Below are 72,089 nucleotides of genomic sequence, written 5' to 3' on the forward strand. Positions count from 1 at the left end.
CAGACAGGAAGAGGTCTAAACCCTGCTGTTCAGTTCAGTATGGGAATAGAAAGAGAAGCTCAGACAGGAAGAGGTCTAAACCCTGCTGTTCAGTTCAGTATGGGAATAGAAAGAGAAGCTCAGACAGGAAGAGGTCTAAACCCTGCTGTTCAGTTCAGTATGGGAATAGAAAGAGAAGCTCAGACAGGAAGAGGTCTAAACCCTGCTGTTCAGTTCAGTATGGGAATAGAAAGAGAAGCTCAGACAGGAAGAGGTCTAAACCCTGCTGTTCAGTTCAGTATGGGAATAGAAAGAGAAGCTCAGACAGGAAGAGGTCTAAACCCTGCTGTTCAGTTCAGTATGGGAATAGAAAGAGAAGCTCAGACAGGAAGAGGTCTAAACCCTGCTGTTCAGTTCAGTATGGGAATAGAAAGAGAAGCTCAGACAGGAAGAGGTCTAAACCCTGCTGTTCAGTTCAGTATGGGAATAGAAAGAGAAGCTCAGACAGGAAGAGGTCTAAACCCTGCTGTTCAGTTCAGTATGGGAATAGAAAGAGAAGCTCAGACAGGAAGAGGTCTAAACCCTGCTGTTCAGTTCAGTATGGGAATAGAAAGAGAAGCTCAGACAGGAAGAGGTCTAAACCCTGCTGTTCAGTTCAGTATGGGAATAGAAAGAGAAGCTCAGACAGGAAGAGGTCTAAACCCTGCTGCTCAGTTCAGTATGGGAATAGAAAGAGAAGCTCAGACAGGAAGAGGTCTAAACCCTGCTGTTCAGTTCAGTATGGGAATAGAAAGAGAAGCTCAGACAGGAAGAGGTCTAAACCCTGCTGTTCAGTTCAGTATGGGAATAGAAAGAGAAGCTCAGACAGGAAGAGGTCTAAACCCTGCTGTTCAGTTCAGTATGGGAATAGAAAGAGAAGCTCAGACAGGAAGAGGTCTAAACCCTGCTGTTCAGTTCAGTATGGGAATAGAAAGAGAAGCTCAGACAGGAAGAGGTCTAAACCCTGCTGTTCAGTTCAGTATGGGAATAGAAAGAGAAGCTCAGACAGGAAGAGGTCTAAACCCTGCTGTTCAGTTCAGTATGGGAATAGAAAGAGAAGCTCAGACAGGAAGAGGTCTAAACTCTGCTGTTCAGTTCAGTATGGGAATAGAAAGAGAAGCTCAGACAGGAAGAGGTCTAAACCCTGCTGCTCAGTTCAGTATGGGAATAGAAAGAGAAGCTCAGACAGGAAGAGGTCTAAACCCTGCTGTTCAGTTCAGTATGGGAATAGAAAGAGAAGCTCAGACAGGAAGAGGTCTAAACCCTGCTGTTCAGTTCAGTATGGGAATAGAAAGAGAAGCTCAGACAGGAAGAGGTCTAAACCCTGCTGCTCAGTTCAGTATGGGAATAGAAAGAGAAGCTCAGACAGGAAGAGGTCTAAACCCTGCTGCTCAGTTCAGTATGGGAATAGAAAGAGAAGCTCAGTAATAATGGCGGCAATAACAGTTTAAAGCGTGCTGGAAGAAATGTGTTGGAGAAATAAGCAATACAACCAATAATTAAACTGAGAGCCACACTTCGATGCTTTGATTGAAGGGTAAGATTTTGGAAGTGGCATCAGTTCATATAGCACCTTATTTAAGGGAAAGTCTCATTAACTTGGCTTACTCCTTGGAACATCAGGAATCACAGCAAATTCCTGCACCTTCATTCACCTGCTTATTATTTAGCCATGTTATCAATGTCAAATATTAAAAGAAAACATTTCAGCTGTTATCATAACCTATGCACATTCTGTCAATGGGAAAACTGAAGCTGACCTAAACCCTCTGCATTTATAACTGCAGCCCTACCTACTCTAGAGTATCTTGGAATAAGTTACTGAACTAGATGCTGCTTTTCAATTAAATCTTAATGGGGCCATGAAAGGTTTTTTTTTTTTTCAACATAACTCTAACAAATGCATGTGGTTGTATTTATATAATCTGTACAGATATGTAAAGCTCAAATCGTGCTTCATGAGATCTAACCATTAACATCTGCCCTAAAAATACACTTTTCCACATCTTCTTATAATTTTATGGCAGTAACTTTATAACCATTTTAATTGTAAAAATGGGGAATAGTGGGTGTTACTTTTGCATGTTTTCCATCTGACTTCATCAAAATCATCAAAATCTTTTCTTGTAAAAACACTTGCTTTTCTGTAATTAAAGCAGCATTTCGTGTTCTCATTTAAGTATACAAGTGACAAGTCAAGACATATTTACATTTTTTATAGAAGAAATAAATGTAGTTTGTCTTTGAAAGTTAAAATTCTTGCATGACACTTTATTCAGCAAGTAAAAGCTCCCAGGGTTTTTCTCATGATCCTCTTTGTCCCAGTGGAGAGCCACACTCTCTACAACACAAACAGTGATTATAACTTCTTATATTACCAAAGTGTATTAGATCCCATAGATTTGTATCCAGGATAGTCCAAAGCAGGATAGTCCATTCACGGTCCTGAAGAGCCATTCCACTGGATGGAGGTTTAATCAGTTCAATTAAACAACTTAGAGCAGCGCTGAAACAAAGACCAGGAGTGGAAGGGCCAACTTTGGTCTCCATTGGTATAAAAGAGATCATTTTTAGTGACTATGATAGGGGAAATCTGTGCTGGCTATCAGGCGCATGATCCTACAGGGAGGGTCAGAAGCCCTGTGGAATCAGCCTGCCAATCATGGCAATGACACAGAGAGGTTGGGTGAGCCTGACCAGGACCCGCGGACCCCTTTGGCGGCCCAGACTGCTCCCCAACCTAAGTTGGACGCATCTCTCATCATCACCTGATGGCTGTGGATCACTCCCATCCTTATACCTTTGTGCAGGTGAGGGGCTTGCCTCCACCAGCGCAGGGCTTGCCAGCATGCACGAGACACGGTCAGCCGATGGTGTCTGTCACACTTGAGATGCAGCCAGAAGGCATTGAGTCGAGCTTGAAGTGGGCGCATATGGCGTAATCCCAGCTGGAGGGCTGATGAAGCCCGAAATTATTGGCTTTTGGCATCGTTGGAGGTGAGACTCAGCCTCGACAAATGCTCTGTCATGATTGCCATGTCGGCCACTGCTCCTTCCCGCGACTGGGAACAGATCAACCAGTCGTCCAGGTAGTTCAGCACCCTGACCCTTTGCAACCGCAAGGGGGCCGGGATAGCACCCATGCACTTTGAAACTGTGTGCGGGCCTAAGGACCGAATGGCTGCACAGAAAACTAGAAGATGCTTCCCTAAAAGGTAAAGAGGAGATACTTCCTCTGCACGGGACGAATATAGACATGAAAATACGTCCTTTAAGTCCACAGTAGTAAACCAGTCACCGCACAGGACAAACTGGAGAATGTGGCGGTATGTGGCCATTTGGAACCTCCTCTCCCTCAAAAACTCATTGAGGTTTCTTAGGCCTAGAATGGGACAAAGACCGCCATCCTCCTTTGGCACCAAAAAATATCTCAAGTAGAACCCTGGGAGATAGGTTCTACAAGGCGGACAGCTTGGGGGCCGAGACCTGGAGAGGGTTGCTCATCAATGTAAACGTGATCCCTCAAAAGGGAGGATGACCTGAGCGGAATTGAAGTGCGTAACCAACTATATTGTAAAACAGGAAGTGAGCCAATACTGTAGCTGGTGTTGTGTGATGGGTTGAGTCTGGGGCAGAGCCCACTGCAGAGGCTGCCTCGTGTGGCTGTTTCATTGGGATCCCGCCTGGCTGTTAGCTGCCACGGAAGCCTGAAGGTGGTGCCTTCACTCGAGGCTGTGGGGATCGGGACTATTCGAGTCACCATGTGTGTCACAGGTGGAAGCCAGCGTCTCATTCTCTCCTGTACCAGAGTAAGGGAAGGAAGCATTGAGACTATAGGAGAATAGGAGCCTGTGCATTAAAGACCAAATGGCACGGTTTGGGCACTGCCATCCAAGGGATTTGAAGGAACTTGGAGACTACTCCATAAGTGTCGGGATCGAGCTTGGAGAGGGGAAGAATCAGCATCCGAGGTTACTTTGGAGCTGGGGCCTGTCTCAAAGATAAGCTCCTGGACCTTTCCCTCCTCCTCCTCCTGATGGAAGTAGCCACCTTCCCAGGAGGCCGCGATTGAAATCGCATCCTGGTCCTCCTCAGCCATAATAATGTCTGGCTATAAAACCTCCTGGACGATCAACCGGCAGATGTTATTGGCAGACTCTGGGCGAGAACAAGGCATTGAGCCTCCTGCCTGGCCAAATACTCTAGGACTTGGGCAATTTGTTCCATTAAGTTCAAGATGTCCTGTGCCCCACCTCTTGTTCGCTGTATTTTTCACATACCTCTTTATAGACATGCATAATGATAGATCCTCTCCTGATCACTCATTTTATCACCAAACTCCTTAATAATGCAATCTAAGTCATTATTTTATTACTATAACATCTCCAAAAAGCTCTGCAAATGTCTGTGATATTCTTTGAGTGCTGGATGCAGAAGCAGCTGCCTCCTTTGTTATGTCCGTGTTATCTCTGTAGTGGATGGGGCTATGAGATTTGCCCCCCCCCCCCTTTTTTTTGTTTCATTCGGCTCCTATCGACTTCACTCGTCCATTTAAAGGTTTTCTCTGCTGACTAGCTGAAAAAATGACTAGAGAGACCTGTGTTGTTTTTGAGCAGCCGAGATACTTTCCAGAACTTGTTCTGGTTTTTTTTTTGCGTTTATCTCCCACTAAGCTCATAAGGCTAATATAATTTATGCACACATCAGAACAAAGGCTCTAGTCCAATACTAAAGTAGCACTGAAAAATATGAGACTTCCATAGCCTTTACACCGAGGCCGTGTGGAACAGGTCTACCATGTATATCTAAAAGGTCTAAAAGGTCTCTGTGGTAAAGTGGTTTGCAGTGCGCAGGTGCAGTGGTGATGCAGTGCTCAGGAATAACAGACACAAAACAGTTGAACAGCTCTTTATTTGGCTGGGTTACGTGCTGGCAACACTTAAATAATAAGCACAGGCTCTACACAGCAATGTGTATCACTCCATCAACAGTCCATAGTCCAATTTCTGTGTTCTTGTGTATATCTTAGCCTTTTAGTCTTGTTCCCCTTTCTTCACAGAGGTATTCTTACTGCAACACATCTGTTAAGTCCTGATTTCAAGAGTGACCTTCGTACTGTTGCTTTGATGGAAAATGACACCTGTGCCTTCTGCCAGTCGTGCTGTCAATTCAACGCTTGTCTTCTTTCTATTCCTTAACCTTTTGTGGTCCTATGTTTGACCTGGTCCGACATCACGAAAATCCCTTTCCGGTCCATTGTCGGACTCTGATCGACATTGCTGAAAACCCTGCCCTAGCACAGTGTTGCGCTTAAGCTAGAAAAAGCCTAGACGAGACGTTCCCTAATTGTCTCTGATCGGAAGGGAAGCCGAGCAGACAGAGACGAGGTGCACCGAGAACACAGAGAGAAAATAGCACAGAGCAGCAGACAGAGAAAATCAAGGAAGCCTGAAGAACTTGCATAGATGATGGATGAGGCAGAAATGATGAAGTACTTTCTGAGGACTCAGTGATGGAGTATAAGGAAAGTACAAACCAGGTGCACAGCCAGAGGAGGGGTGGATACGCGTATAAGAAAGTGCCGATTTTTTTTCACAAAACTCCTATTACAGTGATAAAGAAAGGATTTCAAGGTAGTACTACTTTTAGAACAGAACTGGAGTATTCTCAACTTTTTGAGATCATAATTCTATTTGGATCTTCAAAACCTGCTACATTACCAGAAATGAAGGCATTTTTTGGTGTTCTGCAGAATATATGGAACTGAATATAAAAACAGACATAAAAGTGTATTTCTCAGAGAAATGGGCCAAAAGAATTCAAAGACGTGTTCAAGAGATCACATTTCTTGCAGATATTTTGGATGCTGCACCTTTGCCCTCCCCCATTCAGGTGCCTCAGGCTGCTTTTGTTAGCAGAGGACAAAAGGTTAGGAATCAGTACTTTCTGTTTCTACATGTTAGCCACGCCCTAATCCATGTGCATGCATTTCCTTGAATCCCAACTGCGTTCAGTTTGAGAATTAATCTTTTATGCAGAACTTTGTCAAAAGCTTTCTGGAAATCTAATTAAACCATGTCATATGCTTTGCAATTATCCTTTGTCGATGTTGCATCCTCAAAACAATCAAGCAGCTCCCTTTCCTAAAACCATGCTAACTGTCTCCCAGGATACTGTTACCATATAGGTAATTTTCCATTTTGGATCTTATTATGCTTTCCATAAGTTTAGATATAATAGAAGCCAGCCTTTTGTACCTGTCTGATTGTTCTTAAGTTAATATATTCAAGCAAAAACAACAAAAAAATGTGAAATGTTGTTAATAATTTTTTTCAGTCTCTGTCTGTGTGGCAGAGCAAAGCTCTGCCCTTTAAATTGGCAGGGATGGGGTTAACTTCCCCTACCTGCCTGGGTTTATTATGTTCAGGTGGCTGGGGTTGATTAGTTGATTAGGTTGATTAACGATCAATCAGCGCCCAGCCACCTGATATAAAAGGAGGCCTCTGCTTCTCATTTGGAGAGAGGGAACTGAGGAAGCAGGTTGGTTTTTTTTTTTGGTTGTTTGGAAAGCTTGAATCCAGTGAAGGCATTGCCCAGCCTGGAGATTGTTATTTTTGTAAATTTTGCTTTTTGTCTTTCTTTGTGTTTAAATTGTTTTGTTTTGGCCCTTGTGCCCTTTCATTTTTGTGTTTATTTATAATAAAATAGTTATTTTTTTGAACTGCAGTCTGTCTCTGGGCCTCTATCCACTCGCCAGCCTGCCACATTTGGTGTCAGAAGTGGGATAGCGCCACCTAGAGGCTCAGAGCAGTATTTTTGTTTTGTTTTGTGGAATTTTTGGGATAATTTAAAAAAAAAAAAAAAAAAAAAACAACTGCTTCCTCAGTTCCCTCTCTCCAAATGAGAAGCAGAGGCCTCCTTTTATATCAGGTGGCTGGGTGCTGATTGATCGTTAATCAACCTAATCAACTAATCAACCCCAGCCACCTGAACATAATAAACCCAGGCAGGTAGGGGAAGTTAACCCCATCCCTGCCAATTTAAAGGGCAGAGCTTTGCTCTGCCACAGTCTGATATAAAACAATTTGGTACTGTTGTCTTTGTATAGGGTACTGTGACAGAAATATAATGAGTTCTGGTTGTAAATCTCCCTCCCGACCTATGACCTCTAAGTAGCAAAAGGGGAAGTTTTTGGACGGGCTGGCCTGACAGTTCATTTCCTGTGTCGGGAAGTCGGTCAGCCTGGAAGAAGGTGAGACTCCTGTGCAGGAACGTATTGACCCGGAAGGTAAACGAGGTAGCAGCTGCAGGCAATAGAGACAGCTGCAATCGTTTACCAAGAGGTCATGTGTAATAGCATGAAGGGGACGGAGAATCGTAAATCTTTACCTTCGCTTGGATTAGAGATAAGAGGAACTGGAAGTACCAAGAGTTTTCCCTAAATAAAGCAAAAGAGTTTGTGAGTGTTTTGTTTGTTTTGTCTGTTTAGTAACTGTCTGTGTTTTGTTATAGCACTAGACGGCTAAACATGAATCCGGAGCTGTTGCCAAGGGCCAGCACAAAACCAGATCAACACTGCATTACCGTCACTGTAAACATTGTTATCACCACAATAGCACGTATTCTATTGTACCGCACCACAAGCACTGAGAGCACTCACTTTGGATTTGTGATCGTGTGTGTGTGTGTGTGTGTGTGTTTGTGTGTGTGTAATTGTGTGTGCTTATTATTTATGAAACTCTTTTTCACCACTGTGCAGTACACATTGTTGTGTATTGCAAGCTCTTTATTATTTACTGGCTGGTCATCAGACCATTGGATTATAAAAACAAAATAAAAACAAACCATTTCACCTGTACTTTGTTGTCTGTGTGTTCTTGGGATTACTGCATCAACACCACACCTGCTATATACCTGCTACTAATTACCACTTTGCCACAGGTACCCTTTGTCTTTGTATAGGGAACCCTTTGGACTTACACTGATTTGTTACTTGTTTTAAGCAAATAAAGCAACTTTATTTCAATTTGAACAGCACATGGTCTGAAATTTTATTTTGTTCACAAAAATTAATTGGACCTGACCAGCCTGACAGGCGCAGAATAATAAATGGATTGCAAAGGGTTAAGGATATTATCTTCAAGAACTGCTCATCCTTGTTAGACAGCTTTTTGGGTCTTCCAGTCCTGGGTTTGTCAATTACAGATGATGTTCCTCTGTCCTTGTTGATTATGCTTCGGATACCACACCTTGGAAATCAAGTGATGCGAGTGATTTCACCCAATGTTTTTCTTTCTTTGTGCTATGGGGCGGGACAAGAAGAGGAGAGAGTGTGATGCAGTTGTTTTTCTTAAGAACAATTATTACCTCTGAATACAACGTGTAACAATTTTTTTTTTTGGTTCCTGGGTAGTAAGTGTTATTTCCTAATTGCTTATGCCTCAAAAGTATAGAAAATAGCTATTATTCCCCACAAACTTTGCTTTTGTGACCAGGACAGTGATATTTTGAAATTTACCTATTTTCCAGAATATTCCAGATAGATTCAGTGCTGAGTAAACTTGGAGTAACTTCTAGAACTTTCTAGAACTTTCCAGTAATATAAATAGTAGTATAAATACAGGGGCCTTAAGCCCACCAGTTCAGTTTAGTTCCAGCTGCCTAAATGGATACATATCTGCATTTTTCTGAGATGGCATCAAGAGGCTGCAATGGTGGCATTCCTGATGGGTCTCCAAGGTGGTTTTTACCAAGTTTCCCTGCTATCTTTGCCTTTGGGACAGCAGGGACACCAAGGCGCACTACCACAGGTGGGACTGGCCACGGCGGACCGAGTTCTCTGTGAGGAGGAACAACGTCAAGTGGGAGCCACTGGTGGACCCCTGGAAGGTGCTGATGTCACCACTGCACATCAAATTGGGCCTTATGAAACAATTTGTTAAAGCTCTAGATAAGGAGTCGGCAGCCTTCAAGTACCTTCAAGACTTCTTCCCTAAGCTGTCTGAGGCAAAGGTCAAAGTCGGTGTCTTCGTCGGACCACAGATAAAGAAAATCCTGGAGTGCAATGAATTCCCCAAGAAGCTCACTAATAAGAAGAAAGCGGCTTGGAACAGCTTTGTTGCAGTGGTTCGGGGCTTCCTGGGCAATCACAAGGCCGAAAACTATGTGGAGCTGGTTGAGACTCTGGTGAAGAACTACGGCACAATGGGCTGTAGGATGTCCCTCAAAGTCTATATCCTTGATGCTCATCTTGATAAATTCAAGGAGAATATGGGAGCGTACTCAGAGGAGCAAGGCGAGCGCTTCCACCAGGATATACTGGACTTTGAATGCCACTACACAAAAGCAAAGTTTGTGGGGAATAATAGCCATTTTCTATACTTTTGAGGCATAAGCAGTTAGGAAATAACATTTACTACCCAGGAACAAAAATTGTGTTACATAGTGATATCGGTTTGATTTCTTTGAAACTAAAATATATCATACTCTTTTTTTTTTTCTCACTGTAATTTACCTGCTTGTTTATAATTTTTCCTTATGAGAAACTGAAACTAAATCGTCTCATAGATATTAAGGAAGTTTTTGTTATATATTTGTACAGGACTGAGTAAAATACCAGTTGAATAAAAAACAAAACAACTAAACCCCCTACAAGAAGATATCTTCAGCCAGCTTTTAGATAGCGGTTAGAGTGACAGGCAAAGGTCTAAGTTCCTCTGTGTTTAAGTTTTCACCATCCAAGCTGAGGACGAGGTAAACAGACTGCCCTTGTTTTATCCCCTGCTGTGTTGGCACTGAACTCTGCTAGGGAAAAAGGGATGAGAAGGACTGCTGTGCTGTAAATAGTTCATCTTAGGTTGTCTTTCAGGACTGTACCATAAAATACAATGTGCTTACTAAGGTGTGTGTACATTAGTTTGAATTACATGGTGGATTGAGGCTGCAGTCTCTTTGGAGGTGTCACATGTACATAGCCAGAGTTACATTTTTTCATTCTTTATTTTCTGAGCAGGGGTAGAAAAAAAACACCTTTACAGTTCTTTATATATAGTGCATTCCATTTATAAGAATCACGTCTGTCTCGGATGTTTTGGTTCTTATAAGCGGTTGATTCTTAAAAGCAGGCCGATATGATTACTGTGGTGAAGTGCTGCAGAATCAGTATATTAGCTAGAAAATAATAAGAGCTTTGTTCCCTGTAGTGTGATGGGTTGACCACTAGATGTCTTGAGTTCCCACATGTATGCACGCCCACAAAAAAAACATTATGGATAATGGTCAATTGGTTAACTGCTTATTACAGTTAATGACACCTCGATAAAAAGGGCTTAGCCAATAGTTTTGTGATGGAGGTATAGAGGAGTAAGGAAAAGAAAAGGAAAGACAAAGAAACCAAAATAAAACAAAACCAAAGAGTGAGTAAGAGATCTGTTTGTTCCAGTTCTATAAAGCAGTCACAGTGTATGTATAGTTCCAGGGGGTGATTACGTACAAACTGTTTTGATTTGTCTTTGTTTAGTTCGGTAAACGGCTTATCCATCCTCACGTCAGGCAGGGACCACATGAAGTATTGTTCAGTTAGTGCTCCAGCTGAGAGCTGGCTTTATTTTGTTTTATTAGTGGTTGTTTCCCCACCGCACTGTAAGAAAAGTAAAACCAACAGCGGTTTTAAATTGTAAATCAAGACTCCAGTCTGATCATTTACATTGACCTCGGCCACTCTGTCACATTACAATTAGCAAAAGCGTGACATCAGCAGTTTAAATACAGTATTCAGACGTCAATGGTGCTCAATCACTGAGAACAATTCATCAAAACAATCAAAACAAGTCCACGTGGGTAAGCAGCTTGTTATATAATCATGATTATGTTTACTAAAGGCTGCAGAATCCTATTTTACTACAGTATACTTGAGAAGCGATCGTCTCATAAGGGTGCCTAGTTTAACTGCCGTGCAGTGTTATATATAATGGCCTATGAATTAAAATGACATTACAGTACAGTATTTTACTGTCAGGACTACCACTGCATTTAAACATCCATGGCTTGCTTATTTTTAGTTTTGATGGAAATCTCGCAGTTTTTCACTAAGCAGAGATACAAAGCCCTGCAATCGTCCTTCTCACCATGCAGTAATCTCCCCCCCCCCCCTCCTCACCGTGCTGCGGCATAATAACATTGCTGTACTCAATATGTATTCAATGAATGTGTATTCACTATATTGAAACACATTTTCACTTCCAGAGAATGCAAATAAACATTCCTGCACATTACAGTAGAGCGCAGGCACTGTTTGATTGCAAACCTGTCCAGTGATCCCTGCTGCGTACGTGCCTAATCACTTGAGATGTGATCAAATTAAAAAACAGTGGCCATACACGTCATTGCACTGGATATAGTACCATATTACATGTAGTCAGTCTGCCTTGAAATGATTCTTGTAAGCGGATTGCTTGATTCGTACAAGCTGTTCCGCCCGAGATAAACAAATAAAGAGAGAAGGATGCGGAAATGGGAGGGAGCATTAATGAGACAAGGCTGCGGGATGGTGGGAGCCTGCTATAATGGTAACAAACGCCAGTCAAAGGGGGTCGGAACACAGTGTGACCGAGAGGGCGAGGATACTGACCCATCAAGGGCAAATGTTACTTCCACATTTCATTATCAAGGGACAATTACTGTATAGGGTAAACCTTGCCACGGGCACAGGACAGCCTGTAACACAATTATATTGGTTCCCCCTTCTTGTCAGCTGGAGGTCATGAGGCAGAGCAGGTCATGAGCAGGTGACCATAAACATCATGCAACTTACCAGACACATGACGGTCAAATAGAAAAGGCACTGCAAAGAGCAAAGAACTTAGGTAAAGATACACAGGTTTAGCAGCATACCTTGTATCACAGTAACAAGGGTTCATATTCACAGCTGTGTGAACTGATTACTCTATTTGGATAATGTGTTGAGAGGAAACAGTCAGTAGCAGAGGCAAGCGACTGCAGTGGGATAGCCTACTTATTCTTCAAGTGGTTTTGTGTTTTCAAAATGTTTTAGGTAAGTGAAGATTTTTTCTTTCAAGTTCTAGACAGACAATGGATGGTTAATCCTGTAACGAAAATGAAAACAAATAAGATTTAAAGCCTTCACAAATGTCTGCAGTTGCTGTCAACTAGTTAATGCCGAATAATAATTAAAATGATCCATTTCAACCAAAACAGATTCATCAGCTTTAACGTTAACATATGTCCAGAAGTAATAACTTTGAAATAGACACGTTACATCTTATTCAAATCTTTAAAAACTAGTATAGTGCAGGCTCTTAAAGCAGAATGACTGTAGCTAGTCATAGAACTGTTTTTAATAGTTTTCCTGTGGCTGTTTGTTTTTAGTTTGTTTTTAATTTAGACATTTCAAAATAGGTTACTATGCCTAAGAAATAATGTGCAATAATATGTGCCAAGAAGGAGTGACAGTTGTTCCTGACCAATGGGTGTTAAACAGGGAAACTGTATTTGTTTGTAAAATTTTAATAATAATAATAATAATAATAATAATAATAATAATAATAATAATAATAATAATAATAATAAAATAGCGAAGATGCAAAATGAAGCCAATTTCAAGCTGTTTATTTTCCAGAAACCAAGATCTTAATGATTAGCATGCAAACCTTATGCTACAAAGCTCTTTTCCAGTTAGATATTTTTTTCCACAGAATTATTTCTTTTTTGAAAATAAACTATTTGGCCCTGAATATCACAGCTTTTCCGACCACCAGGGAGGGCTTTTGTGGTTTTAACTTTCCGACTGTTTTTCATGTTTCAAGCAAAAATAAAAAAATGTCCAGGAAGGATGAGAATAGTTGCAAAACCCCAATTGCGACAGTATGAGGAATGTTATGCAAATGAAGTGGGTACCTAATTAACATCCCTCCCCTGAAAAAATCAAAAGGGTTGATGTGGTTGGATTGAGTATTTTCCATCTAAAATGATTTCGCCTGTTTCAAAGAGTTCTAATGGAGATGGGAATGCATTTCAAACAGGCTCTGTGCTAAAATAAATCACCTATTTGGACCTTACAGAAGAGCAAGTGTTATAAAGATATTGAATCCAGAAGGTTGTTTGTATGATATCCTGTTATAGACTCACATGTTGTTCATTTTCATAAAGTGCATTCTGGTATGGGGAACATTTTATGCCACAATGAAAAAAATATATAAAATAAATAAACACACACATATATACCAAATAGTTATTCCGCCACCTTTATGTAAATTGCACCCATTCCACATGTCTTAAAACAGCAGAAAAGTGTTTCATTTTATGATGGAAACAACATTCAGGATAAAGGTCTTTTTACACTGAGCACGTTAAAGTGTCCACATCCAGTGTATTTTGACACTGTCAAGTTGCTTTCACACCAAAGGCATTCAAATAATTAGAACGCAAGAAACAGCAAATCTGTGATGCACAAGAAGTCGAGATGTATTATTATTATTAACTAATTGTGATGAAGTGCCCGCCCCTGTGTGTATTTTCTGTTATATGTTGCGTGTGGTGTGCTAAATGTTAGTGTATAGTCACTGGTACACAGGATATAAATGGGTCTGTGTAACACAGGTGTTTAAAATGTATATTTGTATTTTGTCACGAGGATTGCACAGCACTTCATGTGCAAGTAAAAAGTAATAATATGCGAGCACGGGGAATTGCACTTTATTAATTCACGTGCAGTTGTACCGCGACTCCAATTGAATGATTGATTAGCAGTCGAGTCTCGGTACAGCTGCATAAAAGCTACATGTTTTCACCCACTCAGGGTTGTGTGTTCGGTGAGTGGAGAATGGGATAGGAGACGGAGGTAATAATTGTGATCATAATAATAGAAGTAAAGTATCTGCTCACCATTTTTTGTTTAGTGTTAGTCCGTTTTGTTTGTCTCTTTGTTTTGGCTGCCAGTGCCGTGTCCTGTTTTATTTTGTAATAATAAACTGCCCAGCAGCGCATCCATTTATCAGTTCCCTCTCTGTACTGTGTGTTTCTTCTGGTATGATGTCCCCACTACAGGCATCTTTGTGACACTAATATTCTTATTAATCACTACTCATTCATGTGCATGATGGAGCTCTGTCCCTTAAAATAAAAATCTAAACAGCCATAGTTAAAACAAATAAAGAGCTTAATAATAATAATAACAATAATAACAATAATAACAATAATAATAATAATAATAATAATAATAATAATAATAATAATAATAATTACCCTACTGCCGACTGTTTAAGTTTTTCTACCAAAATTTCCAAATGCTGCTCCAAAAATTACATTTGCAGCCTGTATTTTCATGGTTTTATATTTCTTACTGCCTGCCCACTCATTGTTTTTTGCTCCATTTTATTCAAGAAAACTGGTCCCGCAAGCTCTTCCATCGGTTTTCAACTACATCTGAGTCACAAGACGTGCAAAATAAGTAAAACAAGCAACAGTATAGTACTTGACCTGTGGTTCGCTAAAGCACTTTAATCAGAACAAAACCTTTAATGTGTTCCATATTTTTAATATGTAGACTATGCTTGAAGGTCTTAATCTTAAAAAACTAAACTTTATACAACTATTCAGTTTAAAGATACAGTTTGTATTTGAAACACAGTGTTATTCTCTACAAATAATTACAGTAGTAAGCATTTTGATGACTGGACATTTATGAATTTACTGTCTGTCCTAAAATTAAATAATGTAAAATATACATAACCATAAAGATTATATACATTATATTTATACATGTATACATTTAATTCAGATGGAAGTATTGTTTTAACACGTTGGATCTCATTTTGTGCTTCTGTTAAAATCCTTGAAAGAGTTTTCTTGTTTTTTTTCACTGTAGCTATATTTGTTTTCATTGTCTTTAAGGACATTTTTCATTTTGGCAATATCTACTGTTTTAAAACATCGTTTTCATTTGGCCAGTATCTCTGCTTGTGTTAATGAAATACAGTAGGGGCTAACTGTTGATGTTTGTTGTCATGCAAGGGCTAGAGTGTGATTGGTTAGAGAGACAAATTTAGCCCGACGCACACAGAAAACTTTTGGTCTATTTTTGATGCCGTCGGTTTTATGCGATGAGTCCAGTGTGAATGCCTCCATAGGATTTATAGTATTCTAAAAAAGTATACACAGGACTTTGACGCTTTGACACGATGCACTCAGTGTGAAAAGACCTTAAGAGTCGGGTTAAACAAACAGAGACAGCGAGTTTCGGGCTGTTGGCAGACACTTTTGAAATTCAGGGCCATTAGCTCTGATCGGGTTTACTCTGTGTTCTACTTAAGCTTTTTGTTTGTGCAAAACCCTGTAACCCCACATCATTCAAGGTGAATAAAATGTATCACAAATAACTTGCAGTCAACAGAATTGGACCCTTTAACCCTAGATAAACACTGACATGTATATGCATTCTCACTGCATTCTCACTGCGTACTACCTGTTGTTGCACATTACATTTTAGACAAGACACGAAACAATAATCATCAGATTCATTCAGCTTTGTTTGTAATCCAGAATGATATGATGTAAGAAAGGACAAGATCCACTCTCTGTCCAATAGGAGACCTCAACTGAGCCAATAGCACTTGTATATATATGTGTGTGTGTGTGTGTGTGTGTGTGTGTGTGTGTGTGTGTGTGCCTATTTTTTATTTTACTTCTTTATACATCTAGATCTGCATTATAATAAGCGACCATCTTAACCACTATGCAAAAGAGCCAGGCTTGTCTGCATTGGTGGTTATAAAGCTTTAAACATCATCTCATCTCACCAACAGGGTTCATAATGGTAAAGGCAGTGCAACATCACACAACACTGTCTGTTTCTGTACATGCGGTTTGCATACTGCTCAGATGCGGATGCATGGTAGTTGTTTAGCATGCTAAATTGTAGAAGTCAGGCTCAAGATTTTTGGGGATTTTGGCAAACTGTTCAGTTAAGTGCAGACAGGATATAAACTACCTTATATAACTGCCCTGAGCTTTCCACAGGTAGTATTTCTGGCATAACAGAGTCCTGTGGCAAAGTGGTTAACAGTGTGCAGGTGCAGGAATGCAGTAGTTATCAATGAACAGGCAGACAATGATAATCCAGGTGAAATTATATGTTATTTGTAATTCCAATGGTCTGATGACACAAAACACTGTAAATAATAATGATAACAAGCAATACAGACAATCAGTACAGACAAGCAATACAGCAGCGTGTATCGGCCTTTAGCGACAGCTGCGGATCGTGTTGTAAGTCTAATAATAACAAACAAGTATTCGTTAGACACGACAAACAAAACAAACAAAACACTCATGATTACAACATAAGTTCTAATTGGTGAGGACCCTTGCAGCTGCATTTCGCAGTCAAGCTGACATCTAAGTCTAGCAAACAGAGCATTACAGTAGAAATAAATAAAGAATAAAGGCATGGACTGCTTTCTCTGTATCGGAAATAGAAAAGATCTCATTTCTGAGATGGTAGAAACAAACTTTTATAATCTTTTTGATGTGTGACTCAGATTAGGAGTTAGGTAACCCAAGTTTATTTTTGACAGGTCAAGTTGTTGCTGAGCACCCACTGTCAAAACTTCTGTCTTATCAGAGTTAAGCTGCAGAAAATTTTGGGACATCCAAGTGTTCATGTTAGTAAAACCCTCCAGAAGGATTGATGTTGTAGTGATGTCACCTGGTTTCATTGAGATGTATAGCTGCGTGTCAACTGCAAAATTTAAACCATGCTTACGAATAATCTGGCCTAGAGGTAGCATGTATAAAGAGAATAAAATTGGAGCAAGGATAGAACCCTGAGGGATACCACAGTTGATTTACTAAAGAAGACATTCGCTCCCCCAGTGAAACAAAAAAACTGTCTATTAGAGAGGTAGGATCTAAACCAGTTTAGTACATTACCCGCCAGACCCATCCAACCCTTTAAATGGTCAATTAAAATGGAATGATCCACTGTATCAAAAGCACCACTTAGGTCCAAAAGAACCAGAATGGAAATATAATTTGAATCTGCACTTATCAGTAAATCATTTGTTACTCTAACCAGGGAAGTCTTTGTACTGTGATTAGTGGGAAACCCAGACTGAAACTTTTCAAGAATATTTTTTAAACTCAAGAAAACATAAGTTGTTTAAGTACTATTTTTCTAGGATGGGAGGGTTGAAATGGATTAAAGTTACTCAGAATGGAGCTAAGTTTGTTTTTTTAAGTACGGGCTTAACCAGGACAATTTCAAAAGATGATGGAGCTATTCCAATTTCCAGTGAACTATTTATAATCATAAGAATATCATTGCACAGGAATCTGAAGACGTCCTTCAGAAATCTAGCTGGCATTGGATCTAAAGTACGAGTTGCAGATTTAATCTACATTACAGTCCTGTTTAATTCCTCGGCAGTAATCAAAGCAAAAGATTCCAACACTGTTTCTTCCAATCTGTCTGGGTCACTTACGTCTTGGCCATAAACTGGAATTTGATCCCTAATGGACTTTATTTTATTTTGAAAGTAATTAAGAAATTCTTCTTAATTAGAACGTAATTAAGAAATTCTAAAGAAACGACAGGCATTTTTATTATAGTGCATGTGTTTATTTGATTTATCAAATCCTTGTTCTTAAAAAGCTCCACGTGTTTATTTGATCACAGTATTGAAAAGGAAACAAACGACACATTGATGAGGCTAATAAATTAATCTTTATTGTCATGATGCAAAGGTGCTAAGTAGCCCAGCCTACTGTAGACAGATAGGCTAAGTGAATGCTACAAGTGTTGCTGTTGTTTTTGAACACATTACCTACACAATCAAAGAGTTTTTCACATTTCCACATTAAGTGCATTGATGAATTAATCCCTTAGTCTTTCTTCTCATACTGTGGTGATAAGTAGGCTATGCTATTGCTTTATAAATATGTTTTCTATAAAGAAAAGATGTGAACTTGAGGACGACAGATTTGTCTCAAGTGTAGCCTGACGGGCTGTTCACACCGGGCGTGGCACGGCACTATCGTTCAGGAAAAGCAATTGTTTTCAACGAAGGCGATCACGGGAAGCGACACTCAAGTGGCAGCACAGAGAGACGCGCAGGAGATAAAATGTTTTCAACATTACGTGCCGCACGGTGACGTAAACCACCAGCAACCAATCAGGGGAAAGTAGGAGGCTCCTTTTGCGAGGAAGAATTAAAAAGATTAATTTAAAAAAAATACAATGGAGGAAAAGTTTGTGGTTCTGATTTCTGATTTTCCAGAGTTGCATAATACAACATTAAGTAGGTTTGAAATCTGCTTTCATCAAACCGGAGCTCCTGTGTCAGCCGATGATATTCGCCGTACCTTTTTCTTTTTTTGAGGATGTCATGGACCCACAGTCTTACATTTTGGGCTTACATTTTTGTTCTTTCTCCGGTAGAGCAGGGCGATTGCAGTTACCTTTTTTTGTGTGCTGTTCATTGTTCAAGGTATTGTGTTGTCAGATGCACAGCACCACTGATTTGGGCCCCTTTTACAGCCCCCCCCCCCCAAAAAAAAAAGTTTGATATGATAGGATGGCAGTAGTTGCAGCTTTTAGTCCTGTGTATAATGCTCAATAATATCAATGTATAATGATGCCTTTAACTCCCATTGTATTTGCCTATACCCAGCAAACCAGACCAAACTCACAAAGAAAATATCTCAATTTTTAAAAGCAACTTGTTTTTATTTTATTTTAAACAACACAATTGCCTGATATTTTGGGTAATTGTGGGGGGAATATGATGGTGTGTGTGAGGGGTTAAAATGAGGTTTTCTAAAAAAAAAAATATATATATATATATATATATATATATATATATATATATATATATATATATATATATATATATATCCCTCCCCAGGGGTAATGAACTTTATTTTTTTTTTACTAAGCTTTGTTTCTTCTGTATAAAAACAGTTTTCCCTTCCTGCTGCATTTAGAGTTTGTTGCTTGTACTTGTAGCAGTGGCAAAACAACAGACTGCCCGTGTCTGGTGTGAACGGCCCTTTAATGCGCGGAGATGAATAGTCAATGCTAACATTAATCAGAATGTCTTATTTGCTTTTTACATTTAGATTTTAGTTTACAGTTTCTTTTTATTTTATTTATTTTAGTTAAAACACTGGTTTCCCTATGCATAGTCCCTACATTCCAGATGTGACGCGGAAAATATGTTGATAATATTAGGCTATAGGCTATTCAAAAAGTCGAAACCAGCGAAGAGCCTACCGCTGGTAAAAAAATTAAAAAGTGACAGAATAGGCTACTAGATACTTACTAAAGTACAGCCTAATAATAACTATCCCATCATTTTACACACAGAAACCAAAAATATACAGACTAGACAAATAATCTGACACGACACCTAAGGCATCAGATCCCAACACGCCATTTCTTTGTTCCAGCTCCGTCCGTCTCTTAGGGAGAAACATTTTGAAAACACGAAATAAAACAAAAAAACTTATATAATTACATAACAACATGAAAAAAGAAAACAAGGGATCAGATAGCTGTACAGTATAGCCTTAACTCTATCGTCAACCCCTGCCCTGCAAAAAATATTGCCTGTTGTGAAGCAGAGTTAGTTTTAATCATAAGAGTGGAAATAAATAAATTTTACAAATTGTGTTTCTGCTTTAAACAAATATATACAGTACCATGCATATTACCATGACTACTGCTATTGTAGTAATACAGTAATATAATAATATGAACATGATGAAACAACATGTCTGCACACAAATTACATTGTTTATTTTGTCAGGATCTGCAATACACCAAACTGCAGCTTTGTCTTTCTCAGAAAGTTGCTGAATGATGTTGACAGCAAAATACTAGACCATGCTGTTTACTCTTTAAAAAAAAAATGTATTACATTATAAAAGAGATTGAATATATAAGGCAAAATAAAATAAAAATTAAAAATCTCATCTGGAAGAAACCAGTGTTATTTGTTTGAACTGCTGTTTATCTGCTGCACTGTATATGAATATCAGGGGTTGTATGCATTATGGATATTATTTTATCTATGTTATGTTGGTAAATGATCAGTTATTGAATCTCATCATGCCCTAAATGGTCAGGTAAATTATAGTTTCTGCCACTTCCTAAAATAATTCCACATGTGTTATAAAAATGAGAAAGGCCATCTAGAAATGGTGAAGTGTGCCAATCCTTGGCTGTGATGATTGACTGTTGCACCAGTCGACTACAAGGAGCCTGACATGGTTCAAGTGGTCTACGTTTATAAATATCCCTGTAAAAGTGTTACATATATTATATAAAATTTATGATTTTTTTAATAGTCTGGTTTTATACTATTATTGGTGGTATATTGTTCTATAAACTTGCTTGCAGCTGTATACACATATTCAAAATGTGACTTGATCTATTGTACAATCTAAGAGCATCCACATGATTTTGCAATTGGGCTCCTTTTTCCTTCAGCATATTGTAGTTATGCTTCTAAAAAGAAGAAACAGATAAGTAAATGATGAAGTACCTTCAAATTGTGTTTTATTGTATTTTGTGTTTATACACCCACTTCAGTCTGGAGAACTTTAACCACGTAGCGCTGCAAGCACTTTCTCATTCCATTCAAACCATGTTACCTACCCAAATTATATTTCTTGTGCTGAAAGCAAATACAGAATAGGATTCACTGTGTCAGTGCAAAATATGAATCTACCACTTTTTTGTATTTCACATTTGACTGTGCTTCCAGTTGAATGCAGGGATGTTTGAATGGCAGTGTACCAGACCCTTGACAGTTTGGGTATGAAAGTCAATGTGATTATAGTACCCCCTATTAAATCAAGTCTACTTGCTAAGGTCTCCTGCCGCGTTACTATCATGCAGGACAAACAAGCACATAGAGGACTCAAGGATTAACTGGCTAGGATATGTTATTCCATGTAGTGATTTGTTTCAAACCTTCAGTAGTTTATTTTATTCCAAGGGCTTGGTTTCTCTGTCCCTTGCAGATCAATTGTGCTGAGTCAGATGCCTTATAATGCTCCTTCCCTGAATCAAAATCTAAAGATGACAGTAACAAAACACGCTGTTGGGATCAAAGGTAAATCAGTGAATGAAGATTAGAGTAAGGAGATGATGTAGTAGACCCTGCCCCTCCGCCCCCCCCCCCCCAGACTCATTAAGGAAAAACGTACTACTAATATAAGGATCCATAACACGTCCCACACAAATAGGTTTGTGTGGAATTATTGCCTAATTTCGTTTGGCTTGGGTTGTAAATAAAAATGGGTAACGTTTGTAACCAATAACGAGGTTAATTTGTTTAATTTTGGATGGCAGGGTTGGGAGGTTAGACCTCCCTGATTGTCTAATAAAATGAATGTGCGGCAGGTGGCCAGGTGTGAATTGAACAATTGACAATCAATTAAACCTGGGCACCTGCCTTTAAAACTAGGCTGAAAAGCCTGTTTCTTGGTTCTGACACAGAAATTATACATATTATAAATAACTGCTTTACAAAAACTGAATTGAAAGAAGCGATTGGGAAAATATCTTGTCCAGGAGAAGATAATATTTGGTATACATTTTTTAGACAACTTCCAGAGGAATGCCTAGGGGTTATTTAAGATTTTTATAACAGGATATGGAGAGAGGGGAAACTTCTGAGTAGATGGAAAGAAGCAGTTATAGTGGCTATTTTGAAGCAGGGCAAAGAGGCAGCAAGTGTGGAATTTTATAGACGGATTGCCTTATCTTCTACTGCATGTAAGGTTATCAGCAGTATGAGTCATGCAAGGCTGAAGTACTTTATTGAGAGTAGAAGCACGTTATCCACATTTCAGAATGGTTTTCAAACATATAGATCCACTTTAGACCAGAAAATTAAGATCACACAGAAGTGGAGGAGGCTTTGAGTAATAGGGAATGGTGGGAGCAGTGTTTATTGACATTGGCATATGATACGGTGTGGAGAGATGAACTGCTATATAAATTAAGTAAGATGGGGATTAGGGGAAATATGTTCTAGTGAATAAGAGATTTCTTAATGATAGGTCTTTTTGAATAAGAGTTGGGATTAAATTGTCTATAAAACCTTTGGGATGGAAAATGGCACTCCACAAGGAAGCACAATAAGCCCACCCATTATTTAATATCATGATAAATGATTTAGCAGATGACATTTAGAAAAGTAAATGTAAAGTAGTTTTTTTTTACAGACAATGGGGTATTTTGGATTTAAAAAAAATAAGATAACAGTGATATAGAGGGAGATTAGACAAAACAGCAACTTGGTCAGGTGAGTGGGGGTTAGATTTCTACAGAAAAGCTTGTAAGCATGATATTTTCAGGGAAAAAGAAGGTGGAAAAGTTGAAGGTTAAATCAGGAATGATTGAGTTGAAACAAGTTGAGGATTTTATATATCTTGGATATATAAAAACTTACATATGAAAATGAGATGGAATAAACAAACTCAGAATATTGAGCAGAAATGCAAGTAATGTATGAATCTGTTTAGCTGTGATCTATAACCAGAAATGTTTAGCTGTGATCTATAAATGTGCACTATGGAGTGCTTTCAAATTTGGATGTCAAGTTGCAAACAAAACCCAATTTCAGGTTTTTAATCAGATACAGGCTCAAGTTTTGTTAATTTGTTCAGGAACAATGCGGTCTACACCAGAAAAAAAGGGAGGTACTTTTGGGTTTTGTGTAGAAGTGGACAGAAGATGTAAAGATCAATTAATTAGAACAGGTGGAAAATGCTGATCATATCCAGATATATATCTGAAATGGAGTTTTCTAGAAGGGAAATATGATTTGATCACCTGTTTATATTTACTGCTGCAGCACTGGCATTGTTTGGTGTGTTGGAAATAAAACCAGACAGAACAGTCCTGCTAAGCTGATTCTCTGAGTTCACTGAATGCTATTGACACAGGGAGTGGAGTCAGGAAATAAATCATATATGATATTTTAATAGCATTATATGAATGTGCAATCAGGGACATAGACATTATATTAGCATGGGTACCAAACCATTCTGGACTGCTAGGTAATGAACAGGTGGATTTGATGGCAAACAACTGGTTATTGAGAAAGAAAGTGGATATGGTACTCCCTCTGTGCCAGGCAGAAATAAATGCAATAACTGAACAAAACATTATGGAATTATGGCAAAATCAATGGGAAAACAATTCTAAGGGAAGGTTTTATTTCTAAACTACAATGAACAGATTGAGAATTGAACATACAGCATTGAGTCAGCATCTGTTTAGAATAGGGAAAACACGTAGATTATGTGGAGAATGTCAAAGGTTAGAAACTGTACAACATTATATATTAGAATGTAATAAATTCAAACAACAAAGAGAGGTATTAATAAATCAGTTGAAGGCATTAGAGGTAGATAATTTATCAATACACAGTATATTGAAGGAGGGGAAGGGAAAACAAAAGGAAAGAAAAACATATATTACAATACATGCTGACTACTGGAACATGGGGATGTATCTATTCTAGACAAAGATATTGTAAAAGTGCATTGAGGGCACTCATCATCTGTTATTAGATGGCATGCGCCAACTTTCTCTAATCGGAAGAAGAAGAAGAAGAAGAAGAAGAAGAAGAAGAAGAAGAAGAAGAAGAAGAAGAAGAAGTTTCTTGGTTCTTTTGTTTGTTTGGTGTTTGGGACTGTGATTGGCAAACCTGGAGAGGAAGGAGGAGAACCCTCTGCCTGCGTGTGGAACCAGGGTGAGCGATGGGCCATGCAGGGTTAACCAGGCTCCTTAGGACCATAGGTATGGATTAATTTAGGGGCTTTAATAACCCTACCAAAGTGTATGTATGTAATGCAGGGAGACGGTTCCTGAAGCGGCACCTCCCTTTCGATGGGAATAGCGCTTGGCCTGAGCTTGGCCACTTTTTATTTTCTAGTTGTTTTTGCACAAGGTTTTGTTTTGCCTTTTCGTTATTCATGTACTGCATTGTGAATGTCCTCCCACACTAGGGCTGCCATTGCTTGTACCCTAGTGGCGGCCACCAACACTGCAACTGCCTGTAAAATATCTTAAACCTGGACACCTGAATGGTGTTTCAAAGTCAAATCCTTTGTGTCTCTCACGTTTCTCAGCAGATACCAGCACAGTAACAGTACACCCCTCTTAGGTGTATTAATCAAAATAGAATACTGCTTCTTAAAAACTTGTTAATTGTTACACAAAACAAAATTTTCTCTTTTTTGCCCTTGTCTGTAATTATAGGGTAATTGCAATCATCATTAACAATCTGACAGTGTGATTTAATTAAGCTGTTGTGATCAAAAGCATCGCTCTCCAATGAACATGACCTCTCTGCAATGAATTGTGGAATTGTAATCCTGGGCAAGATTTAACCTCTGATTAAACTCGACAAAAAAATGCCTTTCCCAGAAAGCACCGCTGATAGATAATTCGCTCAGTGTTCATCTAGGGAGACCCATATGTGTGAATACATTAATTTCTGGGGACCGGTCCAATCGATGTGTTCTGATTCCAGCTATGTGTCAGTCCAGTGCCAATGTGAACGTCCATTACTCATAGCTTACACCAGATTCTAGTTTCTTTCCAAGTTTATTTTAAAATCCAAAAAGCAATTATGTAGATCAAAGCATTAGATTGAAACCTTTCTAACCATATTAGACACTAAAACATGTTTATGTTTTGCATTTGAGACCCAAAAATAATAGCTATCGTGAAGCAGCAGACACATTCACAGTTCTTGGCATAAGGATCTGAGTCCTGTGATCTGCTGCACATTGCCTGGAGGAACACCTGAAGCATGTTTTGTGTAACAAATAAACTGACTGCAGTCTCTGTATTGCGCTGAAGACAAATTTAAAATGAAAGCAAAGTACAGCTACTACACACAAAAGGAACAGCATAGGGAAAGAACCCTCATTGGAAACCTGGCTCCCCAGAGGAAAATATCTTGAAAATAGTTAAAGAATCAATCAGCAACTAGTCTGGCTATGTAGAGATGAACGACAAAGCAAAAATGATACCCTATATTGCTCTAGAGTAGAGTAAGCTATATTCAAAATGTATGTGTATTAATGTATAACAGACTTTGATCATATTCTGAAGCTGTCCAAAAGTATAATGTTTTAGCTCCTTTTTTAATTTTATGGTTTTAAAACTTCCCATGTGATTTCAATCTTCAATTGTATAGTGGTGAGACATGTATAGCTCTTGTCTGACAGACCATATATATATATATATATATATATATTCCCCCATTATGTATATATGCTCTTGTCTTAAAAATGCCTCCTTTGATCAAGTTAACATCTTGTGACAGGGTCGTGACACCAACATACTTTGGCAGAGTGGTGAATCGTGCATATGTCCTTAATAGAATTCTGTTATGTGCATAATTGCATTTACATTGGCTTGTCCACCAGGGGGAAGCAGTCAGTAGAAGACCCGACAGCCGACGGTGTCTCCAATGGTCTGATTAAGTAATTGACCACTGGCTGATAACAATAACAGGATGAGAGTTTGCGGTTACCGGCAATAATCTGAGTGATAAAGAGATTCCTTTGTTGGGCAGGGCGAGAGGCTACCAGGGAATGTGAGGAGAAGGAGTTGAGAGAGAGAGAGAGAGAGAGAGACAGAGAGACAGAGAGGAAACTGTGAGTGTGTGATTCATAATACAACTGTGTGGGATTAATTTTGCTGTGGTGGAAACACCAAAATGCAGCTTAGCTGTCCTGCAATTAGAGAGAAACAGCTGGTTAGTTAGAACCTGTTGTTGGTTAGGTTTTTGTTTATTTCTTTAACCCCTATAAATAATTAAAGTGTGCAGTTGTGCTTTACTGTAACGACTCTCTGAAATAAACACTGTAGAGAAGTTGATATTTAGTCTTATGTTATTGTGTTTTTTGCAATTTGTAACTTTTGTAATCAGCCAAATAAAAGAAAGGTAATTTGTAGCTATCAAAGTTTTCCAGCTATATTTTAAGCTAGTAGTTTGAATTACCCATACCTGTAATGCGCCCGATATAACCATTGGAGTTTTGGTGAGAAATTGTAGCACTGTTGTTTTGTTTGCCTATTGTGTTGCATGTTTTCATCTTCAGGTACTTAACATACAAAGATATGAAGGAATATTAATCACATATACATATTATACAGTAGCTTGACATATTATAGTTAACACAACCTTGTCCTGGAATTCAATACCTGCTTGTTAAAAATCGCCATCAGTCTCTGCACAGTAATACCAATGTGTTCCCACTTGAATGGTTTGCACTTCGCCATTATTTCAACATGGTTTCACAAAACAAGATAAAGTATGAATAGCAATTGGTTTGGCCTGTCGTCCGCCAAAGATTCAGCAATACAGTTACCTTTGGAAAAATGGGTACCACTTTATATGGTGTCACTAATTGCTAAGTATATGCTTAGCAAATTCATGTATACTTACACATAATTCCAGTGCTATTATGCATAGTTACAATGTACTTCATGTGTCAATCTTTTGGCACCATATAACCCTAACTCTGTTAAGATACAATTGTGCATTCACTCAAATATTATGTTTATTGTCTGGAAGTTGATAAAAGACTTACCTTAACAAAATAATACACTAGGTCTTTGAGGATTACATTAACTTTTTCTCACTTGCAGTCATGTTTGTGTGAATTGGAATTGTGCTATTAAATGCAGTAACCTTTTGAATGTCACTTGAAGTTGAAAATATGGCTGTTGGAAACCTAAAATATTTGTAGCTGTCTCATCTTGTAAGTCTTCAAAGGGAGCACTATTGAAAGGTAACCGGATGGAAAAGGGAAGGGTAGAATAGATTTGTAGCTGCAGAAAAGTACCAAAAATAAATAAGGACATTGTTCTGGAGGAACATTTTGTACAACAGTTTCTTGTAGTGCATAAATGAATGTCAGAGGCCAGTTTCAGCAGTATGTCCAATACACCTTTATTTGTAGGCACAATGGCTACATTCACAAATAGCATAATAGTACTGAATTAGGGCAGATAAAATTATTGTGTTTGCGTGGATGCTTGTTAAGCCAGATAAACAGAACTGCAATAAACATGCAAACATTTGAGCCTTGCCCAATCTGCTGAGGCCGAGTGTGACTGGTTTCATGTTGTCATAATGATGCAATCGGAAGTCGATAATGAAACTGTAACTAACCCTTAATAGCATTACACACATCCTTTGCATCAACATGTTATATTGCATTGTGGATATAAGCTTATAGGGTTCTATACCATGCTTCATATTTGGAACCCAAGAAGCTATTTTTTTGTCAGGACAAAAAATGCACCATCTTAAGATAAATGACTTATCACTTATTATGATGCTGTCCTACAGCAGTAGCTGCACTAATAATTACAATGAAATACGAACAAGGAAAACATGCTAGAAATATGGCATAAGAAGTCAACTCTGAACTCAAAGTCCAGGGAGAATTAGGATTTTAAAAAGTGATGTAACAAATTGGATTTGAAGTGCATAAGTTGTGCAATGAAGGCTGATACAGAACTGTTATTGCTTAAGATATAATTGATATTAATCTGTACCCAAAAACAATTGTAAAAAGTACCTCCTACAAAAGTAATGTTGCAAAAAGAAATGTGGTTCTGTGCTCAGCTCCACGTGGCCAGTGTATTCCCATTGGTAAGATCAAGTAACAAATAAGAAAGAGCACAAGGAATTGAACTTGAATCTTGATTTTTCTTTGGCAACAACAAAACATGAATTGTAGTCCCAAGTTTCCATCACTTTAGAGGTATCTTCATCTCGCAGATTTAATAGACAACAAGCAGCACTGACATGACTTTAAACAGAATAAAAATATCTATCTTCCAATAAGAGAAACAAATCTTCCAAGACTAAAATGCCTTCACGGATTACAGAATACTGACCTTTTGGTAGTAAGTATTTTGACTATAATGAATCCTTGTTTTATATTATAGCAATAACATAGTCATGTTCTGACAATGTGTAATTTATTTATCTAGAGTCTTCTCTGTATACAGGACCAAACTTTTTGGTAAATCTACAGTACTGCCATGATCGTTCAAAATTTTGGAATACCAGATTTAAATGATCTGTTATAGACGAAAAGAAATCGGTAACACTTTACATTGTGTCTCTAATTACTGTGTATTTACATAGTAGTTACATAGCAAATACATGTGCACTTAAAATGTTATTATGCATAGTTACAATGTACTTAATATATACATTTCTTTGCATGATAGAACCCTAGTCCTAACCCTAACTCTAAACCTAACCCTTTCTGTGATACAATTGTATACTTGCATGTATCATGCAAAAAGATGTACTTGTTAAGTACATTGTAACTATGCATAGCAACAGTGTATGTAACGAGTATGTAAATACACAGTAATTCGAGACACTTAATTTAAAGTGTTACCAAGAATTCAGCGGTCAGAGTGAAAGTAGTAAGCTTACAGTATATAACTATGAGATAGTATAAGAGATAATAAAAGATGCAGCAATAATAGATAAGGAATCATATTTAGGGGGTTTTGGAAATTGAGGGGTCACTGCAAAATTAATCTCTTTTAGGGGCCAATGTATACCGGACAAGTATAGAGAAAAAAAAAAAAAAAAACCTTGTTTAAATGAACTACTGCACAACGCAAGTTATAAACTATGTATCTTCCTTCTGTAGATAGGCTTTTGTCCTTAAACAAATAACATTTACAAAAAAATACTCTAAAGCAGTTAACAATTTTGTTTACTGTTCAAATTATTGGATGGGACAAATAACATGACAACGAACATGCTGTATATATTGCCTTTATTAAAGTATGCCAAATGCCCTTGGGTAACCGAGCTTTTGGTCTGTTTCTAATCTATTTCCACATCTGTATAATTTGGCAAAGCTTTTCCTTACTCTTCCAACCAATTCAGTGAATGTAGAGCATGCAGTCTCAATGTATGGGCAATCTCAGTGCAGTCTCAATGTATGGGCAATCTCAGTGCAGTCTCAGTGTATGAGCAATCTCAGTGCAGTCTCAGAGTATGGGCAATCTCAGTGCAGTCTCAGTGTATGGGCAATCTCAGTGCAGTCTCAGTGTATGGGCAATCTCAGTGCAGTCTCAGTGTATGGGCAATCTCAGTGCAGTCTCAGTGTATGGGCAATCTCAGTGCAGTCTCAGTGTATGGGCAATCTCAGTGCAGTCTCAGTGTATGGGCAATCTCAGTGCAGTCTCAGTGTATGGGCAATCTCAGTGCAGTCTCAGTGTATGGGCAATCTCAGTGCAGTCTCAGTGTATGGGCAATCTCAGTGCAGTCTCAGTGTATGGGCAATCTCAGTGCAGTCTCAGTGTATGGGCAATCTCAGTGCAGTCTCAGTGTATGGGCAATCTCAGTGCAGTCTCAGTGTATGGGCAATCTCAGTGCAGTCTCAGTGTATGGGCAATCTCAGTGCAGTCTCAGTGTATGGGCAATCTCAGTGCAGTCTCAGTGTATGGGCAATCTCAGTGCAGTCTCAGTGTATGGGCAATCTCAGTGCAGTCTCAGTGTATGAGCAATCTCAGTGCAGTCTCAGTGTATGGGCAATCTCAGTGCAGTCTCAGTGTATGGGCAATCTCAGTGCAGTCTCAGTGTATGGGCAATCTCAGTGCAGTCTCAGAGTATGAGCAATCTCAGTGCAGTCTCAATGTATGGGCAATCTCAGTGCAGTCTCAGTGTATGGGCAATCTCAGTGCAGTCTCAGTGTATGGGCAATCTCAGTGCAGTCTCAGTGTATGGGCAATCTCAGTGCAGTCTCAGTGTATGGGCAATCTCAGTGCAGTCTCAGTGTATGGGCAATCTCAGTGCAGTCTCAGTGTATGGGCAATCTCAGTGCAGTCTCAGTGTATGGGCAATCTCAGTGCAGTCTCAGTGTATGGGCAATCTCAGTGCAGTCTCAATGTATGGGCAATCTCAGTGCAGTCTCAGTGTATGGGCAATCTCAGTGCAGTCTCAATGTATGGGCAATCTCAGTGCAGTCTCAGTGTATGGGCAATCTCAGTGCAGTCTCAGTGTATGGGCAATCTCAGTGCAGTCTCAGTGTATGGGCAATCTCAGTGCAGTCTCAGTGTATGGGCAATCTCAGTGCAGTCTCAGTGTATGGGCAATCTCAGTGCAGTCTCAGTGTATGGGCAATCTCAGTGCAGTCTCAGTGTATGGGCAATCTCAGTGCAGTCTCAGTGTATGGGCAATCTCAGTGCAGTCTCAGTGTATGGGCAATCTCAGTGCAGTCTCAGTGTATGGGCAATCTCAGTGCAGTCTCAGTGTATGAGCAATCTCAGTGCAGTCTCAGTGTATGGGCAATCTCAGTGCAGTCTCAGTGTATGGGCAATCTCAGTGCAGTCTCAGTGTATGGGCAATCTCAGTGCAGTCTCAGTGTATGGGCAATCTCAGTGCAGTCTCAGTGTATGGGCAATCTCAGTGCAGTCTCAGTGTATGAGCAATCTCAGTGCAGTCTCAGTGTATGGGCAATCTCAGTGCAGTCTCAGTGTATGGGCAATCTCAGTGCAGTCTCAGTGTATGGGCAATCTCAGTGCAGTCTCAGTGTATGGGCAATCTCAGTGCAGTCTCAGTGTATGGGCAATCTCAGTGCAGTCTCAGTGTATGGGCAATCTCAGTGCAGTCTCAGTGTATGGGCAATCTCAGTGCAGTCTCAGTGTATGGGCAATCTCAGTGCAGTCTCAGTGTATGGGCAATCTCAGTGCAGTCTCAGTGTATGGGCAATCTCAGTGCAGTCTCAGTGTATGGGCAATCTCAGTGCAGTCTCAGTGTATGGGCAATCTCAGTGCAGTCTCAGTGTATGGGCAATCTCAGTGCAGTCTCAGTGTATGGGCAATCTCAGTGCAGTCTCAGTGTATGGGCAATCTCAGTGCAGTCTCAGTGTATGGGCAATCTCAGTGCAGTCTCAGTGTATGGGCAATCTCAGTGCAGTCTCAGTGTATGGGCAATCTCAGTGCAGTCTCAGTGTATGGGCAATCTCAGTGCAGTCTCAGTGTATGGGCAATCTCAGTGCAGTCTCAGTGTATGGGCAATCTCAGTGCAGTCTCAGTGTATGGGCAATCTCAGTGCAGTCTCAGTGTATGGGCAATCTCAGTGCAGTCTCAGTGTATGGGCAATCTCAGTGCAGTCTCAGTGTATGGGCAATCTCAGTGCAGTCTCAGTGTATGGGCAATCTCAGTGCAGTCTCAGTGTATGGGCAATCTCAGTGCAGTCTCAGTGTATGGGCAATCTCAGTGCAGTCTCAGTGTATGGGCAATCTCAGTGCAGTCTCAGTGTATGGGCAATCTCAGTGCAGTCTCAGTGTATGGGCAATCTCAGTGCAGTCTCAGTGTATGGGCAATCTCAGTGCAGTCTCAGTGTATGGGCAATCTCAGTGCAGTCTCAGTGTATGGGCAATCTCAGTGCAGTCTCAGTGTATGGGCAATCTCAGTGCAGTCTCAGTGTATGGGCAATCTCAGTGCAGTCTCAGTGTATGGGCAATCTCAGTGCAGTCTCAGTGTATGAGCAATCTCAGTGCAGTCTCAGAGTATGGGCAATCTCAGTGCAGTCTCAGTGTATGGGCAATCTCAGTGCAGTCTCAGTGTATGGGCAATCTCAGTGCAGTCTCAGTGTATGGGCAATCTCAGTGCAGTCTCAGTGTATGGGCAATCTCAGTGCAGTCTCAGTGTATAGGCAAGTCCACACCAGACAGAGAATGTCGGCAGCAACTGCAGGGGGATGCTGCATGCTTGCCTTTAACAAATGACAGCGCTCTGTTTTAGCCTTTTATTGTCCTCTGAAATATTGTCTACTTAGGTTTATTTAATATTTAAACGGTCTGCTAAATGTCTGCAAAATCCTAATTTTATTCCATAACCTACCCACGAAAAATAAGTAAATTTACAAGGATTTAATTAAACCCTTAATCATATTATGTGTTGTTGCAATTGAATAATCTCTTAAAGAGATTGTACCAAACAAAATATTTCCATAAATACACCATGCAGTGAACATGCATTCACTATATAGTTCTAAAAAGATATTGTTTTGAAAGTAACCTATATTTTAGCAAGTGTGCATTTTTATTTTAAAAGATGACATTTGCTACTACACCAGACTAAAGAAATCTCTGTTTGCAGGCCTTGTTTTCTTATAATCTTGCAGTGTGGAATTGTCTCCACCTCTTCAGGGCCTTCTCTCCTGTCAGTAACAAACAAGCTGCTTCCCTTAATGACTGACAAGCTTTGCAGCCAGTAAGATGTACGTCTCTGAAGACACTGCTGAGGTGAAATGACACAGGAAGTGCAAGTGTAACAGATTTCCTGGAAGGAATGGAAAGCAAACTGAGAGCTTTCTTGCACCTAGTGTGCTATTAGACGTCATGATTTAAAATATCAATATCAAAAGTTTCTTTCGGAGCTGAATATCTGAGACCTGTATCGTGAATGAAAGTTCACAACAAGTAAGATTTATGAAAGTATTTTCTACAAGCACTTTAAGAAAAAGATATTTTGTCTCCACGGAAAGCAATAAGAAAGACATCTGGTTCCTTTACTTGTCTTTATTGGTTAGCGTTGATGAAGCTCGGAATCTCTGACTCACTGTGTTCTCTTGCTCTTGCCTGCTTTAGCTTGTCTGTCTTCACCAAGTGTAAGAATAGTTTTGCTGCAGTTAGATTGTTATGACTTTAGCTGCCCAGAGCGTGTTTATTTTATTTTAACTGGATGTTAAATGGAGCACCTTTAAAAGGTGATACTTCTTATTGTCAAACCTAATTAGAAGCTTTCAACTCCTGAAATGAAACTTTGGGGACAGATGTAATCTGTCTTTCCTTTCTTCTGTTTTCTGTAGCTACAAACCCATGACACTGCAATGTGGAAATTGATTTGAAATAAATATAAAAATATAAAAATAGACATTTAAAGACCGTTCTTAAATTCCCAGCTGGAGAGTTTACCGGCCTTATTGTCATTCAAACTTTAAACGTTCAGTTTTCTGATATTAGACTTTTGAGATAATTTACTACACATGACTGCCTTCAGAAATATCATTAGCAGCCTCTAGCATTCTCTTTGTTTCTTGTGTCTTTTACAACAAATAAACTACATATAAAACCGGAATTCATTTCTGGGTTTCAGTGACTTCAACTTTAAAAAGCAATAAAAAAAAAAAAAACTTTACCATGCTTTCTGTGTATATGTTTAAAAATAGTTCAAGAGAAAACCTGTTAAAATTACAGTACAGTAGAATGAATTAAAAAAACCAGAAAAACAGAGACTTTTTTTTTTTTTTAATAATAAAATTACTTATTATTATTTTGTTATTAAACCGTTTGCAGTCCTATGTCAGACCAGGTCCAACATCATGATTTTGCCTTTCCAGTCCGATGTCGGATCCTGTCAGACATCATCAAAAAGACATCAAGCTCAGGTCTCTAGTCGTTTTCTCCAGAAAAAGGAGAGAAAACCATTCAATGGCCGAGTGAGACCAATAGCAGCCGAATGAAGCTGAAAAAAAGGGCTGTGTGAGCAATAGAGTTAGCAGCTGCGCCACAGAGATAAGATGGACACAAACAAAGGAGATAGCTGCATCCACATCCAGCACTCAAAGAATATCACTGACATTTTCAGAGCTTTTTCAGATGTTATAGTAATAAAATAATGACTTGGGTTGCATTATTGAGGAGTTTGGTGATAAAACGAGTGATCAGGAGAGGATTTATCAGTATGCACGTAAAAATGCAGCAAACAAGGGGTGGGGTTTGGCCGGAGATGTAGTATTGATGTAGTTTTGCCATGCAATGCATTTTAAACCTGATTTACTCTGAAAAAAATATTTTAAACAGCGCATATAAAATAAACAGCGTGTGGAAATTAATTGGACCCTTCGTGCCAGACAAGCGCTGAATAAATGGACTGCAAAGGGTTAAATAAAATGTATGGATACACTATTGTGGCAAAGTGGTTGGTAAGGGAAACAGATGTCGCGGTGATGCGGTGCAGGAGTGATGAACAGACAACAGTGATTCAGTGAGTAAGTGCTTTATTGCTCTTTTCCAGGTCTGGCGACCGTCAAAAATAATAAATCCCCGGCAATACACAACAATGTGTAAAGCACGGGGATAAAGAAAACAAGGGCACAGTCCTGAACAAAAACAACAGTACGGTCACCAGTCCTGGGTGATCGAAAACGTGCAGGTGCTCAGTGCAGTGGTGCTCCGGATAGTGCTCTCCTTTCGACAGCTCCGGAGATGTGCGTTAACTGTCTAGTGCTGAATACAAAAACAGACAGTTACACGGACAGACACAACAATACCAAACACGAACACAATCCACTCTGAGAGCTCCTCTCTCAGTCCTTCTCTCTCTCCACTCGTTTAACCCAAACGAAGGAGAAGATCAGCGTTACCCTGGCCCTTATATGTAATCCCGCATGATATCGAGATAAACGGTTGCAGCTGCCTTATTACTTGCAGCTGCCTTTGTTTACCTTTCAAATCAATACGGTCTTACAACAGAGTCGCGCTTCCCTCCAGGCTGACCCACTTCCCTGACCCGGAAACGAACTGTTAGGCCAGCCCTTCCAGATACTTCTCCTCTCGTTCTTTAGCGCCCTCACAGGTTGGGAGGAAGATTCATCACCAGAACTCATTTTTCCGTCACAACTATGTACAGAAAAAAAAAGTTCAAGGCAGATTTATACAAGCATTATTAAATCTGGACAATATGTTCTGTTTCTTCCATGAAAACAATATTTATATTAATTCTACAGTATTTTCAGCATACAATCTCTTTTTAAAAAACATTTTCCTCTTGATTATTAAATAAGAATACCAACAGCCATAGTGCCAGTCATTATTTTTTCACTTAACTGTCAAGCAAGTTATGTTGGTGTAGACAGTAAAAGCAGGTAACACTTTACATTAAGCATCTCTAATTACTGTGTATTTACATTGTAGTTACATAGGAAATACATGCATACTTACACATAATTAAAATGTAAGAAATGTGTAAATCTATTTTCAAGCTATAACCCTAATCTTTTTATGTTGACCTAGCAATGGAAACTATATGTCTAAGCACATGTTTTGTTTTTTTAAGATGCTGAGAATATGCGGTTCCTTCTGTTGGCAGCTTTCCTATGCTGGGTATTTGCTGCAGCGATCTCACTCTCATCTCAGATTCCCACTTTATCCTCTTACTGTGCATGTCCAAAATGGATCAGCTCCGGCAAGGTCAATTCATTCAGCTATCAGAAATGGACTGTCTTCAATGCCCTTATGCTTCCATGCAGAAATATATCGCAGAACGCAAACCTATTTCAAATTGTGACTTCCTCTTCATCGATTCAAGCCAGACTGTTATATCTAGACATCGGTTCACGTCTCATCTGTTCACGTTGTTTTCTGGAGCAGTACTTCCCCCGCAATTCTGTACTCTTCATTCATTCAGAATCGGGGCAGCCACATCAGCAGCAAGAGCAAAGATTAACCAGCATCCAATAAAAAATATGAACCTCATCAGCAGTTAAATCATACATAGGTTCATCCCCATCTGAGATATTTTCTGCACAACAATCTATTGCTAGCATGTGCGGAGTGGGGACAACCCTTCTGCTGGGACCACCAAAGGTTTCCCCCTAAAAAGAAAGTTTTTTTTTCCTTTCCACTGAGCGGAGGGTCTTCACTTAGTTAGTAGGGAGCCAGTTACTAACCTTCTTTGTTTTGTTAAATGTTTTCTTTCTTTTTTTAGTTTCTATATGCATTGATGGTTCTTTTGTTTGTCTGCACTGGTAAGAATCTTTAGCGGGGAGCTGGGGGTCCATCCTTTGGGGGGTGGGGGTTAGTGAGTCACACTTAACCGACCTTTGTGCAAGCTACGCTTTCTTTACCTACCAAGGGAGGTTCTCTCAATGAGTCAGAGGGGACCCCTGGCCAAACCCAAACTAGCTTCTCATGCGCTATAGCTCCCCTCAAAATCTGAGGATCTAAGATTATTCTAGCTAACCTCGCAGAAGGAGCTCTCCATTTTTAACTCGAGGCAATCTTCTCGTTTCAGGATCTCTGGGAGTGCACCTGTGCCCCAGCTTCGGAAGTCTATAATTCACCTCATCAAGGGCAACTCCCATTGAGCCAGAGTTCCACTTTCTTTCTTCCTTTCAGGTTCTCAAGCCTCTATTTATGTGTAGAGGAGCTCCCCCTTGTGTCTGGTCCCCTATGCGACGGGCACCCCCCTTCTACAGTGACTATAGAATGTCTACACCCCCTTGAACTTTTTTCATGCATTTAAAAGAGGATTTTTTTTCCACTTATCTACACACCATACTCCACACTTTTAAGGGGAAAAAAGTTTTTATTGAGAAAAAAATTAGATATTAAAAATACAAAACTGAAAGATCATAATTGGATAAGTCTCCACCCCCCTGAGTTAATATTTGGTGGAAGCACCTTTGACAGCAATTACAGTGGCTTGCGAAAGTATTGACCCCCCCCTTGGCATTTTTCCTATTTTGTTGTCTTACAACCTAGAATTAAAATGGATTTTTTGGGGGTTTGTATCATTTAATTTATACAACATGCCTACCACTTTCAAGATGCAAAATATTTTTTATTGTGAAACAAACAAGAAATAAGACAAAAAAACAGAAAACTTGAGCGTGCATAAGTATTCACCCCCCCCAAAGTCAATACTTGGTAGAGCCACCTTTTGCAGCAATTACAGCTGCAAGTCTCTTGGGGTATGTATCTATAAGCTTGGCACATCTAGCCACTGGGATTTTTGCCCATTCTTCAAGGCAAAACTGCTCCTGCTCCTTCAAGTTGGATGGGTTCCGCTGGTGTACAGCAATCTTTAAGTCATACCACAGATTCTCAATTGGATTGAGGTCTGGGCTTTGACTAGGCCATTCCAAGACATTTAAATGTTTCCCCTTAAACCACTCGAGTGTTGCTTTAGCAGTATGCTTAGGATCATTGTCCTGCTGGAAGGAGAACCTCCGTCCCAGTCTCAAATCTCTAGAAGACTGAAACAGGTTTCCCTCAAGAATTTCCCTGTATTTAGCGCCATCCATCATTCCTTCAATTCTGACCAGTTTCCCAGTCCCTGCCGATGAAAAACATCCCCACAGCATGATGCTGCCACCACCATGCTTCACTGTGGGGATGGTGTTCTCAGGGTGATGAGAGGTGTTGGGTTTGTGCCAGACATAGTGTTTTCCTTGATGGCCAAAAAGCTCAATTTTAGTCTCATCTGACCAGAGTACCTTCTTCCATATGTTTGGGGAGTCTCCCACATGCCTTTTGGTGAACACCAAATGTGTTTGCTTATTTTTTTCTTTAAGCAATGGCTTTTTTCTGGCCACTCTTCCGTGAAGCCCAGCTCTGTGGAGTGTACGGCTTAAAGTTGTCCTATGGACAGATACTCCAATCTCCGTTGTGGAGCTTTGCAGCTCCTTCAGGGTTATCTTTGGTCTCTTTGTTGCCTCTCTGATTAATGCCCTCCTTGCCTGCTCCATGAGTTTTGGTGGGCGGCCCTCTCTTGCCAGGTTTGTTGTGGTGCCATATTCTTTCCATTTTTTAATAATGGCTTTAATGGTGCTCCGTGGGATGTATTATGTATGATATTTATAACCCAACCCTGATCTATACTTCTCCACAACTTTGTCCCTGACCTGTTTGGAGAGCTCCTTGGTCTTCATGGTGCCGCTTGCTTGGTGGTTCCCCTTGCTTAGTGGTGCCCCTTGCTTAGTGGTGTTGCAGACTCTGGGGCCTTTCAGAACAGGTGTATATATACTGAGATCATGTGACAGATCATGTGACACTTAGATTGCACACAGGTGGGCTTTATTTAACTAATTATGTGACTTCTGAAGGTAATTGGTTGCACCAGATCTTATTTAGAGGATTAATAGCAAAGGAAGTGAATACATATGCACGCACCACTTTTCCATTATTTTTTTTAGAGAAAGTTAAACAAGTTATTTTTTTCATTTCACTTCACCAATTTGGACTATTTTGTGTATGTCCATTACATGAAATCCAAATAAAAATCCATTTTAATTTCAGGTTGTAAGGCAACAAAATAGGAAAAATGCCAAGGGGGGTCAATACTTTTGCAAGCCACTGTACAGCTGTGAGTCTGTTGGGATAGGTCTCTACCAACTTTGCACACCTAGATTTGGGAATATTTGACCATACTTCTTTATAAAACCATTCAAGCTCTGTCAAGTTCCTTGGGGAGCGTTGATGGACAGCAATCTTCAAGCCATGCCACAAATTTTTGATTGGATTTAAGTCGCTCTGACTGGGCCACTCAAGGACATTTACCTTTTTGTTCCTTAGCTACTGCAGTGTAGCTTTGGCTGTGTGCTTTGGGTCGTTGTCATGCTGAAAGGTAAACTTCTGTCCCAGCTTCAGCTTTCTTGTAGAGGGCAGCAGGTTTTCATCAAGGACTTCTCTGTACTTTGCTCCATTCATTTTCCCTTTTATCCTCATAAGTGCCACAGTCCCTGCTGATGAGAAACATCCCCATAACATGATGCTGCCACCACCATGTTTCACAGTAGAGAGGGTGTTCTTTGGATGATGCGCTGTGTTGGGTTTGCGCCAAACATAACGCTTTGCATTTAGGCCAAAAAGTTCCATTTTAGTTTCATCAGACCACAAAACTTTTTGCTACATGGCTACAGAATCTCCTGAGTGTTTTTTTGCATACTTCATACAGGATTCAGGGTGGGCTTTCTTGAGCAATGGCTTCCTTCTTTCCACCCTACCATACAGGCCAGATTTGTGGAGTGCTCGTCATATTGTTGTCACATGCACACTTTGACCAATCTTGGACATAAAAGTCTGTAGCTCATGCAAAGTTGCCATTGGCCTCTTGGTAGCCTCTCTGATCAGTTTACTTCTTGCTCGGTGATCCAGTTTGGAGGGACGACCTGATCTAGGCAGGGTCTTGGTGGTGCAATACACCTTCCACTTCTTAATAATCGTATTGACCCTGCTCCAAGGGATATTCAAGGCCTTTGATATTTTTTTATACCCATTCCCTGATTGGTGCCTTTCAACAACTTTGTCCTGGAGTTCTTTTGAAAGCTCCTTGGTGCTCATGGTTGAGTCTTTGCTTTGAAATACACTACCCAGCAGAGGGAACCTACAGGAACTGCTGAATTTATCCTAAAATCGTATGAAACACTACAATTTAACACAGGTGGAGGCCACTTAACTTGATGTGTGATTTTGAAGGCAATTGGTTACACCTGAGCTAATTTAGGATTGCTATTACAAGGGGGGTGGACACTTATCCAAACAAGCTATTTCAGTTTTTATTTTCAAGTAATTTTCTACAACTTTCTATAACATTTTTTTCACTTGGAAGTTGTGCAGTAGGGTGTGTAGATAAATGAAAAAAAAAACTATTTTAATGTATTTTAATTCCAGACTATAATGCAACAAAAGGTGAACATTTTGAAAGGGGGTGTAGACGTTCTATAGGCACTGTATATGTCAGGCCTTAGCAAATAATAATTCTGCTAACTCTTATGTCCCTGAGGGTGCCGAGGACCCAGCCCTTGGAATTAACCGCATTATGATGCAGCCCTTTCATAATCTGCAGCAGTGACCTGACCACGACTCGGACCTCGTTCTGCGGAGGGTTTGGTCCCAACAGTCGGCGGCTCTCCGAGAAGTCAGGTGACATCTCTACAGGTAGCATAACTCCTGCCCCGTGAACTGATATATTTGTGTACTTACATATGTGATGCAAAAAGATGTACACATTAAGTACATTGCATCTATTGCTGTTTAACCTATCTGTTTAAAGAACATGCTTTACTGTGCTGTCGAGAATACATTCTAATATTATTGTCTACTGTCCAAACGTTGCTTAATGGTACATAATTCTGACCTCTGTTGAGCACTTTTTGTCTTGATCTGGGTTGGGGTTCCGGCTTCTTGCACACCCTAGACCAGGAATGAGTAGAATGTGTGAAAAGTTTTAAAACAAAGGCTATTCTATATTATTACTGCTTTGTAACAGGAGTTGGGGAATATGTACACCTAGGCACCAAAACTGATACCATCTCTGAGATGAGAGAATAGCTAGAAATTAAGACCAACAATGAAAGTGGTAAAATTGGCAACTTTTGATTTCAATTTTCTGAGGCGACGTGGTACTAGGATCAAACACATACGTTCTTTATTATATTTTACAAGAGGTGAGAATCAGAGCCTATTGCCAGGGGACACCCTGGATGTCCTGTCACGCCAACTGCCTCTTTACACCCAGGAGCTTGACAGCAGCTGTTCTTGGGTTACCAGCCACTACATGATAAAGGCTAGCCCAGCAGGTGTCCACTGGAGTTCACCACGCCCCTGGCTAGTACGGGCCACTATGGTGCGCTGAGGAATAAGTCCCTGTTAATTTCCTCTTCCTAGCTATGGGGAGTGTCAGGGCCATTGTGACACATCTATGGAATCTCCAGTCAAGATCCAGAACTTGGCTCAACCAGGATGTCAGCCTGTACCCTGACTGCATGCTGGGACCCATAAGAAGTTACATTCACAGTCTTTTAGATATGGCATTGTAAAACAGAATTAAAACTGTTTGCTTGAAATGTGCCATACATCTGCATGAGACTGAATACATTTATATTATTCCAAACAACTATAAACATGCCCTTTGAGTTTGATCAAGTGCCTCAAGCAGTTTTTGAGAAAGGGGCACGTTTTTGATAGATGTACTTAATTGGTTTCCATATATAAATGATATCTAATGGCTCACAGCACCTGTTTAAATGAAGATATGAAGCACAGCGGTAAGATAAAATATGAATCCAGGCATCGTCCATTGTGACCTACTGTACAATGCGTATGCCAGCAGGTTATGTCACTGTGGAATGTCTTCCAACTCTTCAAATCACTTGTGTGTTCAGGCGTTACATATGTGCCTGCCTATGATGGTCATTCGACCATAAAGAAGTGTGTCTTTAGTTAGAAACTGTATAGGAGTATGGGGGTGGAGGAGGGGGGTAGTTAAGACAACATACTTTAGGGTCCCACTTTATTTTAAGAGTCATTTTTGTTTGTTTGTAACAGCTAATAAACATGTTAATGTACATTATTTATTTGTTTGTTAACTGTTAGTTAACCCTATATAATAAGCCAGCTAAAAGGGAAATGTCTTGTGCAATCAACAGAGATGTGTAGTCCAATGACGCACACTTTAACTTGTTTGCAGCTATCAAAGTAATTCCATCAATATCAGCTGTAGGGCACTTTCACTTGTTATTCAGGTGTGAAATATACAGTTTTGAAAGAAACACGTGTAATAGCAAACCTGTTTTCATATACAGGAATACCCTGGTGGTAGTAGTTGACAAACTTTCTTAATATGAAATGAGACTGTAAAAGGCAAAGGCAAATGTAAATTAAACAATTGTTAACGGTATAAAGCACAAACTCAAAACTGCTCAGAGCGATAAATTCCAACATTCCTGTTTCTTTTGTACACCATTAAAATTTTTCAGTATCTCTTTGCTTATGTACTTGCTTCCAAATAGAGGGCCCTTTGTGTTTTTTTTTATTTTAAAACAATCTTGAAAATAACTGTAAGTTATGTGTTTCTGTTAAACAACTAACAGTAGCCCTCTGGCACTAAGCTACTAACATACATATTCCTTCTCTTACAGGCCAACGTTTTGTTCAGCATGTTATTGTTCAACTTCTACTTAAAATGCCAAGATTTCTTGGAAAGCTACCTGTAATTGTGTTAACTATCTGACAGCCTACTGGCACATGACACTGATTTCTAATGGCTGAATATCCATCCCAAGTCCCATCCTGGCTCGCTCCCGTTCAGTTTTTATACATGCTGTTGCAAGATTTTCCATTCCTGGCTTTGCAGATATGCCTGTGCAGTCAAAATTATTGACACATGCCATGGCTTACCAGGCTGGTAAGAAATGAAAAATTGATCAGGCCAACTCTATCAACACAAAATAACATACAAAGGAAAAAATCGTGATTTTTACATTTTCCAGCAGAAAGGAATCTTGGCTTCTTGGATATTAAAAACCACAGGATCCTTTCCAAACCGTTTTGAATCACCCCTTCTTGGACAAGGTCTGCTGCAAAAGAGCATATTAATTTATAAGCCAATACTGAAAGTGATCTGATTCCACTGACACCAGTGCTGAACCGATACCTCCTGTACAGCAGACTGAAGCACTCTGCGTTGTGTTTCTTTTTAAGGAATTGAGCCCACACGGGGACCACTTTATTTGCAGCTTTACTCTGATGAGTAAAACAGATAGAGGGAAAACATCAGCCCTCTCATACACATCACATACATATGCAATAAAATAATGGTTTCCTTTCATTTAGAAATACAATATTATAATATGACAGCATTACAAATTACAACAATTGCTTTTACCATAATGAAATATAGACTGAGGCTCTGTTTTGTTTCCAAAACACACATTGCTGACTTTTTATTCTGAAAAATACGAGAAAAAAAAAACAAACTTCACCAGGTTAAATTACAAGATTTCCAGTCAAAGAGAGAAAATCATTTCTCTAAAACAGCGTTTCTCAAACTGGGGGTCCCGACCCAAAAGGGGGTCGCATGGCTATTGCAGGGGTGTCGCGTGATCACAAAATACTGACCTAACCTTAAAATCCTGGCATTTCATTACAGCGCATATACATCAGTTAATCCCTCCCGCCGTGCTTTAGCGGTCAGCTAATTCACTGGTTTTGTTTTTGTTTTGTTTTACTCGACCAGAGTTATACCATAAGCGCACAGCCCTAGTAACAGCATCACCTCTCCCTGCCCACCTCACACTGCAAGCAGTTTGAGTGACAAGCTTTGAAACAATGTGTTTGATGGGAAAGAGCGTGGAAGTGAACCGTCCGTATAACAATCATATTTGCTATAAAAATAATTTGTTTTCTTCAAACCCTGTCAGGAACTTACCATGTTTGTTTAAACCACAAATACCTTGTCATATTTAAACAGAAAAAGCTTTAAAAATAATAATGATAAACAGAAACAGATCTCGGTCTGTAGGCTTTTTTTTTTTTTTTTTTTTTGCAGGCTTTCTTACTAAGCCGTACGCACTGTGACACAGACTAGTATAGTTACAAATACAAAGCAGAAAAAGGTTAGCAATCACAGCTGCCAAGGATATTTATAATATTTTTTTTTTATTTTTTATTTTAAACGTCGCATTCATCTTTTGAATAAAAAATAAATAAAAAAAATAACCTAGCACTACTAAAACATTATAAAAAAAAAAAAAGGAATTTGTATAAACACCCCCACTCCCTCCCTCTGAAATGAGTCGGGCTTGTTCTGGTCTGGTTCTTGTTTTTTTTTTTTTTTTTTTTCCTTGTGAAACGGCAACACTGTTGGCAATAGCAGTCTGTTATGCTTGTTTTAGTTTGGTAGATTAAATGCAATCATTTCTTTACTCGTCTTTTCCAAACAAATATGTCAAAGTGTGGGTATTTAGATCCCATGGGCTGGCAGATTATTTGCATTTTTTTCCGTTGAATAAACATGTCCGAGACAAGTCCGTAACTCAAAACGCTTCTGAAATGAATGTTAATTTAGGTAAGGGACTGGAAGTGTAGAATTGGCGATAGGGTTTGTGAAACAAGGAAGGTTTTTTTCGTAATACCCTCTCCTTTGTCGAAGTACTATAAATGGAAGTAGCTACAGTACTATATATATATATATATATATATATATATATATATATATATATATATATAAGTTAGCGTATGGTTTATAATATACCCAAATAATTTCTTTTATGTCAATGCTAGTAAGAAAAATACAGTTGACGATAATACACAAACTGTCGCAAGATGTGTAACAGCGTTCACGATTTCGTCAGTCAGTTCTGCAGGTCAGAGTGGGGCGTCAATCTCACGGTCGCAAAAAATGCCACAATTTTTTTTTAATTTATAAAATGAGATATGTTCACAATAATTGGTAACAGTTGTCAAAAAATCTCTACATCACCCCCCATACCCACCCGCCCACAAAATAGGACCGATGTGGAGACCATCCAGGTTAATACTAAAGCGATGGAGGGTTCAAGGCACTGAAGAATTCGTTAAGTTGCAGGAAGGTACACAGTTGTTTTTGTCTGACATGTTGTTAGATGTGAAAACACTGTGGAACCCCTGAAGTGCCCTTCCATAATTAAATTGGGGCCCCCATGGTGCCCCCCTGTGTGCAGTACTCTAGACTCGCCACTGTCTGAGATATAGGTCCTATATTTTATTAAATTGGGGCCCCCATGGTGCCCCCCTGTGTTCAATACTCTAGAATCGCCACTGTCTGAGATGTAGGTCTTATATTTTATTAAATTGAGCCCCCGTGGTGCCCCCCCTTTGTGCAGTACTCTAGAATCGCCACTGTCTGAGATGTAGGTCCTCTATTTTATTAAAGTGAGCCCCCGTGGTGCCCCCCCTGTGTGCAGTACTCTAGAATCGCCACTGTCTGAGATGTAGGTCCTCTATTTTATTAAATTGAACCCCCGTGGTGCCCCCCCCTGTGTGCAGTACTAGAGAATCGCCACTGTCTGAGATGTAGGTCCTCTATTTTATTAAATTGAGCCCCCGTGGTGCCCCCCCTGTGTGCAGTACTCTAGAATCGCCACTGTCTGAGATGTAGGTCCTCTATTTTATTAAATTGAGCCCCCGTGGTGCCCCCCCTGTGTGCAGTACTCTAGAATCGCCACTGTCTGAGATGTAGGTCCTATATTTTATTTTACACACATAATGTTTCCTTAGGCTGAGAGAGAGCAATCTTCTCTCCTATACATGTTTCTTAAGGCTGATAGGTAGAGCAGAGTATGATGTTGCCCGTGGTGTGTTACTTGTTCAGTGTTGTTGTCCATGGGCCAGCAAAGGTTGGGGGCCAGTGATGTACAGTAACTTCACATGATATCGCACTGAGGAGTGGGGTGGGGGGTCGTCACAGTCTGAAGCATTTCCAAAGGGGGCCCAGCAAGTCTGAGAACCCCTGTTCTAAAACGTCGAAAATATATTTCTTCTCCTTGTATGATAAAGTACTTATAAAAAACCAACCATGTCTTTGTTTTTCTTACTACTGTAAAAACCCACAAGGCCAGCAGAGCATATTTCTAATTCTCACCAAAGCAGAATTAAACACAATTTAAAACGTGGCATTGTTATGAGCATTCTTGTTGTTCTTAAATGACAGCAATTGGAATTATTTTAACAATTACAGAAAAAAAGGAAAAGATATTGAATTGTCTGTACCAAACATGAGCATGCTGGGAACTGGGACAAGTTAAGGGCTGCCAAGGGTTTTTCTTACAGGCTTTAGGAATGTTCCACATTAAATGTTAATTTGTTGAGTGGGGCAATTATTTTCCTTGAACTTTTTGTAGCTATCTAAAAATACACCTCTAATAGAATATTTATGTACCAGTATTTGAGAATTATTTTTATAGGTTTGAATCACTTAGACAGCTTTAATACACCTGCATATCACTCTGTTTCTCTTTCTGTTACTCCTCCACAGATTTCCTAAGTGTTTTCCTAAATAAATGCAATAAAAATAATATATTATATTATTATGTTTTCAGTGCTGTATTACAGTGTCTCGTGCAACAGTGAAAAGTCATTCAGATATTTCATGAATAAACATAATATTTTCTAAAGCAAAAAATAGCGTTGTCACATTCAAAATTAATAATTTTCTCAGTTTTTCAGTGTAATAGGTAGTGTGGTAATAAGGCAAACATCTGATGTGTCTATTTTATGGTAATAGAATACCTGTATATAAAAACTATTTTTTCTGAAATGGGAATTTTCTCAGGGAACTACATATCGGAAATAGTGAAATCTATGATAACAATGAAAATAACAGCCTTACTCATGGAGACATCATAAATGCCTTGAATTGAATTCCCTAAAACCCTTTACTGTGTACAATTTCACCCAATAAATTAGACTCCAAACATATACAGTATACTAGAGTAAACGCCAGCTGTATTTCAAAGGAATGTCACACGTTATCCATAAATAATAACAGAATAATAACCCTACACTGTATCTAGGCTATACTACCTCAGTTTTAAAAACGCATATGCATTTCTTGTACTGATGGAAGCTGGTGGCAGTTATTGTCTGGCTATGGTTTCATTACTCATATAATGTACATATCCCTGGGGCAGTTCCTGATCGTTTACATTTCCTTTTCTATCTGTACTAGTGGAACATAAGAACATAAGAAAGTTTACAAACGAGAGGAGGCCATTCAGACCATCTTGCTCGTTTGGTTGTTAGTAGCTTATTGATCCCAGAATCTCATCAAGCAGCTTCTTGAAGGATCCCAGGGTGTCAGCTTCAATAACATTACTGGGGAGTTGATTCCAGACCCTCACAATTCTCTGTGTAAAAAAGTGCCTCCTATTTTCTGTTCTGAATGCCCCTTTGTCTAATCTCCATTTGTGACCCCTGGTCCTTGTTTCTTTTTTCAGGCTGAAAAAGTCCCTTGGGTCGACACTGTCAATACCTTTTAGAATTTTGAATGCTTGAATTAGGTCGCCACATAGTCTTCTTTGTTCAAGACTGAACAGATTCAATTCTTTTAGCCTGTCTGCATATGACATGCCTTTTAAGCCCGGAATAATTCTGGTCGCTCTTCTTTGCACTCTTTCTAGAGCAGCAATATCTTTTTTATAGCGAGGTGACCAGAACTGCACACAATGTTCAAGATGAGGTCTTACTAGTGCATTGTACAGTTTTAACATTACTTCCCTTGATTTAAATTCAACACTTTTCACAATGTATCCGAGCATCTTGTTAGCCTTTTTTATAGCTTCCCCACATTGTCTAGATGAAGACATTTCTGAGTCAACAAAAACTCCTAGGTCTTTTTCATAGATTCCTTCTCCAATTTCAGTATCTCCCATATGATATTTCTAATGTACATTTTTATTTCCTGCATGCAGTACCTTACACTTTTCTCTATTAAATGTCATTTGCCATGTGTCTGCCCAGTTCTGAATCTTGTCTAGATCATTTTGAATGACCTTTGCTGCTGCAACAGTGTTTGCCACTCCTCCTACTTTTGTGTCATCTGCAAATTTAACAAGTTTGCTTACTATACCAGAATCTAAATCATTAATGTAGATTAGGAATAGCAGAGGACCTAATACTGATCCCTGTGGTACACCGCTGGTTACCACACTCCATTCTGAGGTTTTTCCTCTAATCAGTACTTTCTGTTTTCTACACGTTAACCACTCCTGTTTACACACCACTCCTTTATGCACACAGTGTCGTTAAGTGCCTGTGATAATGGTTTAATCCAACTAAACCCCTACCTTTTAGCAACACGGTTCGTTCCAGGAGATGGAGTAACATTGAAAATGTGTGCACACTCTCTTGCCGGACAGACACAGAAAAGAGCAGAGCAGATGCAGATGCAGAGCAGATGCAGAGCAGACACAGATGCAGAGCAGAGTAGATGCCATATTAATGTGGGATTTCAACTTACCCCATTTAAAATGGGAAACGCCAGTGTGGAGCACGACACACAACATTGAAATGGTGGAAATGACAAATGACTGCCTCCTAACACAAGTGACATGCCTTGATTTAGTCTTTTCAAATAAAAAAGACAGAATAACTAAAACAGAGGTCAGGGAACCATTGACAAACTCAGATCACAACATGGTCTCATTTGAAGTGCTTTTTAAACGACTAAAGCTATGGTTTACAATATTAAAAAAGGCAAACTATGAAGGAATGAAACAGAGACTAATAGAAGTAGTTTGGAGTAGAATAGAGAAAACATCCACGGAGAAAGGATGGCTATTTTTAAAAAAATGTAGTACTAGAGACGCAAAACAAATGCATCACAAAAGTAGACAAATCAAAATCTAAAACAAAATGGGCAAAATGGTTTAATAGATCAATTTAAAAAAATATTCAGAGAAAAAAGGCACTTTACAGAGTGTTTAAAAGAGACCAAGAACAAAGTACACAGAAAGAGAAATTAACAAGGAATTAAAATAACTCATCCATGAGTATAAAATTATTTCGATTCTGAACTCAATTGTAGATTTCAACTTATATATTTTATTCGATACAGTAGAGAAGCTTGGCACTCTATTTTCCTTAAGCACAAATTATAATAGAATCCACAAGACAGTACAATGTTGGAATTAACGTCGCTTCTCTTATGACATCACCCCTTATTCCTTAACCCTTAGCGGTCCATTTATTCAGTGCCTGTCAGAAGCGTCAGGTCCAGTTTATTTTCACAAGCGCTGTTTATTTTGCACGTGCTGTTTAAAAGTTTGTTTTTTTTTCACAGTAAAACAGGTTTAAAAGGCCCCGCATAGCAACAAGACACTCAATACTATATCTCCAGCCCTGCCCCACTCCTTGTTCACTGTATTTAGCACATGCATCATGCAAGTTTTAATCACGCTACTATAGTGCATTCATTACATGTCACGCACAAATGACGCATGATTGTGCTTGTTCCAAAAGTGCACGGCAAAAAAAATGTGCGACTTAAGTGACATTACACTTTGATAAAGTGCGGTAAAGTGCACGCTAATTGGCCTCATTAGTCCCATAGCAACAAACTCAACAGTCGTGCAAAATACTTCACGATAGACTTTCATGAAATACCACGATACCTCCTCCACTTCACCTATATAAAAGAACACTCTTCTCTGGGAACCCTGTTGTCCTTCTCTGTAGCGTAAGATTTTTCTAATCCCAATGTTACTAATACAAATCAGTTAAATATCCATCCATTAATATCAATCCACTTCTCCTGGTGAGGGTCGCTGCTAAGTTACATATAAATTGTATATAGAGATGTTGATATATACCAATACAATGATGTCAGCAGTTTATAACATTATTTATTCATTTAAGTGTATTATGAATAGGGCTGGGATTTAGTCACGGTGGTTGCAGGTGTCATGAATTCTGTGTCTTTTGCTAGTGTCCTTGATTTTTGCTGATGTGTGTAACTTGCGGGGATGTTAGTAGATTGTGTTCAATATGTATGTGATTTTATTGGAAAGTGTTTCTCATTAATATAAAATTTCACATTTAAAAACAATGCATTTTCGTTTATTAATTCTAATAATTACATATTTTCAACTAGCACCAACCCCGTACTTGCTGTTCTTTTTTTCTTTTTTTCTTTTTTCGGAGAAGAAAAAAAATTCGGAATCAAACTAAGCTTTGTTTAGTTTCAGTGTGTGTGTGTGTGTGTGTGTGTGTGTGTGTGTGTGTGTGCACGTGTACTACAGCATTCACTGCGGGACATACATTAAGTTTCCTGTTTTTAATTGAAATTATTGTCCACTTGTGCTTTAATTGTTGTAGTGTTGCACTTAATATACATGTCTCTTGTCAGCCCCACACCCTCTTTGTGTGATCCTCATGTGTATTTTTCGCTCCCAGTGTGATACGCTTGCCATCTCTTACCCTTTCCCCTGTTTGCGTCTTTATTCTCTGCTTAGTTCAGTGCTTATAAATGCTACTGTTAGTTAGTAGTCACCGTTGCAGATCAAATAAAAAAGCAACACATTGAAATTTAATTTGTTTGTCTTGTGCTTCTTTGCTGAACCTGTGCGCACCAACACCCCAATATGCTTTCTTTAAAGACAGTTATTTTATTTATTTTTTATCCCCGTGACTTTATTCTCCCTCTGTCATTTTCTCCATGATTTTGAACGCATTGCCCTTGACTGCTCTGTCCAACTTTTCCGTGACAAACTCCTAGCCCTAATTATGAACGATGCATGAGAACTACTAGATCATTATCACCAGCATTATTATCATAATAATAATACTACGAATAATGTAGCTCTTTTTCCCGCAGGATGTTTCAAGCTTCCACCCCTTCTGACAGCACGCAACACCAGGTCCGCTCGACGGATGAGGAAACTCGTTCCCTCCTCCAAATTATTGCGGACCTGGGGGTTATGGATGAACTGGATCGACTTGCCAAAGAAATGCCACCATTTTCACCAGTATTACCAGTGCTCTGGCTGAACTTGGGCAAAACAGAACGCTCCTGCAGGTACGAGATAAATTCAAGAAACTGAAATATCTGTACCTGCAGGAGAGACAACGCCTGCAGTCCTCAGGTCAAAGCACGAGGTCCCAATTTCAGTTCTGGGAGAAAATGTACCGGTTAATGGGTGACCGGCCAGTGGCATCGGACCATTTGCTGGAATCTTCATCCTCCCAGATGTCCTGTGAAATACCAGCCCCATTAATTGCACCAGCCATCATTTATTTTTCTAAACTAAAATATGCTGCAATTGTAAAACACAGAAATCTATATTATTATTTTCTTCTTCTTGGCAGCATGAACTGTTTTAACTGCAAGCCCTTTGCATTCTAGACAGATGGGATAACCTTCTCTTCATCTCTGCCTAGAGCGTAAAACCTCATGTAAACCCCTATGCATTATTTGGACGATATCCTTTATTGCGCAGCATCTCTTTTCAGTGCGTTTGGTGATATTTAAATAAACCTTCCCATTTTATTATTCATTTGGACGTCTAAATTCTCTCTCTAATATAAACTCTCATGTAAAGGTGGAAACAGAACTGTCATGACCATAAAAGCACAAGAGATCTGTTGTCACGCTTTTCAGTTTTTGCCTGTAAATTGCCCCATAGTCGTGCGTACTGATAAATCATCTCCTGATCACTAGTTTTATCACCAAACTCCTCAATAATGCAATCCAAGTCATTATTTTATTACTATAACATCTTCTAAAGCTCTGCAAATGTCCATGATATTCTTTGAGTGCTGGATGCGGAAGTAGCTATCTTCTTTGTTTGTGTCCGTGTGGCAGGCTGGCGAGTGGATAGAGGCCCAGAGACAGAGTGCAGTTCAAAAAAATAACTATTTTATTATAAATAAACACAAAATGAAAGGGCACAAGGGCCAAAACAAAGCAATTTAAACACAAAAAAGATAAAAAGCAAAACTTACAAAAATAACAGTTTCCAGGCTGGGCAATGCCTTCACTGGATTCAAAATTTCTAAACAACCCAAAAAAAACCCAACCTGCTTCCTCAGCTCCCTCTCTCCCAAATGAGAAGCAGAGGCCTCCTTTTATATCAGGTGGCTGGGCGCTGATTGATCGTTAATCAACCTAATCAACTAATCAACCCCAGCCACCTGAACATAATAAACCCAGGCAGGTAGGGGAAGTTAACCCCATCCCTGCCAATTTCTAAAGAGCAGAGCTTTGCTCTGCCACAGTCCGTTTTATCTCTATGGTGCAGGGGCTATGCGTATTGTTCAGATCCGCCCCTTTTTTCGGCTTCTCTCGGGTCCTATAGGTCTCACTTGGCCATTGAAAGGTTTTCTCTGCTTTTTCAGGAGAAAAAACAACTAGAGACCTGTGCTTGACATCGGACAGGAAAGGGAAAATTGTAACATAGGACCGCAAAGGGTTAACCTAAAAAACAATTATATGCTGATGCAAGTTTTACAAGCCTCCTATCAACCAATAATATTACTGATAATGTGGGATCCACTTTTCTATGATAACGCAGCTTCACACGGCAATACAACTACAGTTGAAAGGGGAGGAAGAAAGAAGAAAGATGGAATAAGCCTTTTGCTTATTTCCTTTGAATTTAAAACTGACCTAAAAACACAGAATACAGTGCAATCACCTTTCAAGTTGTCATAAAATTTAGGTTACACAAAAACTTTTTTGCCATCTGGCTTTCCTGCTCCAGCAATCAATATTAAACCCAAAATTGTCTAACTCTAAAACCCAAACACTATCTCAATCTAAAACTATTAGGTTCTCTGCTCTTCCTAATCTACATTAATGACTTAGATTCTGGCACAGTAAGCAAACTTAAATTTGCAGATGACACAAAAATAGGAGTGGCAAATATCGTTGCAGCAGCAAAGGTCATTCAAAATGATATAGACATTCAGAACTGGGCAGACACATGGCAAATTACATTATATATAGAAAAGTATAAGGTACTACATGCAGGCAATAAAAGTGGTGAATTATTAAAAGAGTCTCTTTTGTAGGTGCAGGCTCAAAAAGGTTTCAGCTCTGTTGTGAAATCTCCATACAAGTCTCAAGCCTGCATAATATTTGCATCTCACCCTTCACTGATTGTTTATCTGGCTTCTGAAGTCATGCCGATTGAAAGACCCCACCATGTACCGGGAAGTAATTTGCGTAAAGAAACCTATCCCAGCTGAGAAGCAGTGCAGAGTCTACCCCAACTGAGAAGCAGTGCAGAGTCTACCCCAACTGAGAAGCAGTGCAGAGTCTACCCCAACTGAGAAGCAGTGCAGAGTCTACCCCAACTGAGAAGCAGTGCAGAGTCTACCCCAACTGAGAAGCAGTGCAGAGTCTACCCCAACTGAGAAGCAGTGCAGAGTCTATCCCAAATGAGAAGCAGTGCAGAGTCTACCCCAACTGAGAAGCAGTGCAGAGTCTACCCCAACTGAGAAGCAGTGCAGAGTCTACCCCAACTGAGAAGCAGTGCAGAGTCTACCCCAACTGAGAAGCAGTGCAGAGTCTACCCCAACTGAGAAGCAGTGCAGAGTCTATCCCAACTGAGAAGCAGTGCAGAGTCTACCCCAACTGAGAAGCAGTGCAGAGTCTACCCCAACTGAGAAGCAGTGCAGAGTCTACCCCAACTGAGAAGCAGTGCAGAGTCTATCCCAGCTGAGAAGCAGTGCAGAGTCTATCCCAGCTGAGAAGCAGTGCAGAGTCTATCCCAACAGAGAAGCAGTGCAGAGTCTATCCCAACAGAGAAGCAGTGCAGAGTCTATCCCAACAGAGAAGCAGTGCAGAGTCTATCCCAACAGAGAAGCAGTGCAGAGTCTACCCCAACTGAGAAGCAGAGCAGAGTCTACCCCAACTGAGAAGCAGTGCAGAGTCTACCCCAACTGAGAAGCAGAGCAGAGTCTACCCCAACTGAGAAGCAGTGCAGAGTCTACCCCAACTGAGAAGCAGTGCAGAGTCTATCCCAACAGAGAAGCAGTGCAGAGTCTATCCCAACTGAGAAGCAGTGCCGCGTCTATCCCGATTGAGAAGCAGTGCCGCGTCTATCCCGATTGAGAAGCAGTGCAGAGTCTATCCCAACAGAGAAGCAGTGCAGAGTCTACCCCAACTGAGAAGCAGTGCCGCGTCTATCCCAATTGAGAAGCAGTGCCGAGTCTATCCCAATTGAGAAGCAGTGCAGAGTCTATCCCAACTGAGAAGCAGTGCAGAGTCTACCCCAACTGAGAAGCAGTGCCGCGTCTATCCCAATTGAGAAGCAGTGCCGAGTCTATCCCAATTGAGAAGCAGTGCCGAGTCTATCCCAGCTGAGAAGCAGTGCCGAGTCTATCCCAGCTGAGAAGCAGTGCCGAGTCTATCCCAGCTGAGAAGCAGTGCCGAGTCTATCCCAACTGAGACTCACAGAAGGCTTTATGGAGAACTTATTCAAATTGTTAATGTGTGTGACAAAATGCTTGTTTTATAGAAGCAATTTCTAAGTAGGTGAAACATTCCAAGAGTAACCACGACAAGCTAGACACCTTTTTAATACTAATAAAGGTTTTTAAGTGTTATAAGCAGTTTTAAAATGTATACCATAAGTATTTGTGTATGGGAACGAATAATAGTGTTAAAGTGCTGTAGATATTCTGGCACCTGTGGGACACATGACATGTGTTGCGCTCACAGCTAAAGAAAAGATCAACATTTTTTTGGGGCAATTTCTTTCCCTGAAGGAAACCTATGGTGTGTAAACATTGTTAATCACACTTTTTAAACAAGACAAGTTAATGATGCAATCATGTACTATCATGTTTAAAGGCTTTTTATTCTATTTGAAGTTGTCATTCAGTTTTTGGGGGTTTTTTTAAACTTTTTTTCTAGCAACAGCAAACTAACCAAATACTTTAAAGAATTGGCATATGTAATTAACTCCTGCCTATGCAAGGAGTTACAAATAAGGTTTATATATTCATATCCCTGCCTTAAACAATGAGGTAAAACACTAAATACACTACCTAACGCTATTTAGAGCATTTATTCAAGACCTTTACAGAACATTCACTTTATTGGCAAACTTGTGTATTCTGGATATCACAATACTTTCAAAATGAGTGTGTAAAGCTACATTATTAATAAACAAACAAATAAACAACAACACAATGCTGTTCAGACAGCTTACACAAGTACTAGGGACTAATATGAATACACAGTATACTATAAATCTTTGTAGATTCAGATACACATCTTTCACCAAAACACAAGAAACTGCGGTTACAGTGGGCTAAGGAATGAAAACACTGGACACTGGAGGATTGGAAAAACATTGCCTGGTCTGATGAATCCTGGTTCCTGCTGTTTCAAGCTGATGGAGGGACTAGGGTATGGAGAAAACCACATGAGTACATGCATCCATCATGCTGTGTGTCAACACAGCAGGCTGGTGGTGGTGGTGTGATGGTGTGGGGTGTGTTTTCATGGCACACATTGCCACAGGATATCTGAACATCATTGCCAATCAGGTGCATCCCTTATTGACAGCAGTGTATCCATCTGCTAATGGATTTTTTCAGCAGGATAATGCCCCGTGACACAAGGCTAGGATTGCCCAGGAATGGTTTCACGAACATGACAGTGAATTCAGCTTACTGCAGTGGCCTGCCCAGTCACCAGATCTCAATTCAATTGAGCATCTGTGGGGTGAGATGGAACAAGCTATTCGGAGTAGTGATCCACTACCAGCCAACTTGTCACAAGTGTGGGAAGCACTGGAGTCAACATGGGCCAGCATCCCTGTGGAACGCTTTCGACACCTTGTAGAGTCCATGCCCCGATGAATTGAGAGGGCAAAAGGGGGTGCAACTCAATATTAGGAAGTATATATATAGTGATCGAACTGCACTCTCTCGCATTCGTTGCCCATATAAATACGGACCCAGGACACAGAGATGGATTTTTCAAGCACGGTTGAACTATTTTTAATAAACAAAACACAAACAAACAAAAACAAAGTAAACACCTAGCTCTCACGAGTACAAACTAAAACACACAGGAACACACTAAACTATAAAACAGGGCAGCTAAGCTGTTTCCCTGCCAAAAACAAAACACCCAGTTCTTAACACTTACTTTTTTCAATGACTGCTCATAAAGCAGAGCACACCTTCTGCCTTCTTCTACTCAGCAGTCCAATTCAGACTGACTACCTCTTAAATATCCAGCACCTGGTTCCAATTTCCAATTACTGCAGGTGCAGGGGATAATTAACAATAAAATAATAATAATCAATTAAACAAATCGTGCATAAGGACATGCTTTTTTTTTTTTTGGCATGGAGGAATTTAACCCTCTCCCTGCTCTCCCCTGACCAATTCTCTCATATTACTGAATTACAAATGGTACATTGAAATTTCGTTCTGTTCGATATTTTATTTTAAACCACTTAAAATCAAAATCAATTATTGTAAGGTGACATTGGTTTTATGTTGGGAAATATTTTTAAGAAAAATAAAACCTGAAATATCTTGCTTGCATAAGTATTCAACCCCCACACATTAATATTTGGTAGAGCCACCTTTCGCTGCAATAACAGCTTTAAGTCTTTTGGGGTAAGTATGTACCAGCTTTGCACACAGTGTCAGAGTGATTTTGGCCCATTCTTCTTGGCAGATTTGCTACAGGTTGTTCAGGTTGGTTGGACGATGCTTGTAGACCGCAATTTTCAAATAGTGCCACAGATTTTCAATGGGATTGAGATCAAGACTTTGACTGGGCCACTGTAGGACATTCACCTTTTTGTTCTTGAGCCACTCCAATGTTGCTTTAGCCTTGTGCTTGGGATCATTGTCCTGCTGAAAGGTGAATTTCCTCCCAAGCTTCAGTTTTTTAGCGGACTGAAGCAGATTCTCTTGCAGTATTTTCCTGAATTTTGCTCCATCCATTCTTCCTTCAATTGTAACAAGATGCCAAGTCCCTGCTGATGAGAAGCATCCCCACAGCATGATGCTGCCACCACCATCATAATTCATTGTAGGGATGGTGTGTCTTGAGGCATGGGCAGTGTTAGGTTTGGGCCACACATAGCGCTTTGAGTTTTGGCCAAAAAGCTCTATCTTGGTCTCATCTGACCACAAAACCTTTTCCCACATCATAGCTGGGTCACTCTCATGCTTTCTGGCAAACTCCAGACATGCTTTCAGATGGTACTTTTACAGTAATGGCTTCTTTCTTGCCACCCTCCCATACAGGCCAGTGTTATGCAGAGCTCTTGATATGGTTGACTGGTGCACCATTACTCCACTCTCAGCCATTGAACTCTGTAGCTCCTTCAAAGTGATTGTTGGCCTCTCTGTTGCTTCTCTCACAAGTCTACTCCTTGTTTGAGCGCTGAGTTCTGAGGGACGGCCTTTTCTTGGCAGTGCCTGGGTGGTGTGATGCAGCTTCCACTTCTTGATTATTGATCCAACTTTGATCCTTCAACAGTGGGGTTTTTATCCAGAAAATGTGACAGCAATTTTAATGGTTCACAGGTGGAGGCCAATGGTAAGGTAATTATGTCCTCGTTAGGACAATTTCTTTCATTGGTGCAAACTGGGAGCTTCCACAGCACAGTGGTTGAATACTTATGCAAGCAAGATATTTCAGTTTTTTATTTTTCTTAAAAATATTTCCCAACATAAAACCAATGTCACCTTACAATAATTGATTCTGAGTTTCAGTGTTTGAAAATAAAATATCAAACAGAATGAAATTTCAGTGTACCATTTGTAATTCAGTAATATGAGAGAATTGGTCAGGGGTCTGAATACTTTTGCAAGGCACTGTGTATATATATATATATATATATATATATATATTATATATATATATATATATATATATATATATATAGTAGTAACTACTCTTGCAAGTTCCTAGAGACCATATGGAAAGTGGTCTTAATACTGTACTATACTGTAGTCTTACAGGTGAGCTGTGCAGAAACTGGCCAATAACAGAAGTGTTGTGACTTTTTACAGTGGTATTTTAATTTTATCAAGAAATGACTTTTAAAAGTTAAAATACATTGTGTACTTTGTCCAGCCACTTATTAGGATGGTGATGCCAAATCCAATCAGTTAGTCAAGTCCGAACACAGACGATATCCTTAACACATTTCACTGGTCCTCGCCATGGAAAGGGTCATGCACAAAGCTCTTCAACATGCCTGCTGCAGTGCAAACATGTGCAGTGAGGGTTCACATACCAGTAGAACACACTGGGGATTAATCAAATGCACCAATGTTAAGTGTCCACTGCAACAAACCAAGGCATCAGCAATAAATAGTTTAAAAGTATGTGTGACCACATCTGCAAGAAGATTATTGAGCAGCTCCCACAGACGATTATTTCCTTGTGAAGTCTGTCGAGATTTTAAAAAAAAACCTACCGGTACCTTAGAGCAAACAATCAGGTATCTGTTCAATAAAAAGTTTCTGCAGGGCGTGATTTGTAGAATAATGGTACTGTGTGACAAGGGTGGTTCTTGCAGATCTTAGCTTTTATAATCACTCACCTCTTGCACATTTGCAATCGTGTTTTCTTTTCCTATAGGGAAAATCATGTGCTAGTCACCTTGTTTGATTTCCTGTCTGTGCTAACTAGTTTGAAGACAACACCAGCATACTGTGCTTGTTAACTTGTGGGGCTAAAACAGATGTTTTCTTTGTGTGTCTTATTTTCACTAGGCCCCCACTAGATAGAGAGTATGTAGGGGCAAACAAAGGCTAAACAAATACCATGAGCCCAGGTGAGAACACTGATGTCCAGCTGCAGCTGTGGGAGGATGTTTTCCAACTCCAACAACCCAGAAATTGTTAAACTCGGGTACATTTGATCTTGCGTATGTTCTGTCTGGAACAATAGTATAACTCATGTTAAGAAATTGATAGTGTCTACATACTGTTAGGATAACATAGTGGAAGCACAATTTACAAAATTTCGCACACGCAGTTAGGCAAGATGTATAAGACAGGCAACTGAAAGTGAGAGTGAGGCAAGCATCTGAATCCTAATGACAAATCCGTACCTAAGCTATCTCCCAGAAAATTAGGTAACTGATCATGATCGGATTTCTGTTTGTAGCTAGGTGCCATATTTGTTGTGTCTAACGATAAATGTTTAAGATATAGATTTGGGACTTGAATATTAGAGTCAATAAATGGAAATTTACTAACATAGCTATTGGTAATATGTGCACTCATTTGCAGACATCAAATTCAATGTGTTTTCTCACAAGTAGGTACCAGTAGCATAACAATATAAAACTGCTGTAATTTAATTTATATTGTGAATGTAGTGTTCATGAAAAGGTGATTTTTGTCTAGTTCGAAGTTGGTCAGATTTGATTTGGGTTCGAGTTGGTTTTGGATCAGGCTGACTGTGACAATCCCCCCCCCCCCCCCCCCCCCCCAGCAATTCAGTCCGTGGCCTCTCAACCACAGAATAGGATTTCTGATTAATTGTTCCAAGTTGCGTTGTGGTGTTATGACAGGGTACTAGGTTGACACAATAAAGTGTATATGTTAATTAAATGCTGAAGTAAATAAGGCCATATGTAACACTTTTATAGAATACTTAACTGAAGTGAAGAACCCAGAGAACTGAAGCTCTTTTCAAAGATATTTTATATTATGGGGGCTTCAGAATGACTTGGGAAGCTTTAGAAATTTAGAATACTTTGCCCTGCATAACAGAAAAATAGCATTGAAAATCCAATTCCTAAAGCAAACCCTTATGGTACATTGTTCTCTAATTTTCCCTTGATTCCTTATAGATATTAAAGCCTTTAAATTATATATATATCCTTCACTACTCCCAACAATGTATGAGACAAGAATAATGTGAAAATGGGGCACAGCACCCTACCTTAGCCCTTCTGATAGCGATTGCTTTGAAACATTCCATTTTAAACATTCCTTTGCCTTTTTATTTATGACTCGGCTGATTCCAACCAGCTGCCTGTATGAAGGTTTCTCTACTGTTATAAATGAACGGTAAATTAAGAAATGAGCTGGACTATAAACAATGTTAAGTCTGGTGGATAAAAGAACGTAGTGAATGAAAAGCTAATAAAAAAGCTTGAAGCCATGTTGACAGTGGTGGCAGCATGCATGCTGACGTGGCTCACTCCTGGTGTCTCACGTTACACAGGCTTTGCCAAAGCAAATGTTTAGAGTTTATTGATCTTTCACTCCAGCAAGCTCCTTTGTCATAACAAACTTCCTTCGAAAATTGGTAGTTCAGAGCAGTTTAAAATACTAGTATGGAATTTGCAATTAAAGGCAAACAGCAAATTACATCCTCACAGTTACAAATTAATCATTTAACCATACGGTGTCATTTTTAATCTCTATTCATTTAACAACCCCTGTGACAATGAGAAAATATGCGGATATCCAATTTCTTCAAACATGCTTCATTCATTTGATATTGTATTCATTTTAATTCATAATATACTGTGCATTTTATATTTGAAAGCACTACATACAAATACAGTCACTTTCACAAAAGGCACAACTAAATTCTAAGGTTACAGAGGCTGACTGACTAATTGATTTAAATAGAAATGAAACATATTGTGGTTAGGGTCGCTGCGATTATTGTTTACTGCGGTGTTTTCGATGTTGTACTGCTATGATACTACTAATCGTATGGATTTTAAAATTCCCTAGAATACGATAAAAATCGAACCACTTCATAATCACGATGATGGGTAATTAGCTAGTCTCTTTGCCTAGCAGTCTGAATATGAAGAGCAGCTACGACAATTAAGATCAGTGACTTTTTAAACCAGCTCTGTCTGCCTCTCAACAACACTGATTTGTGCAGTATATATTCTGACCATTGTTGGAACATTGTATTTTATTTGTATTATTGCGTTTTTCAAGTTTTCATTTAATAGAGCAGCGATTTCCCAAACAGTAAACTCAATTCTGGCTCAAATCGATCCCAATGTGCACGGATTAACAGGAGTTATAATATGAACCTATCTATATATATATATATATATATATATATATATATATATATATATATATATATATATATATATATATATATATACTGCTTACCGTAGCTGTATATCTCCCTTATAAAACTACCCTTAAAAGTGAACAATAGTTGATGCAATTATCCAGTGTATTTAATCGAGGCATGTATTTCCCACACAGGCACCGTGTGGCCTGAGTAAAACACTTTGTTATTGATTGGGTTTCATTTCTGGGTGTATTAAAACTGTCCTTTTGTTTCCTGATGATTCTGTGATTTAATGGTAAAAATACAATGGTAACTTAAATTGAGCCTTTTCCAATTTATAGAACCATTTTATAGACTTTAGACCCATAACAACATGAGTGTTGCATCACTGTGTATCATAGTATTATTCTCAAGATTGAGAGGTTTTTGTTGATGCTGAACGATCTGATTCAGACACAGCGGGGAAGCAGTGTTTATATAAAAGCTAGATGAGTAAAGCTGACAACAATATTGCAAACAGCTGGAACAATTTTCCTTTGCAGAATGTCTGGTGTTTCTATGTGCCAGTGTTTTCTCTGGAAGTTAATTAGCTTGACAAATGTGCAATAGATAGTATTAAAGACAGTTAGGCTTTCCAATATGTATGGTTTTCCATGAATGTGATGCAACCCCAGACACATGTGTACTGTTAGAAATGATGTTTATCTGGGTGTGATGGGGTACACCCACGCCCCTGTTTGTATTATTTTGTATCTGTGTAATTATTTACATGCAGGATGAGCAACGTGCCATCTGCCATTGTTTGTTATTGTTTTTGTTTAGTACATCTCGTGAGAATGCATGACTGTCGGTTAGTAATTATTTAATTAGCTGACACGCAGATTTATTAAACTTGTGCAGACTATGGCCAAGGGGTTAATAAGATAATTAATAGCCAGTTAATCCAGAATGTAAAAGACCTGCATCTTTGGCTAATTGGGGGCTGTGTGTTCGGAGGCGGAATGAGTGTTGGGAGTTAAAGCAAAGTAAAGCCTATTAAATATAAACAATTGCTATGCATGCTGGTTAGACACCAGCACGATACTTGCTCGGTTTCGTTTCATGTCTGTTTTGGTCAACGTGTCGTTTATTTTGAGCAAGTGTTCTCCTTGGTTTAAACCTTTTTATTTTACAATAAACCAGCGCACCAGTGCATTTATTCATATCCCAGCACTGTTGTCGGCGTCCACTGTCTTCTGGGTGTGACTTCACCTCCAGCCATCCTGGTCACACAGAGACATTACAATGACTTTTAAAGATAATCCATGCCCAGGTTTTACAAGCCTTAGCCTTAGTTGTGTCTATTTAATAATGGTTATAAAATGCTATATTGTATTATACATCCAGTTCAAACATTACATACACAGCTTGTGCAGCAAGTACCTTTCACCATTTACTGACATATTAATTATTAGTAACGAATGTGTTGGATGTTTGCTAATGTGAAAAGTAGTTCTTATTTTATGAAATATTAAAGAATAAAATTAATTAACATATATGTTAAATATATATATATATATATATATCTATATATATATATATATATATATATATATATATATATATATTATATATATATATATATATATACTGAGTGTACAAAACAGTAGGAACACATTCCTAATATTGAGTTGCACCCCCTTTTGCCCTCTCAATTCATCGGGGCATGGACTCTACAAGGTGTCGAAAGCGTTCCACAGGGATGCTGGCCCATGTTGACTCCAGTGCTTCCCACACTTGTGTCAAGTTGGCTGGTAGTTGATCTCTACTCTGAATAGCTTGTTCCATCTCATCCCACAGATGCTCAATTGGATTGAGATCTGGTGACTGGGCAGGCCACTGCAGTAAGCTGAATTCACTGTCATGTTCGCGGAACCATTCCTGGACAATCCTAGCCTTGTGGCATGGGGCGTTATCCTGCTGAAAAAATCCATTAGCAGATGGATACACTGCTGCCATGAAGGGATGCATCTGATTGGCAATGATGTTGAGCTAGACTGTGGCATTCAAAAGTTGCTCCACTTTTATCAAGGGGTCCAATGTGTGCCATGAAAACACACCCCATGTTTTTATTCAATTGATATGTAACCCATATTACAAGTAAAAGTATGGTAAACAGTAATTCAACATTCACAATATATCAGATTACAGTTATAACATTATTATGAAATAATTAAGATTAAATAACAATATATTGGTGTACCAAATAGAAATAGACCATCACTCAGTGTAAGGTGCACGTCCTTTTTACCAACAATTAATAGTAATCATAGTTTATCATTGTAGGATTGACATATAACATTGCAACAACTTTTAAAATGTACTAGTTTATCAGTTTATAGCCTAATGCAGAACAAATGTAATGTTTACCACATCTGGATGAATTCCCACCAAATTAGGATAATACATGTGGTTGTAAGAAAACTCTCTGATCTAATCCCTAGCTTTGGTTTATACAGCCTCTGTCTCAGCTGCTGTGATGGTGCTGGGTGTGAATGCTGTTTGGGTGTTGTTGCCTTCAAGGTCTGACATTCCTTTTCCTTTCCACAGCTTTTCTGGCTTCATTAACTCAATTCCCTTCCCCCAACTGTGAGCACATTCTCAGCACTCAGGATCCCACACAACCTGGTTAAACAAAGCAGAGGTTTTACAAATTAATAAGTGTAACATTGTGTTTTCAAATACAAACGCACACATTATACAAAGTAAATGTTCTATAGACAATTAAGCTTTTTGCAACAGGTAAAACACACATACAGACACACACACACACAGATTATACAAAGTAAATGTTACTACAAATGTAATGTGTAAACCTAGAATTATATTATTTAACATAAAAAACTTAAACTAAATAAGAATTACATTAAAATAACAGTAATGGTTAATACAGTTTTCAGACAGGCTTTAATACTGTAGCAGAGGACTCACACCTCTTTGTTTGTACCGGGATGTTGGGGATGATCTCGTTGTTTGTACTGGGATGTTGGGGATGGCGTCTTTAGTTACACTATTATTTTGGGGATAACCTCATTGTTTGTGCTGGTATTTTGGGGATTACCTTATTGTTTGTACTGGTATTTTGGGATGACCTAATTGTTTGTGTTGGTATTTTGGGGATTAGCTCATTATTTACACTATTATTTTGGGGATGACCTCATTGTTTGTGCTGGTATTTTGGGGATAACCTCATTGTTTGTACTGGTATTTTTGGAATTACCTAATTGTTTGTGCTGGCATTTTGGGGTTTACCTCATTATATACACTATTATTTTTGGAATTACCTAATTGTTTGTGCTGGTATTTTGATGATTACCTTATTGTTTGTACTGGTATTTTTGGGATGACCTAATTGTTTGTGTTGGTATTTTGGGGATTAGCTCATTATTTACACTATTATTTTGGGGATGACCTCATTGTTTGTGCTGGTATTTTGGGGATTACCTCATTGTTTGTACTGGTATTTTTGGAATTACCTAATTGTTTGTGCTTGTATTTTGGGGATTACCCCATATTTACACTATTATTTTGGGGATTACCTCATTGTTTGTGCTGGTATTTTGGGGATGACCTTGTTGTTTGTATTGGTATTTTGGGGATAACCTCATTGTTTTGAATTGGTATTTTGGGGATAACCTCATTGTTTGTACTGGTATTTTGGGGATTACCTCATTACTTACATTATTATTTTGGTAATTACTTCATTATTTACACTATATTTTGGAGATTACTTCATTATTTACACTATTATTTTGGTGATTACTTCATTGTTTACACTATATTTTGGAGATTACTTCATTATTTACACTATTATTTTGGTGATTACTTCATTGTTTACACTATATTTTGGAGATTACTTCATTATTTACACTATTATTTTGGTGATTACTTCATTATTTACACTATATTGTGGAGATTACTTCATTATTTACATTATTATTTTGGTGATTACTTCATTATTTACACTATTATTTTGTGGATGACCTCATTATTTCTATTGGTATTTTTGTTTATTTGTTTTCAGGAAACTATTGTCTCACAGCCTTTTAAACAACAGCATTTTTTATTAAAAGTATGCTTGCCGATACAAATTGTACCTAAATTTGGAGGTTTTGCTGTAGTTCTATTATTTGTATTTGCCCAGTTATTACAGTTTATAAATATATGTCCTCCTTTTTTTAAAATACAGGTTTTCCATGGTGAACCATAATGATACTGAGTACTCTGGGAGTCGTGGCCTTCTAAAAGCACTAGAAATACCAACTGTTTTCCATAATGCTTTCTGAACAACAAGAGATAGTGTCTTATCCTGAGATTCTAAATTAGCAGAGTTCAAAATTCTGTCCGCTGTCCTACCTTGGATATTCCCTACCAAGTGCTTAGGTTTTCACATTTCTATCTCTTGTTTAAAACACCATCAATTAAAGGAGATTGGCACTGATTTGTGCACTTTATTTTTGCTCAACTACATGAAACTAACATTTATAATGCTATCGAGCTATCACAGGTTTACAATACCATCAAGCTATCACAGGTTTACAATACCATTGAGCTATCACAAGTTTACAATACCATCAAGCTATCACAGGTTTACAAATAACATTGAGCTATAACAGATTTCTAATACCATCAAACTATCACAGGTTTACAATACCATCATGCTATCACAGGTTTATAATACCATCAACCTATCACAGGTTTACAATACCATCATGCTATCACTGAGGTCTACAATACCATCGAGCTATCACTCAGGTTTACAATACCATCGAGCTATCACAGGTCAACAATACCATCAAGCTATCACAGGTTTACAATACCATCGAGCTACCAAAGGTCTACAATACCATCGAGCTATCAAAGGTTTACAATACCATCGAGCTATCACAGGTTTACAATACCAGCGAGCTATCACAGGTTTAAAATACCATCGAGCTATCACAGGTTTACAATACCATCGAGCTATCACTCAGGTTTACAATACCATCGAGCTATCACAGGTCTACAATACCATTGAGCAATCACTCAGGTTTACAATACCATCGAGCTATCACTCAGGTTTACAACACCATCGAGCTATCACAGGTTTATAATACCATCGAGCTATCACAGGTTTACAATACCATCGAGCTATCACAGGTTTACAATACCATCGAGCTATCACTCAGGTTTACAATACCATCGAGCTATCACAGGTTTACAATACCATCGAGCTATCACAGGTTTACAATAGCAGCAAGCTATCACAGGTTTACAATACCATCGAGCTATCATAGGTACAATCCATTGAGCAAACACTCAGGTTTACAATACCATTGAGCAATCACTCAAGTTTACAATACCGTCGAGCTATCACTCAGGTTTACAACACCAAAGAGCTATCACAGGTTTATAATACCATCGAGCTATCACAGGATTACAATACCAGCGAGCTATCACAGGTTTACAACACCAGAAGCTATCACTCATGTTTACAAAACCATCAAGATATCACAGGTCTACAATACCATCGTGATATCACAGGTCTACAGTACCACCGAGCTATCGCTGAGGTTTACAATACCATCAAGCTATCACAGGTCTACAATATCACCAAGCTATCACAGGTTTATAATAGCATCGAGCTATCACAGGTTTACAATACCATCGAGCTATCACTCAGGTTTACAATACCATCGAGCTATCACAGGTTTACAATACCATCGAGCTATCACAGGTTTACAATACCATCGAGCTATCACTCAGGTTTACAATACCATCAAGCTATCACAGGTTTACAATACCATCGAGCTATCACAGGTTTACAATACCATCGAGCTATCACAGGTTTACAATACCATCGAGCTATCACTCAGGTTTACAATACCATCGAGCTATCACAGGTTTATAATACCATCGAGCTATCACAGGTTTACAATACCAGCAAGCTATCACTCAGGTTTACAATACCATCGAGCTATCACAGGTTTACAATACCATCGAGCTATCACAGGTTTAAAATACCAGCGAGCTATCACTCAGGTTTACAATACCATCGAGCTATCACTCAGGTTTACAATACCATCGAGCTATCACAGGTCTACAATAGCATTGAGCAATCATTCAGGTTTACAATACCGTCGAGGTATCACTCAGGTTTACAACACCATCGAGCTATCACAGGTTTACAATACCAGCAAGCTATCACTCAGGTTTACAATACCATCGAGCTATCACTCAGGTTTACAATACCATCGAGCTATCACAGGTTTACAATACCATCGAGCTATCACTCAGGTTTACAATACCATCGAGCTATCACTCAGGTTTACAATACCATCGAGCTATCACTCAGGTTTACAATACCATCGAGCTATCACTCAGGTTTACAATACCATCGAGCTATCACAGGTTTACAATACCATCGAGCTATCACTCAGGTTTACAATACCATCGAGCTATCACAGGTTTACAATACCAGCAAGCTATCACTCAGGTTTACAATACCATCGAGCTATCACTCAGACAATACTATCACAGGTTTACAATACCATCGAGCTATCACTCAGGTTTACAATACCATCGAGCTATCACTCAGGTTTACAATACCATCGAACTATCACAGGTTTACAATACCATCGAGCTATCACTCAGGTTTACAATACCATCGAGCTATCACTCAGGTTTACAATACCATCGAGCTATCACAATACCATCGAGCTTCACTCAGGTTTACAATACCATCGAGCTATCACAGGTTTACAATACCATCGAGCTATCACAGGTTTACAATACCATCGAGCTATCACAGGTTTACAATACCATCGAGCTATCACAGGTTTACAATACCATCAAGCTATCACAGGTTTACAATACCATCGAGCTATCACAGGTTTACAATACCATCGAGCTATCACTCAGGTTTACAATACCATCGAGCTATCACAGGTTTACAATACCATCGAGCTATCACTCAGGTTTACAATACCATCGAGCTATCACAGGTTTACAATACCATCGAGCTATCACAGGTTTACAATACCATCGAGCTATCACTCAGGTTTACAATACCATCGAGCTATCACTCAGGTTTACAACACCAACGAGCTATCACAGGTTTACAATACCATCGAGCTATCACAGGTTTATAATACCATCGAGCTATCACAGGTTTACAATACCAGCAAGCTATCACTCAGGTTTACAAAACCATCAAGATATCACAGGTCTACAACACCATCGTGATATCACAGGTCTACAGTACCACCGAGCTATCGCTGAGGTTTACAATACCATCGAGCTATCACAGGTTTACAATACCAGCGAGCTATCACAGGTTTACAATACCATCGAGCTATCACTCAGGTTTACAATACCATCGAGCTATCACAGGTTTACAATACCATCAAGCTATCACTCAGGTTTACAATACCATCGAGCTATCACTCAGGTTTACAATACCATCGAGCTATCACAGGTTTACAATAACATCGAGCTATCACAGGTTTACAATACCATCGAGCTATCACAGGTTTACAATACCAGCGAGCTATCACAGGTTTACAATACCATCGAGCTATCACTCAGGTTTACAATACCAGCGAACTATCACAGATTTACAATACCAGCAAGATATCACTCAGGTTTACAATACCATCGAGCTATCACTCAGGTTTACAATACCATCGAGCTATCACAGGTTTACAATACCATTGAGCAATCACAGGTTTACAATACCATCGAGCTATCACAGGTTTACAATACCATCGAGCTATCACTCAGGTTTACAATACCATCGAGCTATCACTTTACAATACCATCGAGCTATCACAGGTTTACAATACCATCGAGCTATCACAGGTTTACAATACCATCGAGCTATCACTCAGGTTTACAATACCATCGAGCTATCACAGGTTTACAATACCAGCAAGCTATCACAGGTTTAAAAAACCAGCAAACTATACTCAGGTTTACAATACCAGCAAGCTATCACTCAGGTTTACAATACCATCGAGCTATCACAGGTTTACAGTAATATCAAGCTATCACAGGTTTAAAAAACCAGCAAACTATACTCAGGTTTACAAAACCATCGAGCTATCACTCAGGTTTACAATACCATCGAGCTATCACAGGTTTACAATACCATCGAGCTATCACTCAGGTTTACAATACCATCGAGCTATCACTCAGGTTTACAACACCAGCGAGCTATCACTCATGTTTACAAAACCATCAAGATATCACAGGTCTACAATACCATCGTGATATCACAGGTCTACAGTACCACCGAGCTATCGCTGAGGTTTACAATACCATCAAGCTATCACAGGTCTACAATATCACCAAGCTATCACAGGTTTATAATAGCATCGAGCTATCACAGGTTTACAATACCATCGAGCTATCACAGGTTTACAATACCATCGAGCTATCACTCAGGTTTACAATACCATCGAGCTATCACTGAGGTTTACAATACCATCGAGCTATCACAGGTTTACAATACCATCGAGCTATCACTCAGGTTTACAATACCATCGAGCTATCACAGGTTTACAATACCATCGAGCTATCATAGGTTTACAATACCATTGAGCAAACACTCAGGTTTACAATACCATTGAGCAATCACTCAGGTTTACAATACCATCGAGCTATCACTCAGGTTTACAATACCATCGAGCTATCACTCAGGTTTACAATACCATCGAGCTATCACTCAGGTTTACAATACCATCGAGCTATCACTCAGGTTTACAATACCATCGAGCTATCACTCAGGTTTACAATACCATCGAGCTATCACAGGTTTACAATACCATCGAGCTATCACTCAGGTTTACAATACCATCGAGCTATCACAGGTTTACAATACCATCGAGCTATCACAGGTTTACAATACCATCGAGCTATCACTCAGGTTTACAATACCATCGAGCTATCACTCAGGTTTACAATACCATCGAGCTATCACTCAGGTTTACAATACCATCGAGCTATCACTCAGGTTTACAATACCATCGAGCTATCACTCAGGTTTACAATACCATCGAGCTATCACTCAGGTTTACAATACCATCGAGCTATCACAGGTTTACAATACCATCGAGCTATCACAGGTTTACAATACCATCGAGCTATCACTCAGGTTTACAATACCATCGAGCTATCACAGGTTTACAATACCATCGAGCTATCACAGGTTTACACTCAGGTTTACAATACCATCGAGCTATCACTCAGGTTTACAATACCATCGAGCTATCACTCAGGTTTACAATACCATCGAGCTATCACTCAGGTTTACAATACCATCGAGCTATCACTCAGGTTTACAATACCATCGAGCTATCACTCAGGTTTACAATACCATCGAGCTATCACAGGTTTACAATACCATCGAGCTATCACTCAGGTTTACAATACCATCGAGCTATCACTCAGGTTTACAATACCATCGAGCTATCACAGGTTTACAATACCATCGAGCTATCACAGGTTTACAATACCAGCAAGCTATCACTCAGGTTTACAATACCATCGAGCTATCACTCAGGTTTACAATACCATCGAGCTATCACTCAGGTTTACAATACCATCGAGCTATCACAGGTTTACAATACCATCGAGCTATCACTCAGGTTTACAATACCATCGAGCTATCACTCAGGTTTACAATACCATCGAGCTATCACTCAGGTTTACAATACCATCGAGCTATCACTCAGGTTTACAATACCATCGAGGTTTACAATACCATCGAGCTATCACAGGTTTACAATACCATCGAGCTATCACAGGTTTACAATACCATCGAGCTATCACTCAGGTTTACAATACCATCGAGCTATCACTCAGGTTTACAATACCATCGAGCTATCACAGGTTTACAATACCATCGAGCTATCACAGGTTTATAATACCATCGAGCTATCACAGGTTTACAATACCATCGAGCTATCACTCAGGTTTACAATACCATCGAGCTATCACTCAGGTTTACAATACCATCGAGCTATCACTCAGGTTTACAATACCATCGAGCTATCACTCAGGTTTACAATACCATCGAGCTATCACTCAGGTTTACAATACCATCGAGCTATCACTCAGGTTTACAATACCATCGAGCTATCACAGGTTTACAATACCATCGAGCTATCACAGGTTTACAATACCATCGAGCTATCACAGGTTTACAATACCATCGAGCTATCACAGGTTTACAATACCATCGAGCTATCACTCAGGTTTACAATACCATCGAGCTATCACAGGTTTACAATACCATCGAGCTATCACAGGTTTACAATACCATCGAGCTATCACAGGTTTACAATACCATCGAGCTATCACAGGTTTACAATACCATCGAGCTATCACAGGTTTACAATACCATCGAGCTATCACTGAGGGTTACAATACCATCAAGCTATCACTCAGGTTTACAATACCATCGAGCTATCACAGGTTTACAATACCATCGAGCTATCACAGGTTTACAATACCATCGAGCTATCACTCAGGTTTACAATACCATCGAGCTATCACTCAGGTTTACAATACCATCGAGCTATCACAGGTTTACAATACCATCGAGCTATCACTCAGGTTTACAATACCATCGAGCTATCACAGGTTTACAATATCAGCTATCACAGGTTTACAATACCATCGAGCTATCACTCAGGTTTACAAAACCATCGAGCTATCACAGGTTTATAATACCATCGAGCTATCACAAATTTACAATACCAGTGAGCTATCACAGGTTTACAATACCATCGAGCTATCACTCAGGTTTACAATACCATCGAGCTATCACAGGTTTACAATACCATCGAGCTATCACTCAGGTTTACAATACCATCGAGCTATCACAGGTTTACAATACCATCGAGCTATCACAGGTTTACAATACCAGCAAGCTATCACTCAGGTTTACAATACCATCGAGCTATCACTCAGGTTTACAATACCATCGAGCTATCACAGGTTTACAATACCATCGAGCTATCACAGGTTTACAATACCAGCAAGCTATCACAGGTTTACAATACCATCGAGTTATCACAGGTTTACAGTAACATCGAGCTATCACTCAGGTTTACAGTACCATCGAGCTTTCACTCAGGTTTACAATACCATCGAGCTATCACAGGTTTACAATAACATCGAGCTATCACTCAGGTTTACAATACCATCGAGCTATCACTCAGGTTTACAATACCATCGAGCTTTCACTCAGGTTTACAATACCAGCGAGCTATCACTCAGGTTTACAATACCATCGAGCTATCACTCAGGTTTACAATACCATCGAGCTATCACAGGTTTACAATACCATCGAGCTATCACAGGTTTACAATACCAGCAAGCTATCACTCAGGTTTACAATACCATCGAGCTATCACTCAGGTTTACAATACCATCGAGCTATCACAGGTTTACAGTACCATCGAGCTATCACTCAGGTATCCACTATCACAGGTTTACAATACCATCGAGCTATCACAGGTTTACAATACCATCGAGCTATCACTCAGGTTTACAATACCATCGAGCTATCACAGGTTTACAATACCATCGAGATATCACTCAGGTTTACAATACCATCGAGCTATCACTCAGGTTTACAATACCATCGAGCTATCACAGGTTTACAATAACATCGAGCTATCACTCAGGTTTACAATACCAGCAAGCTATCACTCAGGTTTACAATACCATCGAGCTATCACAGGTTTACAATACCATCGAGCTATCACTCAGGTTTACAATACCATCGAGCTATCACTCAGGTTTACAATACCATCGAGCTATCACTCAGGTTTACAATACCATCGAGCTATCACAGGTTTACAATACCATCGAGCTATCACAGGTTTACAATACCATCGAGCTATCACAG

At 39.3% G+C, this 72,089-nt stretch overlaps 1 long non-coding RNA gene across 1 annotated transcript; it reads left to right on the top strand.

Moving 5' to 3' along the window:
- The first annotated feature begins 27,791 nt into the window (after positions 1-27,791).
- Positions 27,792-50,455, top strand: LOC121316608. Its single transcript, XR_005950426.1, has 3 exons — positions 27,792-27,988; positions 39,629-39,783; positions 49,979-50,455. It is a non-coding gene; the product is annotated as an uncharacterized LOC121316608 (long non-coding RNA).
- The last annotated feature ends 21,634 nt before the right edge of the window (positions 50,456-72,089 follow it).

This window comes from Polyodon spathula, chromosome 6, assembly GCF_017654505.1.
Source record: "Polyodon spathula isolate WHYD16114869_AA chromosome 6, ASM1765450v1, whole genome shotgun sequence".
NCBI lineage: Eukaryota > Metazoa > Chordata > Actinopteri > Acipenseriformes > Polyodontidae > Polyodon > Polyodon spathula.